The 72,089-nt window shown below is 31.3% G+C and overlaps 1 protein-coding gene across 1 annotated transcript; it reads left to right on the top strand.

The window, feature by feature from the left end:
- Window positions 1–36,487: 36,487 nt before the first annotated feature.
- Window positions 36,488–70,578, top strand: LOC125075982. Its single transcript, XM_047687890.1, has 15 exons — window positions 36,488–36,541; window positions 37,905–38,041; window positions 38,441–38,628; window positions 38,874–39,002; window positions 42,713–42,833; window positions 55,645–55,929; window positions 56,927–57,119; window positions 57,951–58,079; window positions 62,995–63,229; window positions 63,937–64,092; window positions 66,467–66,660; window positions 66,854–66,969; window positions 68,016–68,102; window positions 69,519–69,665; window positions 70,365–70,578. The coding sequence occupies exons 1-14, from the start codon at window positions 36,490–36,492 to the stop codon at window positions 69,651–69,653; spliced, it is 2,157 nt and encodes a 718-aa protein (XP_047543846.1). The 5' UTR covers window positions 36,488–36,489; the 3' UTR covers window positions 69,654–69,665; window positions 70,365–70,578.
- The last annotated feature ends 1,511 nt before the right edge of the window (window positions 70,579–72,089 follow it).

The following is a 72,089-nucleotide window of genomic DNA, read 5'->3' as shown; positions in this document are numbered from 1 at the left end:
AATAAAAGACATAGTAGCAGAGTAATGAAATCTTATGTTGACTTCACTTGGCGTAGCGTCTTGTGTAGCAATCGTTTGAAGATGCATTCGGTACATTCACAAAATATTAAAAAACATAACTAGCCACACATGGACTGAACTCACAAATACCATTCGACCATACTTAAGTATGGGCGAATGGTAAAGCAATATTCACTTAAGCCTTTAACGTACTAAACACTGAAAAGTGTAAATAAACACGAAATATTGTATATTATGATAATTGCAAAGAAGCGAACACACTACCTCAGGTGAAGTTTCGACATCACCAATCAATGCAAATGTTTCTGTGTTTGTTCTGTTCTATCTGTCGGGTTCAAATATGACAAGCTTGAAAACCATAATTGGCAATTGCCAAGCTTTCCTCACCTTTAAATAATTGGAGCGTTCTACCATGATCGTGCCGAGACAGCTGAGATGGCCGAGTGTTTAGAATGCAAGCATCTTAACCAATAATTACAGGTTTAAACTCAGGCAGTCAAAAATATGAAAAATAACTTAATATAATACGAAACTTCGTTGTAGAGCAAAAATTTAAATGAATCGATTAACCGTTAATTGAATATGTAGTATAAAACTATTTTCGATAGACCCTAAGTTCGAATTAAATTAACGTTTTAAATCATATCGTTGTCAAAATTCGAGTTGAAAATGAATAATGCTCGAACTTTAATTATGAATACTTAAAACACTTACATACGCTACGAAAATAAGAATAACTTTTTATTTAATTATTTCATTTTAGTTTTAAATTTAATTTTGCACTCAAAATAATGTATGACTTTGTTAAAATTTTAAATATATCTCTATTTTCATATGCAGATACGGGCACGTTTCAAAACACCTCTAGTACCTTTTGAGGCGTGGTGAATCTTGTTCAAATGATAGCAAGCTTTAGTATGCTAAAATTGTTTACATAAAAAATAGCAAACGGTACCGTTAGAGGAATAATAATGATGATCACGTTGTTTTGTCAGGTGGACCTTGACCGATTTCGGCCACATCGGCCATTCTCAATGGAGACTAGTCAACTACGTAATTATATTCTGCCTCTCTCATATTTTGATAAAACGATGATCTAATATAATCGAGATTAATTAATCGGAGATACAGACCTCGCAGTTTTATTTTCGAGACCTAGGTCTGTAAACATTGTCGAAATTAAGACTCCGGGCTTTTGAGAACTTTGAAAACCTTGGAATCTGCGGCCTTATAGCTAACAACTAGACAAACAAGGCAGTCATAAATTAAATTAATCTAATTTGAATATCATACAAAAAATCATTCTTTAGAGAGCTATCATTGCAATTACGAGTATTTCAATTCAAAATATATGAAAAACACAGCTCAGAGCAATGAGTTATGAAGTTACACAACTTTCAAGATAGAAGTAGTTTCAACTCTAACATGAAAGACATTTGGCTGATTATATTTGGAACACCACTGCCAATTATATACTTTATTTAACTTTACAACACCACAATTCCACCCAAAACTCGGACGCACGCATCAATATCATTGCTTCGTAACATATGAAATATTAAAAGTAAATCTACGTTTCTTGACTTCCAGTAGCTTACTCTGTAGCTATTGAATATTAAAGTTTTGCTAAAAATAGAGTAAAAGATGAAAGTAAAGTAACAGCCTGTAATATCCCACTGCTGGAATATGGTCAACTTTGATTAGAAGATTTTGGAGCCGTTTACTAACAAGCTGCGCAAATGTGGTTTGGTGTTTGGTTTTTTTATGATAAAGGTATTTTATATTATGGTAGGCGGAGGCGACACAATGGTAATTGTTTACCACCACCCATAGATATTGACGATGTAAGACATATTAGCCATTCGTAAGGAATGTTATAATGCGCGCCCAACTTTGGGAATTAATATGTGATATACCTTGTGCCTATATTACACGGTTTCGCTCACACTCCAAACCGGAACGTAACAATACTAAATATAGGTAGTACCTACCTAGACCGGGTTGCACAAAGACCTGCCACCTAGTAAATTTTTGGGGGATTAATAACTTAAGTTGGTATTTTAATAAAACATATTTATACTTCCTGCAAAACAGTCTAAAGCGAGCATTTGTTTTTAATCCGTGTAATTTAGAAGCACTTTTTTAATATGATTTTATTTATCTGGCAAAGTTATTTCATTTGTGAGTTACCTTGATTAGGTCAAATCTTGCAAGCTGTATTAAATACACTTCTAATTATTGTATACGCTTAAAAATTTGCATGATTGCAGTACCGATGACAATGTATTTTTTTATGATAAACATGACCTGATTCTACGCCCAGAATAGGCACCTGACAGGATTGCGGCATTTAGGATTTGTACCTACGAGCGAACTTCTCGTATCCGCGTTCAATTATAATACCTTGTTCTACATTCTAGAATAACTGAGATGATATTCCAAAACGCTACAAATGTCGGCAAATTATAATGACGGTATTGCTGTACATATAATGTTGCATATTACATTATGTTGGGCTTACACACAAAATGCATGGTATGATTATTGACCTTGACGACGTTTGAATCTCTAGAAGGTATCCTTATTGGCTTCTGTAATTGAGTTAAAGACAATTCGCCATTTTTTATGTTAGGTTACTGCTTATGAGTGAAAAAACAATCCTTAAAACTTTCTCAATTATATGTGTGTTTAAATAGAGAATTGTTTGGAATAAAAAAGATGTAACTGTTGCTATTCACGACTTTGTATGCAGCGGCTGACAAAAAACCCACAATTACTCTTTAATTATATTTCATGCATAGAATAAAATGAAATGGCGTATAATTTAGTAACGCTCGAGGAAACTGATAAAAAATTACAAAAAGCAAGCCTGAATTCGTTCAGTCGCTTTTTATGTCAATACTTACTCGACGGTCGAAATTACGAGTTAATAAATTATTTTAATAATAACTTATTAACGCGTAACAAATAATTTTACTATACAAGTGAAATGCTATATTTTTTTATAGCGTCTGTCTTAAGAAGTTTTATAATATTATTACAACTAATTGTTAAATATGTGATAGAAGTTTTTATTGGCAGTTTCGCATCGATATTGCGGCTTTCAAAATCATAAGAAATCCGCATTATCGCTCAACTATTAGTCAGGGCATCAGGCAGGCTTTAAGGGTCACCAGGTGCTTAAGCCCCGATGCATTCATATCCAATAATAATATGGGAATATAGTGTACACAATATAATAATATCCCCCCAAGTGTTTTCGGCTACGGTGGCCTATCTTAAGGGGGAACTAGCCAATTATTATTAGCTGGTCCCGATTTTTGCGTTACGTGCTTTCCGAGGCACGGTAGTATTGAACACACTCTTATTTCATTCAACGTCCTGACTTCCGCCTTCTATGACTATGACCTTATTAAGCTAAACCACTAGTGACTTGGCAGTAATCTTTAATATTCTGACCAGAAAATATATAATAATTTATTATACACACATAGGTTATTGGTATTTGTTGAAATCATTTAATTTAATTCGCATTAATTTATTTGAAACACCAATATAATTAGGACCCTCAGGCCTCCAAAGCTTTTTTTGCCCCAGGGCCGTGACTAGAACTACAACATAAACAGGAATATTTATCGTCGGATGTATGTATATATATATATATATATATACTAGCGACCCGCCCCGGCTTTGCACGGGTGCAATGCTATACTAAATATACTACAGAATGTCTTACAACGTTTACAGTTTTTCAGTCATTAAACAATACAAACCGCATCCGTCCCTGCATTTTAAATCTATAATATCTTCGAAAATTAATTTAATTTAAATTACACGCTGTAAAGGGCCATATTGATCTATATTAAATTCACAATGTATTTAAGTTATTAATTGGATAAGGATTAATGCTGTATTGCTTTAAATCGCTTCGTAAATAAGCTATTATTTCTCGTAAAAAGTAAAGGATTAAAAATGGTTATTGTGGATAATCTCTAAGAGATAAGACATAGGCCATCATGGACTTTTTTGAATTTTTTGATCGGGGTTTGTAGTATAAGCGCAAAAAATGTGTTTATTTACGTACATCACTTCAGAAACGTCTGAAATTATCAGTGTTTCTCTACTATGTATTATTATTGTGCATGTATTATACATATAAACCTTCCTCTTGAAACAATCTATCTATTAAAGAAAACCTCATCAAAATCCCGTTGTGTAATTTTAAAGATCTAAGCATACATAGGGACAGACAGCGGTAAGCGACTTTGTTTTATACTATGTAATAATAATAATGTTATTGATTAGAGACATTCGTACTGTAGTAAAGAGTTTTCAAAGACCGCGGTTTATTTACGGAAGCATTGATCTACGTCGTGTCACTATGTCAAGAGAGTAATATTTTGTAAAACGGCTGACGGTGTTTCAGCGTTTTCAACATAGTCGAAGGTAATGTGTCCTGCAGTAAGTATGTAATTTTATTGTCAATTTAATTCTGTATTAAAATTATCTTAACTTCGTCAAACCATGGATTTTGTATTAATAGAGTGACAGTATTATTTAGTAATTCTATCGCTAAGCATTAATTCGTATCGTTATTCTTGTTTATGTCTGTAATTACAGGCTAATACAGGCAATTTTTATTATAGTTAATTGCCGACATATTAGTTTAAGATAGTTTGTATAAATTCCGTCATAAATCCGTGTGCTAATTTTACAATGTTGTTGAAAGGTAAATTTTCCGGCTGGGCACTTTGAAAAGAAGATTGCCAGCATAGAAAAGTCGCCATAACAATTGATTTATTTATGTAATAATAAAAAACTAATGCTTACTTGAGACCGATTTTTTTTTTATCGCTTACCATCATGTTTCGCTTCGATCGCTTCGCTCGATATTGATCGTTTTGAAAAGAAATATTTTCGATAAATACCGTAATGTAAATGATTACGTATATTGCATATATCACGAGTGGAGATAGGTTCGCTGCTTTTCATTTCATCGAAGCCACAGACGTCACTTGCAACCAGTCTGAGACACGAGATTTAAATCGAGAGGGTCGATGCAAGCGCAGCTGACTCCGTGCGTCATAGCTGCGTAACGCATGAAGTTGACGTGAGTGCAGCGGTTTCATACCTAAAAGTTGTGCAACACAAATAGTATTCTTACTCTAAATATTATATAAATTATTATTCTAACATTAAATTTACGCGATTTTAAATAAAAATAACCGTGTGACCAGCATGACAAGATTCAAAGAGTTCAGCATTCAAATAAGATACTTCAATGAACTATTGAGAAATAAAATAAAAGCGTGCGTGTATATGGTGGAACTCAAAGAAGAAAGAAACTCATCCCGTTTTTTTTTTTTGAAGCCTCTCAATAAAAATACCACTTTCCTTTTCTAAGTAAAATTATTTTAAACTTTACCAGTTAGGAAAAAGGTAATTAGAACAAAGGAAAATTTGGATTTTATTTTATTTTAATTATATCCTCCGAAACTTAAAACCTTATAAGGGTTTTTTCTCTTTAAAAGTTTCGAAAGGATATCAAAGAAAGGAAATAAAGCTGTATTTAAATATAATCGGAACTGATTTTTTTATATAATACGATTCATAAACCAAAACAATAGTGTAATCAGTAATAATACAAATTCAATAGACAATTTCAGTTCGTTTGTGACAATGTCGAATAGATATTGTTATGTCAAACTGCCCTTTGAATCAAAGGCATTTGACGTTTTGAAATTATAAACAGAAGCTAGTATCGTGGGTGCAATTTTCTGTATAGATATAATATAATTTAATTTTCAGTATTTATTTACTAAATTCTTTGTTAATTTTTGCTATGATAATTTTAATAGATTAATAACAAACTAAAAAAAAATCTTATCAAAATATGAAAAAATCATCAAATGCAATTTTATTTAAAGCATGGAACATATGAAGAGAAAAAAGAAACTTATTTGTTTTTTCATTATCTAATCAAATATTTCTTGTTCCAGTTTCGTAGAAAATATTTCATTTGTCATATACTGACCATTATCCAATTACAAAAAAAAAAGACTTAAATACAATCAAAATGTGTACTATAATTTAAGTAAAATGTGTTCTATTTTCAATTATTATTAAACATGAAAAATAAAAAAAAAACACACACACAAGAAGTACAACAGGTACCAAGGACTCCAATAATGTAAATTCTCTCACGTGACAATTAAAGAAAAAAATAGATGTCACACTAATTGAACTTAGGGAATAATAGATGTACCTGATTGTTTTGTCCCGTATTACTATCATAGTACGTAAATATTATTTTATATATAGTTTAGTATCAGACATCGTTCGTAGATACAGTTAGGTAGATACAGACAGTTATGATGTTCTAATCATGTCCATGATAAACGGTACCAAAAACATCAAACACAGGATTCTCGCGTTACCTTAAGGCTATTATATTACAAACAATATTTTAGTAATTCTAGTATATACTATTGCTGAACACAAAACACCAACAAACTACACTAAAGGAAACTGGTCAATGACCCTAATCAGGATCTGTTTTAATCCAGGGAGCATGAGTTACAAAAAAACGAGACGAGAGTGTTAGTGACGCTTTACCGAAGATCATTAAGTCTTTTAAGACATTGAAATATTTTTTTGGGGAGGGAATCGCCTGAACAGGCTGCTTGACACTGGTCGCCTGTTGTGCTAAAGATGGAGCTGACTTTAATATGTACTTTAATAATTACAGACATTGTCAATAATTACAGTGAATGGGAACCTTTATGCAAGCAGTGGGCATGGTTATTGATAAACATGGACACAAAGCAAAGCCGAAATATCGGGTCATCATGAATAATAATTAATACGGGACTATATCATTTACGATTTCCTAAAGGATATTAATTGCAACAAGTCCTTTGCATTTAGCGCAATATATTTTAACTAGTGCAAAATGTTATGTGGCCATAAGTAAGAACAAATATTTGAGATAAAGAATGTTTATAAATGATAAACTCTTTGCCCGAAAAGTATACTTGTAATATTTTAGGATCGGATTGAAAATCGCTTAATGCTTTTGTATTTTTCTAAAAAAAAAACAATTTAATGATTTAAATGTAAAAAATTTGCAATATTCAGTAGATATAAATATTAGATCATCTTGTGAGTAATATTTCAGCATATGTCGGTAAGTATTGGTTTAGACTCCGAATATAATATATAAAATGGCTAAAAAAATATTAAATCAAGGTAATTTTATATTTTCGTTAAAAGAAATTTTTGTTAAATAAAATATAGAGATTTTTAATAGCGCTTTTCATAAAAAATAAAAAGATAGCAAGGCCAGAATCAAATAAAAGTCAAGAGCTACAGGATGTAAAATTATAATTTATTTTCCTTAATAATCTTTATATTCGTTTTTCGTATAAAAACTTTTATATACAAAATTATTACAAGTTCAGCAATCTGGTTAAATTATTTACACTATATACTCTTTATCACTTCGTAGAGGTCACTCACGAGTATTTATTCTGAATCTGTCTGTAGCCTAAAAAAATATGTAATTATTTAATTCTCGCAAAGTTTATTTTTCCTCACCATGTACGTTTAATCTTAAATTAGACAACTTTAGAATTTCAATTGGTTTCGAGGTATCGTTGCCATGGCGTTACAAGAAAATATTAAATTTCTCATTATAGTACATTTAGAGAAGCGCCCTATGGTGCAAGAAGAAAATATATGCGAATACGCCTTATACATTTATGCCAAAATCAATAACTTATATTACGCCATCGATTCCGGGATCCCATACTTTTGCAACAACGATTCTTAATCGAGTTCGAATTTTGATTCTGACAATGACAATTTTATTAAGGTTTATTTATATGGGCAGTTGCCGGGCCGTTACAGGATTCTAACGAAGTCGAAATGTTGGCAGATAATTCAAGTCCTTGCTCCTTGACGATAATCTGCATCCTCAATCAATATTCTTTACATACTTTAGGTACGCCTTTATCGAGCTATATATTTACATCAAGGTCTTGAATGACTAATATACGAATTAAAATCATCAGCAGAACCAACCCAGGTAATTTGTAGAGATTGAAATATAAAAACAAACTGCATTGATCCATTTGCAATAATTTCGCTGATGATAATATTGACGAACGCAAAGCAATGACCAGAACAGACCAGCACTAGCATTTTTTTAAACCAAGGCGGCATTCGTTTTTATACTATGATGGTGCTAACGAAGACAATATCTAGTACCTCGTATACAGTTGCAAGTGTGATAAATGCCAGGCTCACTGAATGCAGACATTCAGTTTATCTCGTTTCAAGTGAGGATACACAAATACGAATAATGGTCGAGTTCACATTTGACTATTGACTTGATTTATTGGTTTCAAATGAAGTTGACCCTGACACTTTCAAGATGATCAGTGATCTATTGGAGTAGACTTTTTGTAACAGACGTGAAGAATTTACTGAGTTTCTTTCGCCGGTTCTTCTCAGGTCCGTGGTGCTTAATTCCGAACCAGTGGTGGATTTTTGACTATCAATAAGCAACTGTAAACACATCTATATCGAATAAAGATTTTGGGCTTTGACTTTGACTTTGAGAGTCTGGACTAGCTAGTTAAAGATTTATCGGATTTTGGAGGAGAACTGTTTCACGTGATCCATTCTTGATTGACAATGATGTCCCTATTTTTTAGGGTTTAAATAGGTTTGAACATACAGTAACAAAAGCTTTAAGTTTCATGCGGTTACCCGCATGAAACCTAAAGATACATAATATTATTTTTATAACATAAGACGTGCACTTATTGGTTAATTTTGTGATGGTGGAATAAAGTGGATGTTTTTTTTTGTACCGTTTTGTAGTGATAACCCTTAGCCTCGAGGAGCATAGCCATAAGCCTTTGGCTCAGCATCTGAACTCTGAGTTTAGCAGCATGCCCGTTCGCTGCCATCTAACCTAACCAAACTTAACCTACTATAAAACGCAACAGACACCGAAGTATCCACGTCGCCTATCACATACTTCATTAAAATGTCTTTTAATATTTTTAAATCTATGGATGTCATCCAAAGATAGAAATATTAATAGACATTTTGTAAATATACATCCATTGGATGTATATTTACAAAATGAAATACAATCTTTCTAGTACAAAAATATTTAGGTTTGCTGTATTTTATTTAAAAAAATAAAATAATAAAATAAAATAACATGTATTGATACTAAAAGTCAACATAAAAATTCAGTCCATATAAATATTTAAAAGTGGTGAAGCGATGAATGGTTGAAAGGAAACTACAACATTAAATTTACTACAAGGGTGCGTCTTATTTGTAAAAATTTATAACACTTGTATTGCCACACCCGAAAATCATTTATGAAAATTACGTAGTCATTGGTGACTGTCTAAATAATTACAGACATTGTCAATAATTACAGTGAATGGGAACCTTTATGCAAGCAGTGGGCATGGTTATTGATAAACATGGACACAAAGCAAAGCCGAAATATCGGGTCATCATGAATAATAATTAATACGGGACTATATCATTTACGATTTCCTAAAGGATATTAATTGCAACAAGTCCTTTGCATTTAGCGCAATATATTTTAACTAGTGCAAAATGTTATGTGGCCATAAGTAAGAACAAATATTTGAGATAAAGAATGTTTATAAATGATAAACTCTTTGCCCGAAAAGTATACTTGTAATATTTTAGGATCGGATTGAAAATCGCTTAATGCTTTTGTATTTTTCTAAAAAAAAAACAATTTAATGATTTAAATGTAAAAAATTTGCAATATTCAGTAGATATAAATATTAGATCATCTTGTGAGTAATATTTCAGCATATGTCGGTAAGTATTGGTTTAGACTCCGAATATAATATATAAAATGGCTAAAAAAATATTAAATCAAGGTAATTTTATATTTTCGTTAAAAGAAATTTTTGTTAAATAAAATATAGAGATTTTTAATAGCGCTTTTCATAAAAAATAAAAAGATAGCAAGGCCAGAATCAAATAAAAGTCAAGAGCTACAGGATGTAAAATTATAATTTATTTTCCTTAATAATCTTTATATTCGTTTTTCGTATAAAAACTTTTATATACAAAATTATTACAAGTTCAGCAATCTGGTTAAATTATTTACACTATATACTCTTTATCACTTCGTAGAGGTCACTCACGAGTATTTATTCTGAATCTGTCTGTAGCCTAAAAAAATATGTAATTATTTAATTCTCGCAAAGTTTATTTTTCCTCACCATGTACGTTTAATCTTAAATTAGACAACTTTAGAATTTCAATTGGTTTCGAGGTATCGTTGCCATGGCGTTACAAGAAAATATTAAATTTCTCATTATAGTACATTTAGAGAAGCGCCCTATGGTGCAAGAAGAAAATATATGCGAATACGCCTTATACATTTATGCCAAAATCAATAACTTATATTACGCCATCGATTCCGGGATCCCATACTTTTGCAACAACGATTCTTAATCGAGTTCGAATTTTGATTCTGACAATGACAATTTTATTAAGGTTTATTTATATGGGCAGTTGCCGGGCCGTTACAGGATTCTAACGAAGTCGAAATGTTGGCAGATAATTCAAGTCCTTGCTCCTTGACGATAATCTGCATCCTCAATCAATATTCTTTACATACTTTAGGTACGCCTTTATCGAGCTATATATTTACATCAAGGTCTTGAATGACTAATATACGAATTAAAATCATCAGCAGAACCAACCCAGGTAATTTGTAGAGATTGAAATATAAAAACAAACTGCATTGATCCATTTGCAATAATTTCGCTGATGATAATATTGACGAACGCAAAGCAATGACCAGAACAGACCAGCACTAGCATTTTTTTAAACCAAGGCGGCATTCGTTTTTATACTATGATGGTGCTAACGAAGACAATATCTAGTACCTCGTATACAGTTGCAAGTGTGATAAATGCCAGGCTCACTGAATGCAGACATTCAGTTTATCTCGTTTCAAGTGAGGATACACAAATACGAATAATGGTCGAGTTCACATTTGACTATTGACTTGATTTATTGGTTTCAAATGAAGTTGACCCTGACACTTTCAAGATGATCAGTGATCTATTGGAGTAGACTTTTTGTAACAGACGTGAAGAGATTTACTGAGTTTCTTTCGCCGGTTCTTCTCAGGTCCGTGGTGCTTAATTCCGAACCAGTGGTGGATTTTTGACTATCAATAAGCAACTGTAAACACATCTATATCGAATAAAGATTTTGGGCTTTGACTTTGACTTTGAGAGTCTGGACTAGCTAGTTAAAGATTTATCGGATTTTGGAGGAGAACTGTTTCACGTGATCCATTCTTGATTGACAATGATGTCCCTATTTTTTAGGGTTTAAATAGGTTTGAACATACAGTAACAAAAGCTTTAAGTTTCATGCGGTTACCCGCATGAAACCTAAAGATACATAATATTATTTTTATAACATAAGACGTGCACTTATTGGTTAATTTTGTGATGGTGGAATAAAGTGGATGTTTTTTTTTGTACCGTTTTACCTTGCCATTCATTGTAACTTGTTTATCTGTCATTGTAACAACTACTACTAGAAAATTGAAAATTAGTTTGGCACTAATTAAAATTTAAATATATGTCGTTATGTCTTCACTTTTTTATACGTCAATTGGTATTTGAATAAGTACATATTTACGACGCGGTGTTTTTTTAAATAAATTTGTCTCTTTCCTCAACTTAGTAGCAGTTTTAGTTACAGTACCTAACAGTATCAAGCTTACAGATCGTGGTACTCAATTTTGTCCTGCACTATTGAACGTATAAACGGTTCTATTTACAAGTTCAGATCAAAGGGTATGTAGTAATTGTACTTTTGAGTGCATCACCGATCTTGCATATTCAACCAACGTATGAAGAGCTACGCTCACTAGTGACGGTTTCTGAATACCGTACGCTGTATTCAATCGAAATTCCTTTGACATGTTGCGTATTTAATTTTCCTCTATTCTTGTTCCATGACTGTTCAACGTTCGCGATTCTCTTGATTTCATCACATTTTAGATTACAGTTCAATTTATGTTTATATGCAAAATAGTGTATGTAGTTCAGTGATTTTTATCACTCCATAGATCTTTCAGCTGTTTTTCGTGCCATTGATGTATATTTTACATTGTTTCGATTTGCGGTAATTTGGATGTGCCTGCGTGTTTTTTTTTTCAGGCGGCATCACAGTATAAACATAAGGAATTCTGATGGCTGTACAGATTATAAACTCCAACATGTTTTATGTTAATATTTTTATATTCATAACTTCTTTATCCGGACTGTTGTGTTCTTTGAAACTGTTTTTTTATCAGACAAAACAATATTGAAACAGCAACAAAAATCCAGGTTAGAAAATATTATCATATGAACAATGAAGTTCGCTACTAAATTACGATTTGTCAATATGTATATGTGTAATAATTAGATCTATTATAACACGCAACACAACCAGCTATGTACTAAATACAGAATTATGTATAAAATGTTGAATCACGTCGCTACTAATTTTAGCTTTACAAAAAAACAATAACATGAAATTCACTTATGTTACGTTAACACTTAATAATATAAATTCAAAGGGAAGGGCAAGTCAGGCGAAACCGGCTTACAACATAATAGTATATTACTCTAAAACCTATTTCAAAAAGCGGTGCATCTTTGCGCGGTATAAATTGTGTTTCTATTTTCTTAACGGTTTTTTCAGTTAAGCGTTACAGAAAAATTACTCCATTTGTCATCGTTGAATTGTCACTAAAATCTTTTGATATTACATTATATAAAGAAGTGAGGTTTTTGAATGATGACATATCATTTGTAATCGTTTTATGATGGTAGGTAAAAACATCCGAATAACTGTATACATAGATATTTCGAATAGTTTGATAGCAAAAAAATTATACGTTTTATTACATTGGGCTAAAATAAATCCTTTAGTTATGTGAAGTCGGGTTGATAAGCTATTTATGCAAAACAAGCTGCTCCATGCGATTTACCCACGTTTAACGTTACAGCTCCGTCTGCGTCCCTGCGGGTCCTAGTACGATGTTATAATACATTATACCTCAATAAATTAAATAATACGAAATTTAAAATCGAGATTAGCGCGATTAAACATAGAAACAGACTTTTCCAATTTATATATTAGTAAAGAAAAACTTAAAAAACTTAAATATATTCTAAACGATTGTAATCTTGTTTTCGGTATGATAAAGCCATCTCCACCGCATGTCGATTCAACCCATGGGTGTCGTGAGAGCCGACTACGGATTATTTTATTAATAGTATTCTTACTCTAAATATTATATAAATTATTATTCTAACATTAAATTTACGCGATTTTAAATAAAAATAACCGTGTGACCAGCATGACAAGATTCAAAGAGTTCAGCATTCAAATAAGATACTTCAATGAACTATTGAGAAATAAAATAAAAGCGTGCGTGTATATGGTGGAACTCAAAGAAGAAAGAAACTCATCCCGTTTTTTTTTTTTGAAGCCTCTCAATAAAAATACCACTTTCCTTTTCTAAGTAAAATTATTTTAAACTTTACCAGTTAGGAAAAAGGTAATTAGAACAAAGGAAAATTTGGATTTTATTTTATTTTAATTATATCCTCCGAAACTTAAAACCTTATAAGGGTTTTTTCTCTTTAAAAGTTTCGAAAGGATATCAAAGAAAGGAAATAAAGCTGTATTTAAATATAATCGGAACTGATTTTTTTATATAATACGATTCATAAACCAAAACAATAGTGTAATCAGTAATAATACAAATTCAATAGACAATTTCAGTTCGTTTGTGACAATGTCGAATAGATATTGTTATGTCAAACTGCCCTTTGAATCAAAGGCATTTGACGTTTTGAAATTATAAACAGAAGCTAGTATCGTGGGTGCAATTTTCTGTATAGATATAATATAATTTAATTTTCAGTATTTATTTACTAAATTCTTTGTTAATTTTTGCTATGATAATTTTAATAGATTAATAACAAACTAAAAAAAAATCTTATCAAAATATGAAAAAATCATCAAATGCAATTTTATTTAAAGCATGGAACATATGAAGAGAAAAAAGAAACTTATTTGTTTTTTCATTATCTAATCAAATATTTCTTGTTCCAGTTTCGTAGAAAATATTTCATTTGTCATATACTGACCATTATCCAATTACAAAAAAAAAAGACTTAAATACAATCAAAATGTGTACTATAATTTAAGTAAAATGTGTTCTATTTTCAATTATTATTAAACATGAAAAATAAAAAAAAAACACACACACAAGAAGTACAACAGGTACCAAGGACTCCAATAATGTAAATTCTCTCACGTGACAATTAAAGAAAAAAATAGATGTCACACTAATTGAACTTAGGGAATAATAGATGTACCTGATTGTTTTGTCCCGTATTACTATCATAGTACGTAAATATTATTTTATATATAGTTTAGTATCAGACATCGTTCGTAGATACAGTTAGGTAGATACAGACAGTTATGATGTTCTAATCATGTCCATGATAAACGGTACCAAAAACATCAAACACAGGATTCTCGCGTTACCTTAAGGCTATTATATTACAAACAATATTTTAGTAATTCTAGTATATACTATTGCTGAACACAAAACACCAACAAACTACACTAAAGGAAACTGGTCAATGACCCTAATCAGGATCTGTTTTAATCCAGGGAGCATGAGTTACAAAAAAACGAGACGAGAGTGTTAGTGACGCTTTACCGAAGATCATTAAGTCTTTTAAGACATTGAAATATTTTTTTGGGGAGGGAATCGCCTGAACAGGTTGCTTGACACTGGTCGCCTGTTGTGCTAAAGATGGAGCTGACTTTAATATGTACTTTAATAATTACAGACATTGTCAATAATTACAGTGAATGGGAACCTTTATGCAAGCAGTGGGCATGGTTATTGATAAACATGGACACAAAGCAAAGCCGAAATATCGGGTCATCATGAATAATAATTAATACGGGACTATATCATTTACGATTTCCTAAAGGATATTAATTGCAACAAGTCCTTTGCATTTAGCGCAATATATTTTAACTAGTGCAAAATGTTATGTGGCCATAAGTAAGAACAAATATTTGAGATAAAGAATGTTTATAAATGATAAACTCTTTGCCCGAAAAGTATACTTGTAATATTTTAGGATCGGATTGAAAATCGCTTAATGCTTTTGTATTTTTCTAAAAAAAAAACAATTTAATGATTTAAATGTAAAAAATTTGCAATATTCAGTAGATATAAATATTAGATCATCTTGTGAGTAATATTTCAGCATATGTCGGTAAGTATTGGTTTAGACTCCGAATATAATATATAAAATGGCTAAAAAAATATTAAATCAAGGTAATTTTATATTTTCGTTAAAAGAAATTTTTGTTAAATAAAATATAGAGATTTTTAATAGCGCTTTTCATAAAAAATAAAAAGATAGCAAGGCCAGAATCAAATAAAAGTCAAGAGCTACAGGATGTAAAATTATAATTTATTTTCCTTAATAATCTTTATATTCGTTTTTCGTATAAAAACTTTTATATACAAAATTATTACAAGTTCAGCAATCTGGTTAAATTATTTACACTATATACTCTTTATCACTTCGTAGAGGTCACTCACGAGTATTTATTCTGAATCTGTCTGTAGCCTAAAAAAATATGTAATTATTTAATTCTCGCAAAGTTTATTTTTCCTCACCATGTACGTTTAATCTTAAATTAGACAACTTTAGAATTTCAATTGGTTTCGAGGTATCGTTGCCATGGCGTTACAAGAAAATATTAAATTTCTCATTATAGTACATTTAGAGAAGCGCCCTATGGTGCAAGAAGAAAATATATGCGAATACGCCTTATACATTTATGCCAAAATCAATAACTTATATTACGCCATCGATTCCGGGATCCCATACTTTTGCAACAACGATTCTTAATCGAGTTCGAATTTTGATTCTGACAATGACAATTTTATTAAGGTTTATTTATATGGGCAGTTGCCGGGCCGTTACAGGATTCTAACGAAGTCGAAATGTTGGCAGATAATTCAAGTCCTTGCTCCTTGACGATAATCTGCATCCTCAATCAATATTCTTTACATACTTTAGGTACGCCTTTATCGAGCTATATATTTACATCAAGGTCTTGAATGACTAATATACGAATTAAAATCATCAGCAGAACCAACCCAGGTAATTTGTAGAGATTGAAATATAAAAACAAACTGCATTGATCCATTTGCAATAATTTCGCTGATGATAATATTGACGAACGCAAAGCAATGACCAGAACAGACCAGCACTAGCATTTTTTTAAACCAAGGCGGCATTCGTTTTTATACTATGATGGTGCTAACGAAGACAATATCTAGTACCTCGTATACAGTTGCAAGTGTGATAAATGCCAGGCTCACTGAATGCAGACATTCAGTTTATCTCGTTTCAAGTGAGGATACACAAATACGAATAATGGTCGAGTTCACATTTGACTATTGACTTGATTTATTGGTTTCAAATGAAGTTGACCCTGACACTTTCAAGATGATCAGTGATCTATTGGAGTAGACTTTTTGTAACAGACGTGAAGAATTTACTGAGTTTCTTTCGCCGGTTCTTCTCAGGTCCGTGGTGCTTAATTCCGAACCAGTGGTGGATTTTTGACTATCAATAAGCAACTGTAAACACATCTATATCGAATAAAGATTTTGGGCTTTGACTTTGACTTTGAGAGTCTGGACTAGCTAGTTAAAGATTTATCGGATTTTGGAGGAGAACTGTTTCACGTGATCCATTCTTGATTGACAATGATGTCCCTATTTTTTAGGGTTTAAATAGGTTTGAACATACAGTAACAAAAGCTTTAAGTTTCATGCGGTTACCCGCATGAAACCTAAAGATACATAATATTATTTTTATAACATAAGACGTGCACTTATTGGTTAATTTTGTGATGGTGGAATAAAGTGGATGTTTTTTTTTGTACCGTTTTGTAGTGATAACCCTTAGCCTCGAGGAGCATAGCCATAAGCCTTTGGCTCAGCATCTGAACTCTGAGTTTAGCAGCATGCCCGTTCGCTGCCATCTAACCTAACCAAACTTAACCTACTATAAAACGCAACAGACACCGAAGTATCCACGTCGCCTATCACATACTTCATTAAAATGTCTTTTAATATTTTTAAATCTATGGATGTCATCCAAAGATAGAAATATTAATAGACATTTTGTAAATATACATCCATTGGATGTATATTTACAAAATGAAATACAATCTTTCTAGTACAAAAATATTTAGGTTTGCTGTATTTTATTTAAAAAAATAAAATAATAAAATAAAATAACATGTATTGATACTAAAAGTCAACATAAAAATTCAGTCCATATAAATATTTAAAAGTGGTGAAGCGATGAATGGTTGAAAGGAAACTACAACATTAAATTTACTACAAGGGTGCGTCTTATTTGTAAAAATTTATAACACTTGTATTGCCACACCCGAAAATCATTTATGAAAATTACGTAGTCATTGGTGACTGTCTAAATAATTACAGACATTGTCAATAATTACAGTGAATGGGAACCTTTATGCAAGCAGTGGGCATGGTTATTGATAAACATGGACACAAAGCAAAGCCGAAATATCGGGTCATCATGAATAATAATTAATACGGGACTATATCATTTACGATTTCCTAAAGGATATTAATTGCAACAAGTCCTTTGCATTTAGCGCAATATATTTTAACTAGTGCAAAATGTTATGTGGCCATAAGTAAGAACAAATATTTGAGATAAAGAATGTTTATAAATGATAAACTCTTTGCCCGAAAAGTATACTTGTAATATTTTAGGATCGGATTGAAAATCGCTTAATGCTTTTGTATTTTTCTAAAAAAAAAACAATTTAATGATTTAAATGTAAAAAATTTGCAATATTCAGTAGATATAAATATTAGATCATCTTGTGAGTAATATTTCAGCATATGTCGGTAAGTATTGGTTTAGACTCCGAATATAATATATAAAATGGCTAAAAAAATATTAAATCAAGGTAATTTTATATTTTCGTTAAAAGAAATTTTTGTTAAATAAAATATAGAGATTTTTAATAGCGCTTTTCATAAAAAATAAAAAGATAGCAAGGCCAGAATCAAATAAAAGTCAAGAGCTACAGGATGTAAAATTATAATTTATTTTCCTTAATAATCTTTATATTCGTTTTTCGTATAAAAACTTTTATATACAAAATTATTACAAGTTCAGCAATCTGGTTAAATTATTTACACTATATACTCTTTATCACTTCGTAGAGGTCACTCACGAGTATTTATTCTGAATCTGTCTGTAGCCTAAAAAAATATGTAATTATTTAATTCTCGCAAAGTTTATTTTTCCTCACCATGTACGTTTAATCTTAAATTAGACAACTTTAGAATTTCAATTGGTTTCGAGGTATCGTTGCCATGGCGTTACAAGAAAATATTAAATTTCTCATTATAGTACATTTAGAGAAGCGCCCTATGGTGCAAGAAGAAAATATATGCGAATACGCCTTATACATTTATGCCAAAATCAATAACTTATATTACGCCATCGATTCCGGGATCCCATACTTTTGCAACAACGATTCTTAATCGAGTTCGAATTTTGATTCTGACAATGACAATTTTATTAAGGTTTATTTATATGGGCAGTTGCCGGGCCGTTACAGGATTCTAACGAAGTCGAAATGTTGGCAGATAATTCAAGTCCTTGCTCCTTGACGATAATCTGCATCCTCAATCAATATTCTTTACATACTTTAGGTACGCCTTTATCGAGCTATATATTTACATCAAGGTCTTGAATGACTAATATACGAATTAAAATCATCAGCAGAACCAACCCAGGTAATTTGTAGAGATTGAAATATAAAAACAAACTGCATTGATCCATTTGCAATAATTTCGCTGATGATAATATTGACGAACGCAAAGCAATGACCAGAACAGACCAGCACTAGCATTTTTTTAAACCAAGGCGGCATTCGTTTTTATACTATGATGGTGCTAACGAAGACAATATCTAGTACCTCGTATACAGTTGCAAGTGTGATAAATGCCAGGCTCACTGAATGCAGACATTCAGTTTATCTCGTTTCAAGTGAGGATACACAAATACGAATAATGGTCGAGTTCACATTTGACTATTGACTTGATTTATTGGTTTCAAATGAAGTTGACCCTGACACTTTCAAGATGATCAGTGATCTATTGGAGTAGACTTTTTGTAACAGACGTGAAGAGATTTACTGAGTTTCTTTCGCCGGTTCTTCTCAGGTCCGTGGTGCTTAATTCCGAACCAGTGGTGGATTTTTGACTATCAATAAGCAACTGTAAACACATCTATATCGAATAAAGATTTTGGGCTTTGACTTTGACTTTGAGAGTCTGGACTAGCTAGTTAAAGATTTATCGGATTTTGGAGGAGAACTGTTTCACGTGATCCATTCTTGATTGACAATGATGTCCCTATTTTTTAGGGTTTAAATAGGTTTGAACATACAGTAACAAAAGCTTTAAGTTTCATGCGGTTACCCGCATGAAACCTAAAGATACATAATATTATTTTTATAACATAAGACGTGCACTTATTGGTTAATTTTGTGATGGTGGAATAAAGTGGATGTTTTTTTTTGTACCGTTTTACCTTGCCATTCATTGTAACTTGTTTATCTGTCATTGTAACAAGTACTACTAGAAAATTGAAAATTAGTTTGGCACTAATTAAAATTTAAATATATGTCGTTATGTCTTCACTTTTTTATACGTCAATTGGTATTTGAATAAGTACATATTTACGACGCGGTGTTTTTTTAAATAAATTTGTCTCTTTCCTCAACTTAGTAGCAGTTTTAGTTACAGTACCTAACAGTATCAAGCTTACAGATCGTGGTACTCAATTTTGTCCTGCACTATTGAACGTATAAACGGTTCTATTTACAAGTTCAGATCAAAGGGTATGTAGTAATTGTACTTTTGAGTGCATCACCGATCTTGCATATTCAACCAACGTATGAAGAGCTACGCTCACTAGTGACGGTTTCTGAATACCGTACGCTGTATTCAATCGAAATTCCTTTGACATGTTGCGTATTTAATTTTCCTCTATTCTTGTTCCATGACTGTTCAACGTTCGCGATTCTCTTGATTTCATCACATTTTAGATTACAGTTCAATTTATGTTTATATGCAAAATAGTGTATGTAGTTCAGTGATTTTTATCACTCCATAGATCTTTCAGCTGTTTTTCGTGCCATTGATGTATATTTTACATTGTTTCGATTTGCGGTAATTTGGATGTGCCTGCGTGTTTTTTTTTTCAGGCGGCATCACAGTATAAACATAAGGAATTCTGATGGCTGTACAGATTATAAACTCCAACATGTTTTATGTTAATATTTTTATATTCATAACTTCTTTATCCGGACTGTTGTGTTCTTTGAAACTGTTTTTTTATCAGACAAAACAATATTGAAACAGCAACAAAAATCCAGGTTAGAAAATATTATCATATGAACAATGAAGTTCGCTACTAAATTACGATTTGTCAATATGTATATGTGTAATAATTAGATCTATTATAACACGCAACACAACCAGCTATGTACTAAATACAGAATTATGTATAAAATGTTGAATCACGTCGCTACTAATTTTAGCTTTACAAAAAAACAATAACATGAAATTCACTTATGTTACGTTAACACTTAATAATATAAATTCAAAGGGAAGGGCAAGTCAGGCGAAACCGGCTTACAACATAATAGTATATTACTCTAAAACCTATTTCAAAAAGCGGTGCATCTTTGCGCGGTATAAATTGTGTTTCTATTTTCTTAACGGTTTTTTCAGTTAAGCGTTACAGAAAAATTACTCCATTTGTCATCGTTGAATTGTCACTAAAATCTTTTGATATTACATTATATAAAGAAGTGAGGTTTTTGAATGATGACATATCATTTGTAATCGTTTTATGATGGTAGGTAAAAACATCCGAATAACTGTATACATAGATATTTCGAATAGTTTGATAGCAAAAAAATTATACGTTTTATTACATTGGGCTAAAATAAATCCTTTAGTTATGTGAAGTCGGGTTGATAAGCTATTTATGCAAAACAAGCTGCTCCATGCGATTTACCCACGTTTAACGTTACAGCTCCGTCTGCGTCCCTGCGGGTCCTAGTACGATGTTATAATACATTATACCTCAATAAATTAAATAATACGAAATTTAAAATCGAGATTAGCGCGATTAAACATAGAAACAGACTTTTCCAATTTATATATTAGTAAAGAAAAACTTAAAAAACTTAAATATATTCTAAACGATTGTAATCTTGTTTTCGGTATGATAAAGCCATCTCCACCGCATGTCGATTCAACCCATGGGTGTCGTGAGAGCCGACTACGGATTATTTTATATTCAGCGAATTTAAGCGTTCCATCAGCACTTAGCTCCTCTATAAAAATCGGGAAACCAATCCAACAAAGGCATTCCCAACGAGGATTGGCGACAGGCTGGCGGCCGGCGGTGAATGTCTGCCAAAAGTTTTTACTTGCAGTGTAACAATACATACCGTACCGATTACAATCGGATGACGATGATCTAATCTAATCGATCGTATTTAATCATTATGCTGAAATAAACAGTGGAAAAATAGTTATCGTATGTCATCGACATTAATTTGTAAATCTATGAGAACACGTGTTTCAATTTACCATTTACTCACGAAAGGTCGAAAGCCCTTACTCTGCTGGTTATAGATTGCTGACTACACATTCTTCGAATTTCTACCGACACATGCCATTCTCGTTCGATATTTTTCGCCCCCGCCGAGCACGGGATGAATAGCGAAAAGCAATGATACGCTGTTAGATTTCACTTCGTATCTGACCCGTTAAATTTTGGAAACCACCTGATCTAGTGATAGATGCAATATTTTGGTAATGTAATAAATATTTTAATTTTTATATTTTTAATGTGACGTGACAATGTTACATAATTATGTATCTGATATTTCACGATCGTATGCTACGACTAGTTACGAGTTTTTTTTTTCCAAATAGCTCTACAGAAACTGAAAAGCTACAACGTTAGTGGTGTTCATATACGAACTCAATATATTCGGATACGACGAGCGTGCTCATTACAGCTATGACTCATACACTTTTAATTTATTTTTAAGTACGTAAGTAACCATGTCTCTAAGGAATCGTTTCAAAGTTCCAGTAGCTTAAATCAATAAACACGTGAAAATTACAATTGAAACATTAGTCGTTATTTTTTTAATATATTTATAATATGTTTAATTGGATATAGTAAGTACTGAAAAGTTTATTTATTTTATCGTGTTAATCTATGCATATATGTAGATAGGTAAACCACGACATCGGGAGTGTGATTATAAATGTTGAACGCGAATAAAACCACGCGGAGCGGCTAGTATTCAATATCGGTGAAAAGTATCTATGTCACGACAATTATGAAAATCTATGACGCTTTGCTATTATTAGCTCTCATATTGTCACTGTATACATGCCATAAACGATTTAATGAAATTCCAAAATAGTTTAATCAAACAAATGTAGCACAAATATATTTTAGTATCGACATGACCAAAAGTTCACATTTAACTTATACGTTTTAACATCTAATCGCTTTGTAGTCGGAATAAACAAAAACATTCTTAATATTAGAAAATAAATATCAGCGATAGACTTTAAACTATTATTATATTTAAATTGAAGGTCACCCAAGCTTTCTCTTTTAGGTAGGGTTGTATAGATAGATAATTATGTAGATGGTCCAGTTATATTTAGATTTTCCGTGTCAAGTACACTCAGTCTTGCAATGCAAAATTCTTTATATATAAAATAATAATCGTGAAAGATATAAACTGTTTAATGATGAAGTTCGATTTCGTTTAATAAATCAGAGTTTTTACTTAGGCAATATCAACGAATGCGAGAGACATCGATTGGTGGCTGCGGATTACATAACGTGACATAACCTCTAGTCGCTACCATACGAAACAAATTGCTCCTTTATGCGCTGCGGCGTTAGCTCGTTACCTGCTTCTTTTTAACTTTTTGTCAATGAATAATCGCGTCTTTGTATCTATAAATTTAAAAGGGTAACTCAACAGCATCAAACCGATGCCGATAGAATTAAAATAAAATATATAAAAGTGTATGATACAGCGATTTTCATTAAAAAGTTTTATATTTATAACGGATGATATTGAAATAGTTCAAGAGAAAGTAGGACATTACTAAAAGTAATTGACACAATTCTCAACTAACGTGGCTACACGGCTCACTCGTACACTGACGCAGAACAATACGTTGCATTGTCGGTTGTTTCTCGTCTGATTTGCTTCCTGACAGTCCATCAACCACTACCACCGTGGTATCCATTGAATAAACTTAACTTCAACAGTGATTTTATCGTAGAACATGTTTAATTTGATACTTTTTTTATATTAAAATAAACCCACATGTTTATAAAAATATTTAACACCTATTTTAATATACGATACATATGTTTTAATATTTGCGAGAGAATACATTTAGATTATAGAAAATTTCGAACATTATAATACCTAATCACAATTTACGGTTAGATTTTATTGAAACAGTATTTATCATTAACCATGGAAAGGTAAATATTATCTAAATATATTTGTATTCTGCAGTTATTTAACGAGTTTTTAGAGCTAAAAAAAGGTAAGTTAATAAGCATTATGGCATGATACGTCTCTCGTAACCTTAAAAAAATATATATCTATTACGGCACAAATCTTCGTAATTGCCATGTTTTCAATCAGACCTATTAATATAAAATTATTAAAAATTTAAATATGGAACGCTTTTTCAAATATTAAAATAACAAAAGAGTAACAGACTTAAGCCGGTTTTCTTAGAAGACCGAATCGGCCATGTCAGTATATTTCTTCTATCTTCCAGTGGAGTGAGTCAGTATAGTTAGTATTCCATTTCTCTGCCCCAATTAACAATTAAAAGAAATAAAAATTTAATGCAAAATATTTACATTGAATTTTTATTGCTTTTTATTTTTAGGTTCCTATAATAAAATAAAGAACGCTTGTAGTTTTTTATTTGCGTTTGAATTATTTAAATTTAGAACATAAATATTTTTTTTCTTATTATTCTGACTTTTTAAGAAAATGTTTCTACATTTGAAGAGTAAAAATACCAACAGTATTAGATACTATTTTCAAGTGTAAAGCATTGTCAGCGTGCTCCGGTATAGACATATATTGCAGAGAGTCGGTAAATATTCTTAAAGCTTATACTTTCATTCATACAGTATATTCTCACATCTGAGTGCAGTCAAACTAAATAAATTTTACCTTATATAGTTAAATTCAAGGTATGATTTGGAAATTTATTTGAAAATATATTACTTGATACCGTTAAACATGAATTTCATAACTATTATTGTCTAAGTTTATATTGATTAATAATAATTTTATCTCGTAATAATTATAGGTTACAAAGTCTAACTATAAAATACGTTACGTATCAGCTTAACTTTGTAATAGTATTTAAGTTTTTAACATTCACTAATTATTTCTACACGAAACAAATTATGATTTGTGTTAAACTCTTCGAATCACTCATAAAAAAAATCGAGTCGTATTTCATACACCATTTGCGAGCGTTAGGGGGGGACCTGGCGAATTGCGTACGTCCTTGACCGACTTAGCGAAAAGTTCAGTAGGGACTGCCGATGACATGTTTCGTAAGAATAATAAGTACCTAACTAGTAAATAATCAATGTCACATGAAAATATATTAGTCAAAACGATATATATTTATTTATTTGATATTATTGATATATATACCGTAAATAATAATTATAACTATTATAAAAACAAATCTTTTAAAATAGCATTATTTGTTATAAATAGGAATTTTACTACCGCAATTCGGGAGGCTTTTTCCTGTCTGTGCTTAATAGAATCAATAGTCGTGGCTATTTGTTCAACGGTAGAGAAGTTGATGTTCTCTAGCGCCATCTAGCGGTGCGTTACAACAAACTCTCTGCTTAAATGAAAACCTTCTCCATGAAAAAAATGTAAACTTGGCTTGTTATTTTATTTAAACGATATCGATGTCCTTTAATTGATAAGAAATTCTAGCGACCCGCCCCTAAATATACTACAGAACGTCATTATATACAAAGTTCATAGCGTTTTGTCATTAGACAATACAAATTGCTAGGTCCCTGCATTTTAAATCTGTAATATCTTCGAAAATATTCATATAAATTTCATGCTGTTAAGGGCCATATTGATCTATATTAAATGCACAGTGTACTTAATTGGATAAGGATTAATGCTGTATTGCTAAAAATCGCTTCGTGAATAAGCCATATCTCTCGAAAAAGTAAAAGATAAAAAATTGTTATTGTGGTTATTTCTACAATCGTCGACTATTTTGTAGATCTTTTTTAAGTGTACAATACTGTAGTACATTATTTTGATATATTTTATAGGGTTTAGCCAGCGTTTGCAATGTAAGCGCAAAAAAGTGTTTACTTACGACATCACATAAGAAACTTCTAAAATGATCAGTGTATCTCTACTATATTATGCATGTATTATACATATAAACCTGCCTCTTGAATCACTCTATCTATTAAAAAAAAACGCATCAAAATCCGTTGTGTAATTTTAAATATGTAAGCGTACACATGGGCAGACTGACAGCGGAATGCAACTTTTTATACTATGTAATGATATACCATAAATATATACTATCATATTATAAATATTAAATAGAAATAATATATAAAATGTAAATATTTAGTTATTACATTCATAATGTCAAAAATAGATTTTGCGAGGGAAACATGAAAGGGATCAAATTCAGAATATAACTCATTAAATTTCTAGCAAAATCCAGCTAATAATCCGTTTCCAGCGAATTTATTTCACGGATTCGGTACAACATTAATTTACTGAAAACGAAAAAGTATGTATTTGTATGTAAAGTTAAATACAGATTAACGCAAATAAATGACAAAATTAATACCGCATCGCATTTATATCACGCGATAAATATTTTGATAGTTTGCGTATAACGGCATGTTATGGTATGATTTTGGTACGATTATAAATATACAAAGAAACAATCGAACAAAACACACTTCTCAGAAATTACAACGAAACTTTGATTGAAACATATTATTTAAACAGGTCAAGCTTCTTCTGAGTTTGGGATTACTGAGAATCGCCCAACCGCTCTCAATCTGTTTTTTTTAATGAGAATTTTATAGTATATCAAGAGTAGTTTAGATCTTATCTATTGAACAAAATTGGTATCAAACGAAATAGCTGCTGAGATGGGGCAGAGGAAACACTATCGCCTTGACAGGAAAAGAGGCCTGTGGTCTCATTTACGCGCTATCAATTTTGTATATCTAATCTCTAGATATCGAGCAAACTTTGCGTTTTGATTATACATTTAAACAAATTACTGAGCACATAATATTAAATCACAAAGAGATTGTTGCAGCATTTTTATTGAAGATATTTTTCCATCACAAATTCTAAGAATTCGAAGTTTATTACGTACTCTATAAAAATTCAGCAAATGAACCGAATGAGGTCAGCCAATACACCCTCAACTCCAACGTAGAGAAATTTCAATTTTAATACGTAGTTATTCAAATCTCAGAACTGTATATAATTTAAGGTAGCGATTTAAATCATAAATGAAATGTAAAATAATACGCATAACTATGTAGTATAACTATTTATTAACAATGAAATAGGAGATTGGACATCTGTAAATGGTAAAAAACAAATAGCTTTGTGCCTCTATCTCTATATTTCTTTGAAGCCGATCAATAGCTTTTAATACAGTTCTCACTACTAGAATGAGGAATTTGCAACAGTTTTGTTTTATGCTAAACCTCTTTCTTTACCTTCCAAGTGATATCGATCATAATAACTATTCTTACCTTTTACAAATTAGTTAAAAACTATATTTGCTAAGAAATAACTACAGATCCGTTATTAATCCTTATTCAGATAAGCCTGTTACTTACCTTGAGTATTTAGCTTATATTAAAATTGTCGTGTAGACTATGACATTCAAATGAATACTTTAGAAGATATCACCATTTCTTAAATGTGTCCACCGAAAAGAATCATTTGCCAAATGACAAAATAAAATTGACCTTGGCGGTTAAATTATCTAATCAAATTTGAATCTATAATCCGTAGATATATTTTGATCTGTTTCACAATAAAATTTAATAGTTCTTATTTATGGCATACTTATGGAAACTACTAAATATATAAACCTTCTTAATATTTTCTCACTTAACACACTTCTCATTATTTATATTAGTAAAATGCATTATGTACGAAGCCGGCTCGGGTATAACATAAATCCTTAAAACTATGTTCAATAAAATCATTACGAAACGAAGTTGTAAATTAACGCATAAAATCAATCGACTGACTGACTTATAAAGATCTATTCACTTACAAAGGCGCGCTCCTCCACACTAAACTATCGTTCGTGTTTACAAGACGATACGTGTTGCGTGAGATAAAAGTTACAGAATAAAGTCAGAAAAAAAATACAAATTATATTATACATTGCAATGAAAGCTTGTAATTTAACATTGCGGTGCGCACCTACGCGAGTCAACAGTATTATATAAGGTTGAGTAAATAAAATATAAGCTTCAAATTTCTTCTTTCTAGAAGATATAATACAAATAAACATCATTACGTTGCATGAATGCAATAGATAATGAAGCAGTTTATCAATTGAGATCAATGGAAATAATATTGCTAATGCCTTTATTGAACATTCACGAGTTGAATACGGTCATTATGTTATTGCTATGTATTACACGTTACAATGAATATCTCATATAGATCTACGTTACAAATCTTAAGCCATCGAAGTCATAGTTAATTTACAAAAGAAATAATTTCGATACTCATATACAAGTTACCCGTTTTATTAAAATACTAAAATGTATTAAGTATGTAACACTTCCTTCACGAAGATATCAAGGAAAGGTAAGGAGGAAATTGTGCCAAATATTTTCTAATTAGAGCTTTTGTTAGGGTAGATTCTCCCTCGTACGCAAAGACAAACAGGGCAAGAAAGCTGGCGTTGCGCCAAGCCACTCCATTTCTAATTTTAAGCCACCATTTTACACGGATATGCCTCGTCCCTCACAGATTTCTCTGCGAGGCAGTACTAAGAGTAGGTTAATGTGAGCACAGAGATCTCTTTTAACTGGTTGCCCATTAGTTTCAAGCTATTGTCTCGTTCATTAGAACCGTCGCACTGTGTCCGATGCAGTTTTTTTTACTACTTTAAATATTATTTTGATTTAATTATTTCGTATGTCAAAAAGGTCACTTTATGAGGCATACAAAATTGATAGGTTTTAACAGGTGCAATAAAATTATAAATAAATGTAAAACAAATAAACCTAATCTATAAAACTATAGAAATAAATAGAATAAGAAGAAAGTTTTACTAATTTTTCTCGGATTCACACGAAGTATTCTATTGAAATGAAATTTCCCGATTACGATAGTTTACACTTCCAAGGTCAAGTCACGTTATTCTCGTGAGATATAATAATAATATGAAAATCGTTTCTGCCTGTCGATTCGGATTTATTCCTAAAATATATATAAATACATTATGTCCAATTTCTACATCAGAGACTACTTATAAAACTATCTACTAAAGCGATGTAATATAATATAATATGTATTTTTTTTAAATAACCACTTTTGTAATAAATAAATAGTTTGTGAACACGAAAAAACATCTTTGCCATTGTAATGTATTTATCTAACTGTTAAGACGCGTGCATATATAGCAAATATGTTCGGACACAAGGGTTTTAAGTTCAAGTAGCGATTGTTAAGAAGTTAACTATCCACCATCTCCTGGCTCCGTCGTGAGATCAGTCACACACTATATTATCATTAAGACTGTATTTACTAAGTTTTAAATATCTACCATTTATTATTTCTATAGAAACTTTGATCGCATATAAAATAAGCATTATAAATATATGAAGTGTATGTATTTTTTTCATGAATAAGAAAATTGTTTAAAGTTTAAAGTCTGGCTCATTGGAATATAATATATAATGTTATAAAGGAGCGGATAATAAAAGCCGTAGTTCATGCGATAACACGTGTTGGGCGAGGACGGAGTCTAGTCTAAACAATATTTATAGAAAGTATTTCACGACATTGATGTCGCAGTGAGTCGCTAGTATTTTATTAAAGTGTAGTAACATCTGAAAATTTCACAATACTGGGCTAAAGTCTCTGTTCCGTTTGAAAAGGTTGGGAGATCATTCCGCCAGTCTGCTCCAATTGGTGGACACATGTGACAAATATTAATAACATGCAGGTTTCCTTCAGTGATTAATTTTAAACATAAATGAGACTCACGAAAATGTACATGTACAATCCTTAACCGGGTTAATTTTATTAAGTCAATGTATATTCATAATAACCTATTCGGTAATACTTCCCATAATTTATGAGTTTTTTTAAATAAAATTTGAAGATTATATTGTATAAATTGTCAATATATTGTGCAGAGCAGTTGAGTCCGAGTTCGAGCAGGTGACGACGTCGAGGACACTTCAAGTCCTTTTAATATCTAGTAATACTTGAGTTCGACCCCACAAGACAGCTTTTTCAATCCTAGGAGACCATTTTGCGGTCATTTCCCACTTAACTTCTGGAAAAATTATGCAATTTTTCAATCGATCGTTCAATCAAATTTAATCTTTAGTATTTTGACCCATATAAAAAAAATATGTTTGGGTAGACTATATTTTCATATACATAAATAACAATGTATATTTAATGTAACAACTTCATCATTTTATAAATATGTGAAAAAGCAGCTTCAACATATATTTGCACTTGACCGAGATATACTTTCAATAAAACTTAACAACGTTTTATCGAAAGTATAATATAAGAGCGTCAATATATTTTAAATATCGAGAGCAATAATGCATTTCATTTTGTTGTAATTAAAACATTACCTTATATTATAAAGCTTAATATTGAAGCATCCTCAATTAAGCATCACTTCGGCATCGCTTTGTTGAGTCATAATTATTTAAAGATAGGCAATATTAAGTTGACAATTTCATTCAGTTATTTTAATTACTTCAAATGCATTTTTTATTTAAAACATTATTGTGTTAATTTTAATATGTGCAAATAGAGTATAAGTGCACCTCATGAAGTTAACAAGACTCGGTGTTAGCTTTTTGAATAAACTGAAGTTCCATCAATCAAAGTTAGACGATAAAAATTGATTATTTTAGTAGTCTAGACAGTTCCAATCGCTTTTGACATATCAGCAGTTGATCGACTGAAATCGACGCGTCGTGAACTCTCTTCAACCAAAGCATGTGAAGACAATAAAGTTTCACTACATTCATTTGTATATACCATGAAAAAATTAAAATAACTCAAAAATAAAGACAAATTATAATTCAGTGAATGTCCCACTGATGGGCTAAAACCACTTTTGAAGAGAAATTTGGAGATAATTCCATTATGCTGCTCCAATGCGGTTTGTTGGATACACATGTGGCAGATTTTAACGTACTCGTGAAAATTCAACGGTATTTGCCCTTATTTTAAACCGCAATCATCGGTTATGACTCATACGTTCTAATCAGTGAGCCATCGCTACACCGAAATGTATAAAATAACATTTAATTACATTAAAGATAATTTTTTTTGAACAACAACTAATGCAAGTTTAAATCTTCTTGTATTGAGCAATGAGCATAATTGAATTATACGTTATACTGTTCGTGTAATGAAATTACTTCTCCGACACCCATGTTAACCAATAAAGCAGAGCCCTGTGAAATCTTTCTAAGAAATAGAATTTTCTCCTCGAGATTGCTTTTGCGATTTAAAGTTATCTTTGGTCTTTCATTAAAGAATTTCTTATATCAGCTCACATGTTCGCAGAATTTGCGACGAATGTATCTTTAAACTTGAAAAGACCTAGTCATTGAACTAAAGTCTGTCTAGCCAGAACATCGTATGTATAGAACTGCCAAATAATAAAGATTGAAATAGGCAAGGTATTCTAAAAAAGTTAAAAATTTAGAAACAACATTATCAAATAAAACAAATGACTTTCAAAATAAATAGAACGAACCATTCGAATTTTCTTACAAGCTATTGAAAGTTAATCCACGATGACGCGCCCCACAGTCACAATCCTCCCTTTCACAAACGCTACAGTGCAAGTGTGCAATATAATCTCCTAGTGTGAGTTCTATTGTTGCGATTCATAGTCAAATGGAAACCTACTATATAACACTTCAATTAACCAGTTTAAAATAACGATGTAACTTATTCAACAGGTATTATTATTTTCCAATAATATTTAATTTTAGATAAAAGTTGTTTTTTTTTCATAAAATAATCCTCCCGAGGGGAATTAACAGATTAAATTTATTAGGTTGTTTGCATCACATTTCAGTTAAAAAATATTATTTTAAATTAGTACTGAATTCACGACCGAATGTTGCGGAGGGTGTAATAATGCCGAAGTTATACGCTCATGCAGTGTGGGACCCTAACAAAGGATTTCATACTGGCTAGATTGGCGCACGAATCGTTTTATAACAGAATTAGGGGGTTTTTTGTAGCATGTCATAGTGGTGGTAGGGTTTTGAGTAAGTATTCTACCGGCTAAACACCAATATTTATTATTGTTCGGTAGTCAGTGTAACTACAGGCATAACATAACATCTTAGTACCCAAGATTGGTAGAGCTTTGGCGATTTAAGGAATGGTTAATATTTCTTATAGCGCCAGTATCGTTTTGCGGAGATAATCACTTAACTCGTGTGGCCCATTTGCCGGTCCGCCTAACTATTATATAAAATAAAGTATGGCACCTAATTATGTTTTTTTTAAATGAGACAACATACATAGCGATCGAACGTATATGTTATATTACTTTTAAGTGGTTTATAACGTTCAAATAAAGGAGATGGAGGTAAAAAAGGATTTAAATTAGACGAACTTTCAAAATTCAGTCAGCTACTGAGATTTTCTTACGAGAAAATCCAATATATTTTAGTCAAAATTTCCCCGCTGTAAATCGATTTTAAGTATTCATATTTTATTGAATAGTTTAAAGGACAAAATTGTCACGTATGATTCGTCACTTGATGTGTGCCGATTTGACTGGATTAGTTATATTATGATATTTCATGGAATATAACTATGCTGGAAATAGATATTCTCCCCCGTTGGAAGAAGGATTTTTAAATATGAATGACAAATAAATAAGCTTGCTCGTATTTGAACTCGTTACTTACGGCTAGCTACCACGTCCTATATTCACTAGGCAATATCGACTCTATTTATTTATCATCATTTATTAATTCTTCTTATAAATCCTTTAAAATATTTACTAAAGGAAAATTCAGTTTAGAAAAATAAAAACTGTAGTGTACTGAAAAAACGCCCAGGCAGAGAAATACTTAATATTTATATTTGACATTAAAAGGTATCCATTGAAGTCGTAGTCGCATTAAACATTTCCTAACAAAATAGCAGCTGAAGAAAAAACACTTGGAGTAAATTACAAATATAAAAGTTTTTTCTTTGCATAAAAACATTTGCTATTTAAAATTATCTGTATTTCGACATTTTAATAAGACACATTTATTAGCAAACTAATTAATATGTATCAATCATAATAATATATAGGTATGTATGTGATTAGAGAAGTAACTTACCAGTTGCATTTAGACGTGATTGGAAAAAGAAACTCTTTATGAAATAATATTAAAAACATTCTTATACTTGCATTGTAACAATATACTTTTCTTGTCAAACCTTTCAATAATAGACACCCACAAGCGCCGCGATAAAATTAAACAATAGCTCATGAACAGCCACGTCTGCGACATTTTTAAAATACAGTTTTAATGTGCTTCCTTAAAAATATACAGAAAGGTTTTTATATTTTATATTTATTATTTTCTCTATGCATGTCAATAAACATACAACGAGATTTAATTACAACACAATTAACGAGAGCAATTAACAATATAACGCTTAATTTTTTTTTTGTTTATAATCTTCAGCATAGGTTAGTAGATTATAGTGTATTTCTCCTTACCATGACTCTCTTCGAAAAATCGTGGCGGCGATGTTCTGTAGGAAGTTGATATGGACCCTAACCTCCTTCTGTGAGACCTTCGTGGTTTTAAAACTGATGGCGGAGCGGCACCGGGAAATAGCCGATTCTCGGCAGAGATGACGAAAGCGTCGTCGTGGTGGTAAAATGTGAGATCAGTAGTCGGTACCACCCATTGCAAGTGGGCTTAGCCAAAGTCCTACCATCACGGAGTAATTGTTATTTGTCATTTTACTATCTGTATAGATTAATTATAACCTAACGATCCTTAAAATTTAACAATAAAATATTTTTCATCGAACATGAGGTTGAACTGTGCAAACTAGTTAGTCGTTAGTATAGGCAAATATGAAGCGGTACTTATGTTTCTGCTCACGAGAGATATTTCGTCGAAATCAACGGTCGCATTTGATTTATCTTCTCTTAAACTGATGCATTCTGATATTGATTGTTGCACGAATTAATTCGCTCTCTTTAAAACTCCCGTCTGAAAGCAGATTAATAACAAAGTACATTTTGGAAATAGCTCGAACAGTTTTTACCTATTTTAGAATACCCGTAAATTTCGATTGGTTTATTAAATATTTTCACTTGAAATGAAATGTTAATTCAACCTAGTTTACAAACAAAATTCATATTTAAAAGTTATTTTCGCATTTATAATATAGATTATATAGTATAGATTATGTTTTTCCATCAATGATTAACTTACACCACAACATTTTGTCATATATTACGTATTTATTCAGATTTTAACCTGATACGCTGCAACGCTTTTTCCCTGGAAACTGTGACATGTTTGTTGCAACGCAACAGAGAGATAACGCAAATGGTTTACACCAACGTTTTTGAAAACTATGCTATTACATGAACAAAAAAAAATCGTTCGCAAACATACAGATACATAATTACGACTGGATATTTTTATGGAATTATAAAGAGCGCAGATAAGTCAATTTTATTCGTTCTTAGATTTTACCTCTTCTAGAAAGTAACAACCTTTGTTCCAATTGCTAGTCATAAAATACTTTCCTCATCAGGAGGAAACTTATTCCATCACAATGCGTTTTGGTGGACACACAAGTTCCGAAACCGCAATATTCTGTCATAAATATCAATTGACCTGTTCTAGCCTGTAGACAATCTCTATTATAATCTAAATAAATAAATGAATGTTGTAGCTTAATGTCTCGCCTAGCGCTACCAAAATGTTCAGCTGATTGTTATGAACGACGTGATCAGTAAGTTGTTCTGTGACTTGTTATGTTTGTCTTTCAATATAAAAGTTCTGTGTCGGCCGGTCTATAGATAACTAGTTGTCACTCGCGGCTTAACGTGTGTCTTAGGGGTTAGTGATCAGGTGTTATGATTAAAAAATATAATGTATATAGCCTATGTCTTTCCTTGGAGTTCAAGCATGCTTGCATACCAAATTTCATTAAATTCGATTCAGTGGCTTGACCATGAAAGAGCAACAGAAATACGGAGACATTCTCGCATTTATAATATTAATATAGATTATATTTAAACAAATATTATACTTTATAAAATCAGTAGCTATCAAGGGACGAGTGATCACGGAGATCTTTGAGAATCAAATCAGCTGAATTTTTAATTCAGCCTTTTAAATACGGCTCAATCGCTTTTGCACGCAAATTGAGTGCTGGTAACGTTACAACTAAATGAACTAAATATATTTTTAAACTAATTTTACTATAAATATTATCAAATTTCTATTACTTTTGAACTAATTATATGTTTATAATATACTAATTATATGTAATTCATAGAATACAAATATTTTGCAGATATAAATAGTTGTCATTCATGAGACTATCGTTATAAATTATAGTGTATATTTGTATGTACGTATAACCTTAAAGTTTTACCGTAAAAAAACTGTCAAATATAATCGATCTTTATATTTCATTCGTAAAATGTAACGCAGTGACACAAAACGTGACTGAAGACAGCACGCTAACAGTTAACAACTAAATTCTAGAGAGCTTGGTATGATTAATAATTAAAAAAAAAAACTAATTCTATGCCCTTGTTACAAGATTAATGTATGTAAAACCATGGCACTGCAGTAGCGCTGACGCAGTCTATACGCGGACCGAACGACTTTTTATTCTTGTAATATAAACTTGCAGTTCGGTGAAATGGCAGCTGCGACGCCATTAACGCGAAGATTTAGACAAACTAACGAGAGTCGTTACTGAAGACCCAATCTAACCCACGCTATTGTCTACATTTAGTGCAATGAATTGAACGATGTGTAAAGTCAGCTTCAGTCGCAGCCGACAGAACTATTATCTGTGTTTCAGATCTTCCATTCCAATATGTATAATACTCTGTGTCTAAATCATGTTCGAAAGGAAAACGAACTGAAATAGATTTTGGTTACGTAAGCTTCCTAAGCTCATTTGTATAACAATCTTATAATTTGTATGTTGCACCATTTTTTCAAAGACTTCAAAGAGAAATGTATTTAATATTGTTGCTTAATAAAATATATTACATATTCATTTTAGTCGACGAAATTCAAGTATTACTATTTACAATATTTTTCAGCCGAAGTTTTTCTCATTAACCTAACCTAGATATGTTAAAGTATCACTTTTCACATAACGATAGAATTTTACCGTATTTACATTCCTGCAAATGGACAAACATTTCGCTGTTTTTGTAGTCATTTTACAAATATATGTTCTACTTGACGTATAGCTAAGATGGTTTAGTGGATAAAAGGCATTAACTTAAGCGAAGGTATCTTCTATATTCTCTCTTTTATACCTGTAACATATATCCAAGTAGTGAAATGTTGTTAAGGGTGCAAAGATAGGTTGGTCTCTACCTTTCTTAATAAGAAAAGTTCGTTACTCGACAGTGGAATATATTTTATTGGTTGTAACTTACTTGCCTGTAGACAAAGTTGGAAAATTTAAACAAAACTAATAATACCACAATAATGATTGAATAAAATAATATGTTAATTATTATTGCTTTTTTTTAAATATCACATATTTGTCCGTCATGCATCAGATAAAATTGTTATTTTAAATATTCTCTTTGTTTCAGAATGCCCTCCAGATATGTGTATAGAAGAAACGCCAACAGAGTTGCCGACCATGGCACCAGCAAAGAGTTTGTATTTCACATTTATTTTAAATCAATCTGTCATGTTGAAAGCGATCAAACACTAAAGCGAATATTCCGCTTTTCATAATGTATTAAAATGAAAAGTAATGTTTCACAGAAAATAAAATGAAATTAAGCCGATCCTTTCACTTCTGTAAATATCTATAAAATGTTTTTACTCTTGATACTATACAATTTATAAATAACCTCAGTGGTATTTCTGAACAAATAAAGTAAAATAGAAGTAACTCGATGAAATAAGTTACTTAAAGATCTTTTATTTTAGAATAATAGTTTTTACATAAGTTTGATAGCACTACTTTTTGTTCTTTGAAGGTTTCATTATTTTTATCATTGAATTTATTTGTTAAAACAAAAAACGAGTAGACGTAAAATTTTATGCGATATCATGATCTGGTATGAAACGATGGCACGCGTTTCGAAATAAATATACAAAAAATCTTGTTTGAAGAAAGATCATGTATATTTCTTAAATATGCTTTTAAAAATTGGACTGATTTCATCCGAAATACAAAATAATAAATGGGAATTTAGATGGTTATTTTATCAGGTGGTTAACAAATAAGTCCAATAAAGTTTATTTAATGATGAAAGGATTTATAGAACCGAAGACTTACTAGTTTTATAGAAATTTCTGTTTTGAGGCGCTTTTGCAATGCCTCGTAGCTCGAATGTATGCATTAATGTAAGATACGATATTCTTGTTAGACCTGCAAGCTCAACGCCTAAAGGCCTTCTAGCGCGAAATAAAACAGGATTTCAAGCGAAAATGACTCTTTAGCAAAAAAAAAAAAAAACAAAAGAGCTGTTTCGATCCGATCCTTTTTCAAATACTAAAAAGGAGAATCAATTTTTCGCCGAGCCGAGATGGCTCATTGGTTAGAACGCATACATCTTAACCGATGATTGCTAGTTCAAACCCAGACAAGCGCCATTTAATTTTTTTGAGCTTGCTTTGTGTTTATAATTTAACTCGAGCTCGAGGGTGAAGAAAAAAAAATCCTAGAAATCTGCATGTGTCTAATTTTAACGAAATCGTGCTTCACATGTGAATGCTCCTAATCACTCCTCAAAGGGAGAGGAGGAGGGAGGGGAAACCTTAGCCCAGCAGTGTAACTATTATAAATCTGACGATAATCTTTTTTTGCACCACCAAATTTGCAAAGCAAATTTTCGAAGAAAACTTTTCTTAAACCATCTTAAAAAATACTAAATCTTATAAAGTTAACCATCAACACCGTTAATTCTTGTTTTTATAATAAAAAAATCTAATTTGTTATTTACTGAATTCAAGTAAGCAGTAGAATATAAACCTAATATTTGCCTTTTTACCAAATATTTTCTGAAGGTGAGGAAAGTGAAGTTATTGAAAATGAAGGGCAAATGTCGTCAGAAAATTCACCGCTACGACAACGTCGAGCGGGCATATTGAAGGGAGGACGACTGTGGAAATCATTAGATACCGACAAAGACACCTGTGAACAGGTAAGCATATATAGATCAAATTATGAGCACGAAATCGATCGTTATCAGTAGAATACGTTTAATTTTCATAAATATACATAAACAAAAAAGTGCTTTATATGAGCATGCTGTACCCATATGAAAAGTTAATTTTCTTAATTCTTTAACTAGTATAATATTCGTAAATAACATTAACACTGCTAGATATTTAAATAAATGATGTTTCATTTTGATTATTAAAATATCGCAGTAAAATTACAGTAAGAAAATAATATATCATAAGTAAAATTACCAGCACATTTTATCTACAAAATTCAAACGAATGATAAAACTCTACATATTCGTAATATCACTAGTAAACTCATATCAACAGATTTAAATAATTCTTAGTTTATAATATCATTATTATTGTCCAAACAGAATGACGATCAACGTTCAACAACTGCAAGTGATGAAGACGGTTCAATTACACCAAGATTTGTTCGGTTTGTTGAGAAATCAAAAGAATGTGAAGATGAAGTTATCGAAAAGAATGAGGTGGAACCTCTTCATTTATCTGACTCAGAACAAAGTTCTCATAAAGAATTAAGTTCCAACGTTGGACACAGGTATGTTTTAGTACTGTTCTATAATGTGTTGTATTTATTTCAAAAGTGTTTGTAAAAGCCTACTTGAATAATGTATATTTTGATTTTGAATGTTTCTACTATTAATCTTTCATCAATATACGACTGTGATCTTTTAAATAGTTTTCATATTCATATTTAATGTGACGATGTCCTAAAATAGTACAATCGCTTGTCAAATTAGTGTGTCACAAATGCATAGTAACGTAGTTATTTTGGTCGGACAGATTAGAGACGCCATTGATTTTGACGATAAGCGCGCCCAAAGCGAATTCAGCGGTGCAACAACTGTTCAACAGCAGCCGACCGCCGCCCCCGGCAATTGAACCCCAGCTGGTCACTTCTGAAACACTCAGGTCAATGCGTATTTTTGTACTAATATAATATTTAAATTTTACCGTTTTAGGTTTGTTCTTTTCAAATGATATTTTAGGCTTAAATTGTTATTTTTCAGTAATGTGGCAGTTGTCTATTATAACCTATTTAAATACATTTTTTATCCACAACTTAAGTTAAAAACTATAAATTAAATGCCATCATGACGCCTATGACAGTTTACTGCCCTTCATATGTTTTTACACTTTTAAAAATACACCTTTTTAACGTGTTTTGTTGTGCCTAAATATTATTCCTATTTATATATTATATACTTACTAGCTGAGGCCCGCGGCTTTGCTCGCATGGAAGTTGAATATATTTATAGATTAACTTAAAACATTACGTTAATTTAAGACCTCTTTGTATACCACCTTGGTTTGTATTTAGGGTAGAATATCCACAAAAGCTTTAAATACGTATCTACTCATTTTTAACCAGTATCCCATAAATTAAGTTTCATATTTCTAAATAAAAAAATATCGGACTTTCATACAAACTTTCAACCCCTATTTCACCCTCCTAAAAGTAGAATTTCCAAAATTCCTTCCTTAGTGGGTGTCTACTAAATAAAACGATCTTACTTTTCTTTTAGGTGAAGAAGGGAGAGAAACAGTTATATTATCATTAAATCTCTGAAATGATTTGAGTTAAATACTTGAATTTTGAAATTCTTGTATCTTACGGATTTTGCGGTAATCGATTCTCGAGCGGAATTTGGTAAAGATGAATTTTATGTAACATAAAAACATCCGCTAAAAATAGAAGCCCCTAAGTCGTTTTCCAAGGAGTGGAAAAGAAGTGTAGATTAGACTCATCAATATAAATCTAATTTTAAATAATACTAGTATATATTTGTATTTATAATACTTAATTGGAAATAAAATATTTTAAATCTCTTTTTCGTAGAGAAAAAGAAGCGTATTAAAAAGATCGGGAAATGTTTATATCTTTAACATTTAGATTAGTTTCTTTAGTAGAGATGCAATTCAATGTACAACTAAGTATTGGCTCAGCTTTTTACTGAACTGTATGTACCGCAAAGTTCCAGTACATAATCTGTAAGAATTCACTTAGTAATGTATGTTGTGTACCTTAAAACTTGCTTCATTTTTTTTCTGTATTAGTTACAAAGTCTTAGAAAAATAAATCTAAACGCCTTCCTATGCTTGTTTTTTATATTGCGACAACAAGACAATACAGTCGTATTGCTTCGTTGTTTGTAATGGATACATAAATAATTGCAATGAATATAGCATTGCATCAATCTTTGGATCTCCCGACGATGTCGTTGTTCGAGTCTACGTGCTCTCACGCCGATATATCTTTGATGCCTACTGAAGTGGGCTGAGGCGGGCTGTCGTACGCCAGTGTACAAAATAGCGTTTATATTTTTATGCGCAGCGCACCCGCTGTGTTTTCGCTTTGCTTTTAACTCGATCGCAAAGTGCCAGTGTGATGATTGTAAGCGTTGAAGTGGCGAGAGTAGCCTCTGGCGACGTGACGTGGCAACACCGAGAGAAATGACTATCTAGTTGGCGACTGTGTAAGATAGGATGAGATGCGACAGCATTGAACCACCACTGTGGCACACACTAGACCATTGCTCAAATTATTTATTTATTTATTTATTAAAAATTGTGTGACTGTTATGGTCCAGAATAAGACGAGCGGGACTAACAGAGAGTCATTCCCGCTTCGTCGAAACATCGTCTCGGATCTCCAAGGTCAGATGTACAGAAGACGCAGAGAAGGACAGCAGCCAAAATGGCCTCATACTGCTATTTGCACTAGCGCGTACTGTTGACCACACACTTTTATAACTTTATTACTTTTCTATTCATACATTTAAATGTATACCCTCTTAGCTTAGAAGACTCACATCTTAGAGATCACTATTCTGCACACTACAATACGTGTGCCATTACAATAAATTAATACGAGATTAATTTTGAAGTATATAAAAACCTACCGAAAAGTATCTCTCAAAATGTATACATGTTTCTTGTTTCTCAAGTATCATTAGAAAAAATATAAGCAAACAGTGTAAACCCAGCGGAAGCAAATTGACTAAGAGGCATATTAATACCAACTATATCAAGCTTTGATGGAAGTCAAAGTATACCACCTCCACTCGTGATATATTCTCCTATCGTGATATATGCTACCACAATTAACCGGTTCACAAATAGACCACAGGGTGTTTTGGGAGGCAGCATACCTCAAATCATATAACGGTGAAAAAACTAGATGATTTCGTTCTATCTTTTGAATCTAATAAATGTTGATAACATAAATCGAAAATACGTTAAAGTAAAAATATTACAAATATGCTATTATTCAATTTATTATGTAAGGTGGGATTTATCGAATGGTATGTTTTTGTTTAAATGTTTAAGTATTTCCCTCGGTATTGAGAGCATTTATATTACCGAATCGCATTGTTTTCTGCGCGTACACTAAACTGAATTCTGCGAATAGCTTAGCGCACTGTCCGTGTCCACTTGTCCAATTCTGATTAGCTTTTATTAACACATGATAAATATTGAATTAAGGTATTTACAAAACAATTAGTGCACGCTTAAACATAAATTGTTTGGTACATTATCAAATATTTAGATTAACTAGTAAATTAGAGAACATTTCTCAAATTGTTTCCGTTTGAATCCGAATTTTAAAATTCGGTTTTCGGATAAACTATGCGTCAATCTTCATTCCGTCTAAAACAAATACTAGAACTTGCTATATTTTTTAACGGCCCCGCTACAGACGAGTCGGTATTGATTCCATGGCTAGCACTTATTCCATTTGATTTATTGCCACAAAGAAGAATTATGTTACTCTGCATGCATTATAAATAATTAAATGTAGAATATATTGCCACCAATAACAATTCTTTGCAGTAAATAATGCAATGGGGTTTGGAATTTTAAGCCTCAATTGGTTGGCAATATTTGACCGACACATCCCGTATTATTATGAAATTAGTATGGCATACATTAGAAACAGTTTTTTTTTTTTAAGTTTGTTCCTCCAAAAAAACCTTTTTTATAAGCAGATGTAAAAACAACAGATTCGAATTTAATGTCAAATGTGTACAGTTATCACAACACTAACACATATCATCTTTTTGGAGCACTTAATTCTCAGGAAAATTACCGCGAATATGCATAGTGCATACATGCCAAGCCACTCAAGGACATCCTTCAAAACACCTATAATTCGTGAAATTTACCGTACAACTAATTTTATTTACTAAAACATTAATTTAATATTTCATTTACAATATAATACTTTTGTTATCAAGATAACTCTTATTTTTATTAAAGTATTCTTCTTTTAAATTAATGAACGGTCGTCAATATTTCCTTCTTGTCATCAGAATAATGGTACAGCGTCGTAGATAAAGAAGCGGTTCTAGTCTTTGTTGTAAAACCTTAATAAAACAATAGAAACATTTCTTTTTCAATACGGCTGCTATATATTTCCGTGTTAATTATTTACTGTAATTTAAACTTTATAAAATCATCCGAAATTTTTTGAATGTACACATTCATAAATTTGATTTGAAAAAACACATAAAATTATATCAAGGTCTTAAAAATTCGTTTAATACGATCCTATGCAATCGACTTATTTAGTAGTTACTTTAAAAAGTTTTGTCTTTCTAAATTAAATTATTTATATACAGAGCATGGGACGCGGGGGGGAGACCTAAAGCCGAAGAAGCTGCCGTAAGACGCGTCGCTGAAAGAAACGCTTTAAGATGTTCACTTCTCCGAAGCGAAGCCAGAAAAAAGCAACAACCAAAGGTTAGTGTTATTAAATTTACTTTTACTACAAACATCCAATAATACCTGCAGTTATTGCATTTCTTAATATAATATTTATATTCACAATATCATAGTAATATTATGAAGAGGTAAGTTTTGTATGTTTGATGTCTCACACATAATCTCACAATTTATATGGGACTTACGATAATAGACTGTTTTGATTTTGATTTTTTTTTTTTTGAGATACAGTTTATTAGTAACTTAGTCTCAAATCGTCATTGTCAAAATTGCAATAGACCTACGAAAACGATTGATCTTATAATTGTCTCCAAAAGTCCACGGAAAATTTAGGACAGCATAATTATATCTATCTTTAATAGATAGATTTCATTGATAGTTATCCATCACAGTAGTTTACGAAGAAATATAAACAAACCAAAATTTCTTAATGTTAATCTAACTTCTGATTCACTTACATTCTTCACATTTCATCTTAGTCCTTAAATTCTGCATAAAAGTGCAGTAATCAACTCGACATATATCGGCTAAATACTCACTTAATTAGATTATATCTTTTTTAGAAATCTTAGTCGCAATATTTCTGAATCGGTTTATATTTAAAAAATTCGGGTTTCAGATATTCCTTTGTCAGTAATTTCATATATTTATAAATGTCCTTTTAATCCTCCCACTGATATTTGATTATTTATTAGAAATGAGTATAAATAAATAAATGAAAGGGTTTATACAACTGTAAACTCGAGTTTAGTCGTTGTTAATTATCAAACGCCGCTATTGTTTAGATATCGCGTCATTTGAGAGTGGATCGACTATATTTATCTTTGATTCAAATCTGATTATCTTGTTAATTAACACACTACTATAGTGCCTCAAAGGCGATAAATAAATTATTATCTATATCCAACTTTACTTATAAATTATCTCCTGAAAATTTTTGTATAATGTTGATGATAAAATAAAAGAAAAATCAGTCTAAATCTTTCAGACAAAATATGAATATCTATTGTATTTTAAATATTTTGCGGTACGAAAGTTACTAGTTGACGCCATCGGTTTCTCGCGCGTTTTAGGGATTGATCGTCAGCTGTTAGAGGTATATTACAGCTGTATACGCAAGAGATAAATGGACCGTATTTAGTTGAGTAAAAAGGGGAGTTGTTGGGCTCATACTTTTGAAGACACTTTCTTCTTGGGAGCGCTCCTCTTCACGCACTCGAAGAACACAGCCAAGGGATGGGTAGTGTTATAGGACAAGGATAATAGCCCGTTACACTAGCTAATTTTGAAGTGCGGCGCACTCACAATGCACACGTTACCGCGGCCCACATGAGAAGAGAAGTACGTCATACGTCAAAAACATACCATGGACACAATTATTGACGTTTCAATATATGCATAAAACCTAAATACGCTACAACAGCCTAAGTCTTTTCTTAGAGTTTAAGCTTATTTCGTTTCAAATTTCATCAAATGATATACTTTCACATTTATAGTATTAGGAGAAATGATAGCGAATGAAGTTCCATAACACACAGGAGTGAAAATAAATCAAAGGAGTAGTTTGTTCGAAAATGCGGAAAAAATAACTAACATTCTCAGCTTACAATATTGGCACGATTATTTAAAACAAAATTATAGTTAAATTATAATTTTTTTTGGAAAATCTCTCTTGCCTATGTAAAACATTATATGTATATATGTAATGTATACATTTTTATACAAAGAATCATACGATATATCATATGTTTATTTTTATTGCAGACATCAAAGATCAAATTTAAATTAATATAATAAAGTCTAACAGCTGAATCTTGAGAATTGTGAAATTAATGTGATATAATGGCTTAAATACTTGAACAACAAAATCGCTATTTAAATATATAATAAAATATAATCATTGAAACCATATCAATACAAATATACCGATAACGGCATATGTGATGTCTATATGGGAAACTGATTAGTTAAAACATATATTTATATATAATAAAACGTTTAAAAGTAAATTATACAATTTAACTTGTTAATTACTCTTGATAATTACGAACAAGTTTAATGGGAATGCAAATTTAAATGAATCGTTACTGTTGCTTGTAGGTGTTCAAAACGATCAACTTTACCTTGCTCCAAATTAAACTGAATAAAACTATGACAAGACTATGTTTGTATAGCATTCACTTACATTAAAGCTAGCTAAGCTCAAAACAACCTGATTTATAATATCATAGAAATACGCATAACCACGATACGATTGTACTTATAAACAGTAGATTTTAAACGTAATGATATTATTGTTAGACATATTTAAATAGATAATTAACTATCTCAAATTTTAATAAAATGTCAATATATATAATATGCGGTCCAATAAATATGTATTATTTTACATTAAATATATAATTCATATATTATTTCGATTTTTATAAATTACAATTTTTTATTTAATATAGTTGATTTATGACATTAAATTATTATAATTAGAAATTACAATTAAAATATTAACCAAAAGTAGATTTTTTACAATGAGCCGGGATGGCCCAGTGGTTAGAACGCGTGCATCTTAACCGATGATTTCGGTTTAAACCCAGGCAAGCACCACTAAATTTTCATTTGCTTAATTTGTGTTTATTCGTCCCGTGCTCGGCGGCGAAGGAAAACATCGTGAGGAAACCTGCATGTATCTAACTTAAAAAATTCTGCCACATGTGTATTCCACCAACCCTAAGTGGGGCGGTGTGTAGGACTCCCCGGAGCCCTGGACGCGGAGTGCGCCCAGGTACGCTGGGTTTACCCACTAAAAAACCAGCGGCACCCTCTCCGTCTTTCGGCGGGCGCCACGGGATCGCTTACGCATGCTACCGTGACGCCCTGACGGTCGGCCCGGGCCTCCAACACCTAGAGGGGGTTCTCAGGGTACTGAGACCCTCCTAGTCCCTGCGACACCATATTCCACCAACCCGCATTGAAGCAGCGTGGTGGAATAGGCTTCAAATCTTCTCCTCAAAGGGAGACGAGGCCTTAGCTCAGCAGTGGGAAATTTACAGGCTGTTAATGTAAAAAAATGTAATGTTGCAATCTTAAGCCGTAGTGTAAATATTATAATATTATTTCTTAATGTTACTAACACTAATTTAATAGTATCATTTTGAACGTAGTAATCTTTAGATTAACATGCATTTTCAATAGTCTAAATATTATACTTATTGTATTTTAACTTATAAAATGTTGTTAACAATGTTTTTTTTTTTTTAATTCTTATTTTATTTTGGGACTTTTGTCCTACAAAGGTACGTCAGTCCCATTAAATTAACAATGTTAAAATACGTGAATATCTGTGAAAATTGTGTTGACATAATCTTAATAGTTTTTACGTGATACACAGCCTATACGAGGCCAAATTACCATTTTAAAATATTTATCATTAAGCTTAATTCTGTTTTTAGTCACAGCTCCATTTCATTTTTAATGTGATTTTGATGAAGCTACCAGTTTTTGACAGAATGTCGAACGTTAAATTGATGGAATAAAATCAAAAACCTTTGGATTGAAACCCGCTGATCAAATTAAAAATTCTAAATCTAGTTTCAAAGTATTGATGGATTTGGTTATAAACGCTGAGTTAACATATTAGTATCGATATATTTTTTAAATAGAACTTATGATTGCTATTACAGAATAATTCTATTTACATTTAAACAAAAATGAAAGAACTAGAACCTTGAAATATTTATAAGATATACTTATACGGCATCACAAATGTAAACTTTTTAATAAACTCGGAATCTTAATCTTTCGATTTAAGATTCCGAGCAACCAGCGGGAAATGTATATGAAAGGTTCCTTGTCGCTTGTGATTGACTACGCTGGCTAAATACTGATTGTTCATTAGTCATTGGCTGCCAACGATCAATAATCATTCAAATTAATTTAAAATTATTTAATATGACTTTGATCAGCGTTTCAAAAACTGGAGAGCAGTATTGAAATCAATTCGAAGACTGAGATTTTGCTTCAAAAACACGATATAGCACACGTTCAAAGATGCTCGTCAAACAAGACGTCAACTAAACAAAATCACTCAAATATGTCAAATATGTAGTTTGTTTGACAAACAAATGTGCAGACTAACAAATAATATAACAGACTCTGAGCTTGTTAAAAACCGTTTAAAACACCAACTAAATGCTTAATTAAGGTTTCATAAAACTATTAACTTTAATTAGATGTTTTCATTGAAATTTATAACATAAGTTAAGATATTATGTTAGTAACCATAAGCTTACTAGGTGAAGCAACTGGTGCGTTTATTTTCATTTTTAGACGAAATAGGGTTTTGTGTAGCGCATACGAAAAGTCGTATTTTTTCAAACAAATTCAATTTGCTATTCGTGAAATCTATTTCTGTAAGCTATTATAATTAAATTGTACATGCTTTTTAATATGGTTTTATTTATAGTAAATTAAACCATATCAGGTGCTTACGACCAGCTCATACTGAAGCCATTATCATATCGAAATATTGCCCACTAAGCGGGTGATAGAAGAATGTTAAAGCTGATTAGAATGGATACGATATGATATTAGTGTATAATTTTAAAAAGTAAACTTGAGAGACTTACAAATATCATGTATAGACATCTAATACTAAGTATGGTTAATGTAATGTTACAAGAAGATTTTAAGTAAGAACGTATGTGACTATGAGGCTAAAGAAAAGGTAAATTAACTGTATTTTTATATATTATTTTTTTAATATTATTTACACGTCCAGGAATGCATGAATTAATCCTATGGGCGTTAGATATAAAATATATTTTATATAGTTAACATGACAATAATATAATGATTTTTATTTCAAATACCAAATAATGTTATTAGTGATTAATGGATTTCTTTTTACCTGATATTTGGAGCTCCTTAGGTAAGACTTGAATACCCCTGTCTGCGGCCAATCTCTACTCCCTTCTGTGCGCGTGGTGTGTATACTGTACCAATACTTTGTACTGACATCTTTACTAATATTATACATACAAAAGTAACTCTCTATACGTTTAAGACTCTTGACAAATTTAGATGACATAGATAGACATTTGGTATTGAGATAGTTTGAGTCGCGGGGTAGGAAACAAGCTGCCTTTTTTAATTCACAACTCGGGGAGATTAATTTGTGTGCTTCCGTTAAAGTTTTATAAGTTTCGCGCGGCTAAAGTCGCACATTTAAGTTCTAGCACTTCAGTACCTACTTATTTGCAAGACACAAATGATTGTCTGTTAAAATTTTTATTCGACTGGCTGGTGTAGCTAATGCAAAAAGATTATTGTAATTTAGATTATAATAATTTAAGAGTTTTTATACTTTATAATAATTTTACTAACATAATTAAACTTAAATGTATCTTTTGTAAGTTTCAATTTTAAACTGTATCTACGCACAACATTTTTACGACATAGCTTTCGATAATAGATTGATTTGGTATTTTTCAAGATAAGCTATGTATTATATTTATACTTAATTTAAAAAATGTGAATTACGATTTATAATCGAAGGAAAATGGTTCTTGTCTAAGCTTTTTTACATGTCTGTTTTTATGAATTTATGGGACGAATGTACCTAATTACAGGTTTAATGGACTTAACGATTTTGAATTTAGTTCTGCAGCTGCAGAGTTGAAGGTGTTAGAAATGGTAAAGTATTTTTTACAATGTCTGTAGGCAGTGGAGACTACTTACCATTGGGTGGCCACCATCCATTTTGGCCCGTCTGCTATATAATTTTATAAAAAATCCGTCATATATCACACTAGTTTCTGTCCGTAGCTTTGCCCGCGTTTTAGGTGAAGTCTCTGTGCATGTTAGGTCATAAATCCACCCCAAAGGAAATTAATTTTCAGGAGATAAATAAAAATTAACCTATTTTCTATTCCAGACTATAATTTATCTCTGTGAATAATTTAATTTAGATCCGTTCAGCCGTTCTGGCGTGATTAAGAAACAAACATCCATCCTCTAATCTTTGCGTTTATAATATTAGTAAGATGCTCTTTGTCTTACATATATACACTATATATAATATAAAATTTTCTCACAAAATAAAAATAAAATATTCCAATTTATAAAACTCAAACATTTCCGACAAAGGTTCTCTAAAACTTGACTTGCATTGTGTTAAATTATGTAAAGCTTAATTCTACTCCTGAATACATCTCATATTGACATTCAACTCAACAGTTTTCGCATGTATGAACTAAAATATAAAAATATTCCTCACAAACTAAGTCAACTACAAAGCGTTTCTACAAAGTCAAAAGACCTATTTAACGACGAGCTACGAAAAGCGTTATTACAATGACTTGCAAGAGAACGCATACGTTTATATATTTTTCTTTAAAAATATATTGATATTATTTATATTGAAATGAAATATCTCAGGTATAGATTTCTGATCCAAAAGACACAGTCGATGCTCCGGTTTTAAAGAAGAAAATAAAGATCGTGGGTTCTAATCTGGGCACTACGTGGATATTTAAGCGCTTACTTTATGTTTAAAATCACTTGCTCAGCGGAGAAAGAAAAACATTGTAATGGAGCATATGTCACATATCAACACATCCACCACCTACAGTTGGGCAGCAAAATAAGCTCCATCTTAATGAATATTTCGTCGTTTCTCTAAATTTACTTTAGAGATTGCAGATGAACTTTTTCATTACATTGCAAAAGTATGGCAAGTAAAGGCAAATGGTGCTCTTACGTTAATTATTTTGTGAAAAGGCAAATATTTTGGCATATACATATGTTATTTGCGAGTTCAGTCCAAGTCACGCTTCACCGAGATAAGTTCTGCAATTACCATTAGGTATAACGAACTTGTACAAAGTTAATTTAATATGAGCTTACATAATATTTTAACATCTTATCACATACGAGCAATTAAAATTAATATTAAACAATATAAAATATTAGCACATTGAACAATCTCATTTTCCCAATCGTATATATATTTTTTATTTTTTTTAGATTGATATTTAAAAAACTACAGTTAAATACTTGGACTTTAAAAATTCATTCAAATACACGTCTATTATTATATTATATACAAGTATTATATTTTCAGAAGAATATTGATCGTTGGCCGAAGCCGAATGTTTAATTAATAGCAATAATAAATTCAGTTCAAATATAAATAAAATAATGTGTTTTTAATAAAATAATAGCGAATGAAATCTGTATAAGCACCGAAACAAAATGATTAAAATCACGTTAAAACTTATCAAAAATAATAACAATTCGAATACTATTAATTATATTATGATATTTACTTTAAACTCATTTAAAAATCACGAAAGGTTTTAATTTTTTTCAATAATTATCACATATGCGCTAATAATAATAAGGTACAATATAATTATAAATAATCAGTGTCGCACTAGCAACAAGCTATCTAGACACGCGGTAGCGTGTCAGCCAAGTTCTAGTAACAGAACTGGCGTGCAGCACCGTGTGTAATATTACACGAACCATCTGGAGCCACTTTTGACCTCCTCATAACTCAAAAACTATTTGACATAAATGTATCAAATTTGGCTCATATATTGAGACTCGCGAGATACATATGTGTTCCATTTTTCATAAACGCATCTCAAATGGTTATTTAGATATTAAGGTCTAAAAATCGTCATTTTTATCACTGACTGACCTATAGATCAAAACTATAACCTACTTCCAGGGAACCTAAAAAGTTGAAATTTGGCATGCAGGTAGATAATTAGGCCAATATAAAGGAAAAAAATCTGAAACTGGTAATTTTTTATCATTTTATTATAATTTTTCATTTTATTGGGTCTATAGGAACACTTATATACTTAGTTCCTGTAATAACTGTAATAAAAAAATGATGTAAGAACCAGCAATCAAAACTTATGACAGCCGGTCTTAATGTGGATTTTAAGGTCTTCATGTGAATATATAACAAGTTGAATACCACCCTTAAGTTTTTTAAATCCAAATATTTCCGTTTTATTACTTATGAGTATAGCCGACTTTCGTATTTATTACGTTATTAACTAGCATTTAGCGCACATCAATGGTGCAAAATCATTGTACTTAAAAAAAAAATAATAATAGGCATTTCGGTACACGGCGCGCGACGCGACGCCGGAGCAGCGGGATAGGAGCGTTGCGATTAAACCTTAACGCGGACGTGTCTGAGCGAGTGGCAACCGCGCTCATAAGAATTATTTCAATGCCTTCCGATGGAAGCTACCTAGTCTATTCGACTGCATATTTTTTGTTTGAGTATACTAGTATACAACAATAAAATAGGTTTCGTGAGGCTGTAGTAGAGTATGTATATCGTAACAGGAATGATTTAAGTTTGTACTCTAGCGCTACAATCGTGGATCCTTATTGCTTGGAAGAACAATATCGAGCGAGCATGCTGATGTCAGCAAAGGACTGGTGAATGGGTCCAATGGAAAAATAGAGAAAGTACATTGGGGACGGCGACAACAGCAATAGCGCACGTAAAATAACAATTCAATTTAAACATAATTTAATTTGGAAGAAGTCGAAGTCTAGAAGTGAAAACCAAGTTACAGATATTAAGTTATGTACATATATTTTCAAAGGAAACAATTCTCTATTTGCTTAGCATATTCTACTACTATACACAAATCACAAGGCCTTCGCCTTGACGGTGCTCTTTTCGACATAGGCTCCTCTATGTTAAGTAAAGAGCAGGCTTACGTTGGCCTCTCTAGAGTTAAAAACTTAGATGGAGTACATCTTATCAATTTAGGTCCAAGTCAAATCAAGACACAAGAGAGCTCTATTGTAGAGTACAACCGTCTGCGCACGTTATACTGCCCCGGCTTGGCCAAATTAGGTATAAACAGAAAACGCGTAAAAAAAATCCGGATACTGAATGGGCAATTCACTCGAACATTTCAGAGGTACCTACAAGAAAAATAAGAACGTATAAAAAAAAAGACAATTATACCCCGTAAACATAAGAAAATAGAATAGTTTAATAAAAACCATATGGTATTAATTTTGTTATTAATAAGTACCTACTAATAATTTATATACAAAAAGAGGTGATATCCCATCAAAAACATAAATGTAAAAATGAGAGCCAAGTTAAATATTATGATATATACCTTGGTTGTTGTCTTCAACGACAAAAGAAGTGAGATCTAAATTTGTGCCAAGTTAAATAGTCCTTTCTGAAATTTATTTATAACTACATAAAATATCATTTCTTCTTATAACTTGGGGTAATATATTGTTGCCTAAGGTCTGACTTGGCTAGTTCTCATATACGAATTATATTAAAGCCTTCGTAAGTTCTAAGCCTGTTACAAATGAATTATAAACACAAATTAAGCACGCAAATATTCAATGGTACTTGTCTGGATATGAACTCGCAATATCTGGTTAAGATTCATGTTTTCTAGTGACTGGACCATCGCAGCTCTTAATGTACGTTAATACTAACTAAGCAATACTGAGCTGTCCTCCATTCTTCTTAGATGTTCTGAGTTATAATTTGTTATTCTAAACACAAACTACAATTTGTGTTTATAAACATATAAGAACCAGCCAAGTCAGACCTTAGGCAACAATATATTACCCCAAGTTATAAGAAGAAATGATATTTTATGTAGTTATAAATAAATTTCAGAAAGGACTATTTAACTTGGCACAAATTTAGATCTCACTTCTTTTGTCGTTGAAGACAACAACCAAGGTATATATCATAATATTTAACTTGGCTCTCATTTTTACATTTATGTTTTTGATGGGATAATCATTTAACATGGTGTAATCTAATATGACAAAAAGTAAAGATCGCTACAAAATATTTGTATTATTATAGAAGCTTTTAATACCTTCTTAATTAAAGCTACATTGATCAGTATTTCTGATAATGTATTATTTTTAAAGTTGACAAGATAATACTAAAACGATGTAAGCATTGCATTATCACGGATATTGGTTTACAACAAATAATTTGGTTTGAATGACAAAATATGTAGCTTTTCTCCTACCTAATGTGAGAAAACAAAATTATAATATGCTGATACGGTCGGAGCTTTTTTTTTAGGAATCTTATTGGATGAAACTTCAGTGGAATCCTCATTTATCGTCCCTATGAGAGAGACTCAGCTGCGCGGCAGACGTGGTTTGAAATCTTAGACAGCATACATATGTTATACTCGATTAGTATATTTTGGTTAATTTAATAGTATTACGTCTTAGAGAAAATTAGCTTAGGATAACGATGGATATAGTGAATTTGTTTCCATTTAACAAAAGAGATCGTTATGTTTTTAATGAAACAGTATCACAGTATATTTATAAAAACATTATGTATATTCACAATAATATTAATCATTTAAATATAATCACTGATAATCATACAACGAAAAAGTAGAGAGAGTAATGAGGATAAGCTCATAAAGTTTTTGACTCGGCAAAGTCGATAGATCCTTCTTGTGGCAAGATATTCAATTTTATCCGAAAATATTTTCAATATTTTGAATATCCGCATGAATTTAAATCGATGGTTTAAAAATATTAATAATCAAGGGATCATACTGGAAACAAGATTATGTAGATGTTACAAAATCAGGAGTACCTATACTAATGCAAAAGTCTGTCTGTTGCGCTTCAGGGCTAAGCCACTGAACTAATGTTAATGAACTTTGGTACGAAGCAAGCTCGAACCCCAAAGACAGACATAGGCTACTTTATTACGATTTACGTAAGGGTGTAAAATTGATGATAATTGTATGATAGATTAGGGTTTGTTGCAATTTTTCTAAGAATTTTGATCACAAACTGAAATCCACGCGGGTAATGATGCGGATTCATCACTACATAGTGTAAAACAAAGTCGCTTCCCTCTGTCTGTCTGTCCCTATGTATGCGTAGATCCTTAAAATTACCGAACAAATTTTGATACGGTATTTTTTAATAGACAGAGTAATTCAAGAGACAAGTTTATATGTATAATATAGTAGAAAAACACTGATAATTTTTGAGGTTTCTAATGTAATGTCGTAAATATACACTTTTATACTACGAGATAAATCAAAATAATGTAGCACAACATTGTACAACTTAAAAAGGTCTGCAATAAAAGTCCGCGATGGTATATGTCTATCTCTTAGGGATAACTCACAATAACCATTTTTTATCCTTTACTTTTTACGAAAAATAATGGCTTATTTACGAAGCAATTTTAAGCTACACAGCGTTAATCCTTATCCAATAAAGTAAATGAAATACATTGTGCATTTAATATAGTTCAATATAGCTCTTTGCAGCATGTAATTTAAATGTTTTTTAACGAAGACAATACAGATTTAAAATGCAGGGACTTAGCGATTTGTATTGTCAAATGACAAAAATGATGTGACCGTTGTTAATATATAATAAAGACATTTTGTAGTATATTTAGTGTATAATAATATTTAGTAAACTTAGTTGAATAGAGAATATTTTGATCGATTTATTAATTCATTCATTCATTCATTCATTTGGCTCTCGTGCAATCGTTCTAGTTATTTCAATATCGGCGCTTAATAAAACCGAAGCCGAAGATTTCGTTGGAAGCTAATTTCTTTATTGTCACATAACTTTTAACTGTCTAAATTGGTTTTGTATCTTTACACCATCCAGAGCAATACTGGCTTTATGTTAATTCATACATTTATTCAGGGAGTCGTGGTTTTTACATTTTATAGTAATTAATGCATTAGTCAAAATCAGTAATATTTCTTTCCATGAAACTATACAAAGGTCAATGAAAAAATTCTTTAACTGAATAATACATGTTCGTTTAGCGTAAAAAAGAAAACAATAAAATTGAATACGTAACTGATAAACCTGCCACAAACGAGAGTGATCAATTAACGTGATTAAGCTCGTTGTAGACTCTGGCCGCCTCGGTTAATCCGATAAAATAAAATGAACACCAGCACTTTACTATGTTGCTCGTTGTTACGCTTACGCCCTGTAGTAAGTTTATAAATGTGAATACTGTTTGTATTTTTTATAATCCTATAAGTAGGTTTACCAGGATATGATATTTCTTTATTTAAACGTACAAATGTGGGAGATAATTCAAATGAAAACTGTTAAAAAGGCGTCTGTCGAATCGAAATTTTTATCAAACATAAAAGCATTACATTTAAACAAAGCTTGTAAAAAATTTACTACCGATTCGGAAAGTAATACCTTATGCCATAGAATTTAAAAAGGGATTTTTCTTTTTGTTTTCAACAATGATTGTTCTTTATAATATATTTGTATTTGAAACGGCCTGAAGGCGATCAATTTTTTTGTATTTTATAATTAAACATTTTCAGGAATCCTTTGTTCCAACGAATTATTATTAATCCGGTGTAGTAACGGACAAAACTAGCTTATGCCTGTTCCTGGTATTAATAATAGGGATGACCATTATTACTAGGAAAGATTTTCTAGTTTACATGAGCATATATACCATGTTTTTTTTTTTTTCAAAAATTATATTGAGGCGCAACACTTACTTTAATTTCAAAAAATATTTTCTTAGTCTTATTCTACTCGCTAACCCAGTATGAGGGGCATTCCATTAGCGTATGGTACCCAGTTATACAAAATAATATATAAAATTCCAATCAAATTTCACAATAAATCTAAGTATAGGGACTGACAATTCCTTTGAGTATTTTTTAATTTCTACATATTACATTTACTAGTTCCATTAATAATTTAAATAGATTAGACAAGCCAATGTGTGTGAGTTGTGAATTACTATTTGATCATATGTTTGTAGCAAGAAACTACATCGCTGTCAGAGAGGATTCGACTATTAACATGCGACGTAGAAGACGATGAACAACACGAGGACCAGAGGTCGTCGCCAGCAGGCACAAGTATCGACAAATTCTCAAGCAGTAGCGATAAATCCAGTGAGAAATCTTACAACAGCATTGACAAAAATAATGAAAAGGCATTCGGAAGTGCATCGTCAAGTTCGTCCTCATCTACACTGTCTGCGCCGGTACCGACTCGTCAACAGCCACCGGACTTAGGAGATGTACATCAAGAGCCACCAAAGGTAGGAAATCCATAAAAATTTAACGTACACACACCGTTTAGGCAAAATATGCTCGGTACAGCATTTTTTTCTTTCAATTACCAAGTTTCATGTTTAATACATATGAAAGAATTATTAAATTATATTGAACTATAAATTATATTGAATAATTTTATTTTAAACCTTTTAATAAAACTTATTATGAATGTAAAACTTTTACGTCATAGTCGTAAAATATTAAAGTTGATACAAAGGTAAAACTTTATAAAACTACGATTTCATTCCCCGTATAAAAAACAAGTAGAATAACAGACTGAAGTACGGATTCACTTCGGCGAATCAAAATGACTAACAAACACTAATAACTGCAGAAAGACTGTTTCGAATCTCGGCACTGTGCATTTTTTAAACAAATTTGGTAGGTATTTTAGCAATTTTGAGCATTCACGTATAGTATTGTATATAAAACCATACAGACACAGACGGTTTTAGATTTTTTTCTGCATCGTATTGCTAATGGTCAACAATTGAGGATTATAACAAATACTTTTTACAAACAAAATTAAATTGTAGTAAGCGAATTGACTTATTTCGTTATTTCCGATAGTATATATGTCCGATTGATTTGAAATTTAGCATACTAGGACTTTCGGACATTCTACTTCAATGGGGGAAAATGGGAGGGTGCTGCATTAGTATATAATATATATAATAATAATTTGTATGCCTCGTTACTAACTTAAATACGAAATTTGGGTAGATTAAATCAGAACTTGTCTATGTTTGTGTTACCCGTTATTAATTTTAGATAACGTATATATTGCGGTATAGTTTATAAATTGTTCACTATAAATTAATATTTAAAGTTTAATCAAAATTATGAGATTGCAACACAATTTACTCTATAAATTTATATCATCTGTTTTCATGCTTTCAATTCAATGATTACAAATAAATAGTGTGAAAATTGAAACTTTAAAGATTAATATTATAGTTGACGATTTTTTTAATGTTTTAGCCAAGATCGGAGCCACGACGACAATTTCTATCAACCCTCGCACCACTCACAGCGTGTGTCGGAAGCACGGCACATCACGAAGGATTTTATTATGTGCCACCCGGAGATCGAACCTCCGCCTCTTCAACTACAAACCTCGATTTCCAGGAGCACAATGACGCACCGGCTCCCGACGTAGTAGCGGGAACGCCAGGTACATCAATTTTTTTTAAAAAATATTTGGTCCAACATACGGAGTATTTATTTAGGCCGCAATTGCTGTCAACGTAATGAACACGTATCAACCATATAAAACAATATATTCTCTTTTTAGAGATTTATTTGTAGATGACTATTTTTATATTTGCAAGACTAGTAGTAAAAACATCTTTCATTTGAACTTCCGACATAGATATACGGTTACACTTGTTGTTGTTTAGATAAATTGCGTTTCTAGTGCTAAAGTGTATTGACCTGAAAAAATATATATGTAAGTAGAAGAAAAGTAATTTGAGTTTCTTTAATCTCCACAGTCGGCTGACATAATATGTAGTTTTCATTTTTGTGTCAATACAAAATGAAGTGTAACTTAGACTTAGACTTACACTTTGTGCGGACTTAGGTCCGCACTGCGAAATCACACCGGGTGTCCTTTATTCTTCCGATTGAAATCTGTGTCGCGTTTTGTAATTTTAAATCGCTAGTGCGTGTAAACAAATGCACACACAAGTGTTACAGAAATGCGAGAATAAAAGCACGTGGTTGTTTTTCGCATTGCGGACTAGCTCTCAGTTTATAAAGTATTTCGGCTATATGCTTAAAAAGGCATTTGATTTTTTGAGATCAGTTTTAAATATATCAGGAGGTATACTAAAAAATTACGTACTATTTACAAACTTTGAAAACAGAAGTATAACTTTTTTGTATTATTTTTTAGAACCTTAACCTCACGCAGATTTAAAGCTGTCACTTTCACGATTTTGTTTTATGTTTTATGATTTAGTTCGTTGGCTAAATAATTAAATATTATAAATTATTTTCTTAGGTGCCGGCGAAAGCGACGACAGCTTAGCTGCATTCGCGCGTGCGTCCGCGTCTCGAACTGAAAGACTTCGTCAGCGATATGGTCAGGAGTCGCAACCGGTTAGCAGTGATGATGAACATGATGATTACGGTAATGAAACTAATATTTATTTTATCAAAAAGGTAAGATGGCAAGAATTTGTATTATACGTCGTACAAAGTATTACAGTTAGATCTAACAGTTAGATCATATTATGAGTGACAATAATTTATTGACAAACATGTAAAAACTATATTAAACGTCGGTAATTGTCTCGAATTATATTTGTATTCGTGTATATGTTTATTCTTATTAAATTGGTGCGATGCGGTCAATTATACGCTTCGAAAATTGTTCTGCGTAATAAACAGTAACGGAAAAATTATTATTATATTATATACATTAATGCAGATATTTAATAGAAATTACCGAAATTGCGTACAAGTAGGTATCGCTGTTGTTTAACTTAGGACTAAGCGCGCTTGTAACTATTAAAGCAGGTAACAAGTTCACATACACAATCATGTAAGTACAAACAGTAGTTAATAGATATTTAATTATAGCTTGGGTGAAGCTAATAAAACAGCTATTCCACCATAATGTTTGAATATTTATACCATATTATATTAAGACTTAAAAATATGAAATTTCAAACATGAACTTTAATTTTTTTTCTCTGCCTTAACTCAATAAGTTAATCTCATCTAAAAATATCAGGTTCAACTGTCATGTTCTTAATTTAATTTTATTAACCTACTGAAGGAAAACATCGTGAGGAAACCAGGGCGCCAATGCTACCAACAAATCATCACTTTATCGCAATCGAATCGAAACGTTATCGGTACCGCTCAGCTGTTTGCCGTTACTGATCCTATTCTACTGACACAACGATCCAATTGCGCTTCGGTCGAAGTTGGATCTGGAACGTACGATAATTGTGTATAGACTATTCCGATGGAAGTAGGAAAAAATATAAACAAACCCAGATTTGCGTAATTCATGCTATTTTCTAATTACTGAACTATATTGTACACTATTAAGAGTTTATGATTATTATATATATATATTTTGTAATAGATTATATTTGTCTTTTGCACTTAACAATTAATTTCCACTTTAATTTTACTTCCGAAATCCCGATAACAATTTCGTCGACGTTCAAAACGCTATTTTTTCGCAAGGAGTGAATATCATAGATAAATCAAGCTCTCGATATCGCGTCAATTTGCTGTCAAATGTGTTTATTTGGGTTTTTTTCCTGTTATGGATGGAATAGAGTATTATATATGTGTTAGTAGAATTGGCCCCCTGTATCCGACACACAGCAATTGTGTAAATTGAAGTAATCTTCAAACTCGAACTCGAAGCGAAGAGGCCGTTATCTAACAACGTGTATTTGCAAATTGTTTATATAAATATTATCAGAAAATATTCTTGTTGTCACATTGCAATGAATGAATTATAAAGTCAGCTTGCGACACAGCGGAAGCCACTATCGAAGCAACGGGCGTGGTAAAAAATATACATATTATTCCGTTTAAATCCCGAATAAAACACATGAAATTAATTTTTACATTCGAAAGTTAAAAGCGATCATTTTCAGCATAGATCAAAAAACAGTCACGCCCTCATTCTCATTAAAAAACAATAGACCTTTTTTTTAAACATTTAAACGTAGTTGATTATTATTTAACAAACCATAATGCTATTCAAAAGGCTCCATACTTGAGAAGAATGACACGATGGTTCATATCTATATGTGTATGTATCGATAATATTTTTATTATCGACTCTTGATTAATTTTTCGATAGATTTATTTCGAAGGATATATTAATTATTTCCATTTAAATTTATCGTGCAAATGTACTTATTCTGTGAAATTTGCACTGTAATGAAAATCTACCATCTGCGTGTCTTGGCATGAATTGGCACGTTATTTATTTTAAATAATATAAAATCCTACAGCTGTGTCGACCTTCGCATTGAGCTGAATTTGACGGTTTTGAGCGGATAAATCACGCTGGATTATTCATAGCTATATAAATATCATTTCAAAATAGATTTGAAATATTTACATTATAAATAAATAATTAAACCATCATCATCATTCATTTTATCGCTAAACAGCACCACGTAGTATCGGTCCGTTCCGGTTTGAAAGGATGAGTGGACCAGGGTAATTACAGGCACAGGGGACTAAGAGTTTAGTTTAGTTCCTTACTTTAGTGGCTCATTGACGATGTTAGGAATGGTTAATATTACTACTCTATAAAGACAAACGAGTTAATGTAGATGTCGTCGTCGCAGATTTCAATGCAAACTATTTGTCATCAATTTGCAATCCAAAAATTTAAATTGTGGCACTGCCTGGTATAAATTAGATACAACACAGCATGTCGGCGAAAACCATATCATTTTAAATACTCTTTTACAATAACAGAAAATAAATGGTTAATATTTCTGACTTATTTATATCTATCAGGTGAACATTTATCATAAGCCGATTTGCCAGTTCGACGATCTACTATATGAATTTAAAAAAAAAATAAGTGTCAACGTAAAGCTTACAAGTAAAATTAAAATACAAATATGTAATATATTTTTCAATATCATTTTTGCTGGAGTATTTCATATTCTGCTGCCGTTTTATGCTTTATTTCCTATAAATGTTGCAATATTTATAAATCGAGGCATCCGTGTTTGAACAGGAAATTATTTAATCTGTTAGATGTTTTAGTGTACAATTTTCTCAGAGATTTAATTATAGTTTTATATAATATATGAATGGAACTTGCTTATAATGGTTTAGGTTTGTTTCACCCCTTGTGTGATATACGACAGTGCGGTTTATTCGATTCTTGAAATTTTGTACAATAGTACATTTAAAACGATTTAAAAAAACCAATTGTATCGTTATTTTTTATATCTCCAGTATGATCCAATTTCAATTTGAAGAAATAATTTGAACTCGCTTATTATTTTGATATTTTTTTGTAGGTATAATATTCAAATTCATTGCGTTTATAATATTTATTATTTATATATTATTTAGTCCCGTTTTGTACTTTAAACTATATAATAAAATAAACTTTGCGTTTTATTATTACACTTCTTAGTTCATACCTAACGCCCATCATATCGCTTGTAGTAGTTAGTTTATAATAGGTCTAGCAAAAAAACAAGCCGTCAATTAAGTCTTGATAAATTTCATGTAATATGTACTATATACAGTAACAATTAAACATACGCGTTTACAATATGTTCTAGTTATAAATTAATTGTAGGATGGAATCGAATAGCAGATGGCTAAGGCAATTATAGCACTGGCTTAATTGCATCACAACATCAAGTTTATGTCCAACGGATGAAATAAGAGGCTTAGGTCAACGAATCAAAAGACCAAATTACGTAGTTTTGATATCGAATCATACGGACTGAGGAGAAACTCAGATGTATGAAGTATATTAATAGATATTTGTTTGATAATTGCAATCGGTACAATATATCGGTAAAATTAGTAATTAATATATCCATATAATTATATTTAATTTCGACTTTAATTGAATTAAATAATATTCAGTTTTTATTATTACAATGGCCACTTGATGCATTTTAAAATTTATCATCAGATATTCTACCGCCAAACAACAGTACTCAGTATTGTTGCGTTCCGGTTTGAAGGGTGAGTGAGCCAGTGTAACTACAGGCACAAGCGACATACTATCTCAGTTCCCAAGGTTGATGGCGCATTAGCGATGTAAGGAAGTAAGGAATGGTAAATATTTCTTAGAGCGCCATTGTCTATGAGTGGTGGTGACCACTTACAATCAGGTGGCCCATATGCTAGTCCGCTAACCTAAATCATAAAAAAAACAAAACAAATAAAGACACGTGGTTTGAGTGCGAAAATGTCTTTACATGAAACCGACTTATATATGTTTATAATAATAATATATTGATGAATAATCCCACTTTAGTTATTTATTTCGTCACCGTATGAGTTGATTGAAATTGTTATATTAAAATAAATTACATTATTATATAAATAAAACTGCATTAGGTACATAGGTAGTTGGTAGGTTAATATTTGCCATTTTATAGTTACTCCAGTGGTGGATCTGTCCACTAATACGCTAACATACTCAGTGACTGAAATGATTTGTTATATTTTGATAATATTTAAACAATCAGCTAAAAATATTTATAACTATTTCTTAGAGGAGAATTGTAGTATTTTGAAGCGGATGTAGAAATATATTAAATTATTTGAGAAATATGGTATTAATTTATGCATTATATACGATTACGAAAATATCAAACATTTGAAACATAATATTAATCACTTCTCACACCGTCAATACGCCGTTACCCAACGAACAATGATATTTTTTCTTGGGCCTGTAATTACACTGACTCACTCAGCCCTGAAAATTGAAACAGAACAATGAAAAACATTACTGTTTGGAAGTAGGAAGACTAACTGATAAGTGGCTGGTACCTAATCAGTCTAGCAAGTTACAAGCCCCCAGTAAAAATGTAATCAGTATAGGATTGCTTAATTTTCACCTTTAACAGATAATTGTCAGACATTTGAGCATCGGTGAATGTTACATTGAGATACAGAAAAATAGTTCTTTGAATTTATGCTTATTGAACAATAGTTAAATGTACAGATAGAACTACCAGTATAACTAAGACGCGTCATTGTTACTACGTTTTTTTAAATAAAAAATGTATATTTACATAATCTATTATAATTTTACCTTTCTTAATATGAATCATATAATTTAGTTTACAAATTACAGAGTAATTGCGGTTACAATAGTTTAAGTAAAACTAAGCTGAGAGTTCGCGTGTTCAACATACTCATCAAATTATTATGATCAGGCATTTAACTGACATTAAGTTTAATCTAATAATTTACGATAATGCAATAAAACTTTGAATTGAAATATATGATTAGATTTGTAACGAATAAAACGGTAAATTGACTTAATAGATTAATTTATTATAAATAATATTTAGGTTTCCATCGTCGACCAGCGGTGAGAGGTATCGCTGTGAAGCAACAGCTCGGAGCTTCAGACGAAATTCTACAGCAGATGCAGAACGAACTGCAACCAACTCCGACGCCAAGTACAACAACGCCAGTTCCCAGTCACGCTTGCCAGCGCACCAGTTCAAACTATTCCTGGCCATACTATTCAGAAGCGAATCTTAATTCTAGGCCACAGAGCAGAACAAGTGTTAACAGCAACTGGTAAGTAACAAGAAATTGTATTTAATTGCATCGGCGACGAAACTTACTTTTATCTTATATGTCATTTTAATATTGTAATGTTATCACTTTATTGCAATCGAATCGAAACGTCAACGTTGCTGTTTAGCGGTTTACCTATCCTACGAACATAACGATCCAGTTCGGAATAGATAGAATCGGGAACGTATCATAACAATTGTATGTTAGTAAAATTGGCCACAGTTCTTTTCACTTATTTACGTAATGCTAGAATCTGAACCGTTACAACAAAGGCAAATGCTACCGGTGAGGACCGGTACATTATATTATTTGTGTATAACTATCTCATTATTGAAAAAAATAAGATGGTGTATATTATGTATTTTCAACCCGAGCAATATCAGGACGAATGAATGTTAAAATAATTATTAAATGATATCGGAGACTTTCGTTATTTATTTTAAATACCGACTCTACCGCAGGAAATGGCCACATCAAAAAACCTAATTAATATTTTAAATAAGCAGTCAATCAGTAAATAACCAAAGCAAATTTTAATCGAAAGCAGCTATACATCATAATAAATAATATGAAAACTAATTTAAATCTATCAAATGAAAAAAGATCTTCAAAAGAATTATTAATGATCGATATTAGTGTACAGTAAAAATTTTACATAATTTTTAGTTAAGTTTCTAATATTAAAATAATCAAATTTTGGGTGTCAGGTCTAAATCGGAGTACGTACCGCGCCAATGCAGCAGCACACCGGTATCCCAACACACTGATTCTTGCTACGCGCATGCTCAGAATGTTGCATCTTACCACTACCAGCGGCAGCACGAGAACGTGTATAGAAACTGCTCGCTCTATGCTAACATTGGGTAAGACATTTACTTAAAATTTTATTTACTTTTAGAGCTTACCGCTCAAATATATTTATGTATATGTAACATATATATATGTACATTAATTATACTTTAATTACGTAAAGTATAATCCAGTTAATTATCAAAAATATAATATGCATAGGTATAAAAATATTTCGCAGAATGCTGCGTTAAAATCAACTCGTTTGACAAAATATTCTTCGATAAAATCATATATAGTTTTTTATATATATAATGTATACTATTTAACATAAAAAAATTATTAAAAAAACCTTTCATAATTTTGGCGCCAAATGTAGATGAGTTATTATTACTGTCATAGGTTTGAAAAATCCTAAAAAATATATTGAATAAACGTGAAGTTTCGCGGGCGAGCCACTGGTACTGTATTAAGCTCGTTGATAAAACTACAGTACGAAAAGTATTTTATAATTACGCCCTTCCTAAAAATACTATAAAATATAGTTTGAAATGCATTATAAAAATAACTTTTGTTGATTTCATTTTAGTGTTGTCAGTATACCTATATTAAATTCATATAAAATATGATTTAATATGGTATTAATATTTTTTTTTTTTTCGTTTAGAACCCCTTCAGTCATTTTAAACTATAGCTAGTGAAATTAAATAAAAAATAATATTGAGTTGTTCAATGAACGAATATACTCGTAGTACCTATATGATATATAATTATATATGTATAATAAAACGTATTATTTTCCGGACGTTCCAACTGTATTTTATAGTTTTGGGTTTTACTTTTAAACGAATTGTTATATATTGTATATGTACTACGAATGAACGGATACCAAAATATTTTTACATTATTATGTAGCCATAACAAAATGTGTCATTAGAAACTTACATACGTTTCTTTAAAAACGTCTTTGTATTCCTCATCTACCATAATAAATATAGAAATGAGGAAGTTTCGACGAAATATGAAAAGAGTACAAATTAAAAAAAGTCGCAGAGAGTATGTTTGTGATTGTATTTTTGTACCGAATCTGTTTAAAGCTGATGAAATAACAATATTCCTTTCAAAGTATTCAAAAATATAATGCTCGTTTCTACATTTACATTAAACATGCTTGAAATGATTACCCTCCTTTATTTAAGGTTTCTTGAAATATTTTGCGGTTCATATACTATTCGCAAAAACAATTACAAAGTTGGAACAAAGGCGGACTTACTGCTGAAGGCAGTGTCTACAAATTAAACTTTAGGCTAAACAGAAATTAATGGAGGCGGTAAATATTAAAAAAAGAACGTACATTTGATGTTTTTCTTTTACTTAAATAACAAATTAGGTTAACCTTAAAACAAAATTCAAGTAGATTTGTAAAAACACTGTGGTCGTATCGTGTTACAACACCAAATAAAATGTAAGTCTTTGAAAGTAAATTCTATGGACAACAATGTAACAAATACCACAGCGAGATTTTTGGGTAGCCAACAGTATGAAAGGTGGCTTCATAAAAAAAGGGGATATAAGACAAAGCGGACCGGCTCCTTGCCATTCGTAGACCACAACAACTTGTTACACTTGAAATACTATCACTCAAATCAAATCACATACATTTCTTAGAACTTGAAACCAATGAACAAATAATGCGCCCCGTGTATACGTATACTGGAGTGTATAATTATCTCACTGGCTCACCTTGCTTAGAGCTGAAAAGATAAAACCCTCTACTCCCTATTTTTAGGCATTCCAGGAAGAACAGACGAAACTGAGACTGCCAAAAGTGATTCTATGAGAGATTTTTTCTGGTATCGGGTGAACGAAACCCTACAAAATAAAACGAATACGCGCATGAAACGCTATCTTTAGTTTAATTTATTTTCCACGCAGTAATCATATTTTGGAATTTTAAAATTTAAATTTAAAAATAAAATCGTAGGCCGTGCGGATAATAATACTAGAATGACTTAAATTTTAACACGTTTTTATTAAATTGATTCTTGTCTAAATTTCCGATGAGTTATAATATTGAAATTAGTACATACTTTCTTTATTGTCATAATAAACATTTTATAAAATAAAGTCGTTTTCGTATTATAGTCAAATCAAAATAATCATTTTATTGTTTAAAATTATCACGGGGTTATTCTCTTACCAGTGAACCTTATGGTTATATATTTAAATATTAAAAAGGTACCACATGATATCTACACATACCATACAAAAATAGATATTTGAAAATAACTCCATATTTTAAAAATAGAATTATTATAAGAAAATTAAATCTAATAAAATCCCAAGCATAAGAAAACAACTTCAAATATGTTATATAAACCATCTATTTTTCTTCATATTTTAGATGTTCAAAAATATTATATAAACCATATTGTTTTCATATTCTAGATGTTCAGACAGCAGTCAAGAGTTATACAGCTCGCAAACAAGTTCAGAACAGACATCACCGGTACGCTCTGGTCGATGTAGGAGACCGGAGTCTCCTCCTCCAATACGTAGTCATCACCAACTGCTCTATGTGCCGTATAGCAATCACTACCACTATCAACAGGAATACGCGCAAACTTGGAATGCTAATGATTGTAAGTCATATCTATCTAGGTTCGAAGAGAACCATATCTAAAGGGTCTAATAACATCGACTAGGATTGGGCTTCTTCTAGATACAAAATTAAAGACTTTTCTGAAATTTTGCGAATAATGTTAATTTTGAATTCTAAATATTAAACCCTAATATAGAGGTCAAGTTAAGTAGGAATGTTGTTTTTGTTTTCAGACAACCGCGTGCACTCGTACTACCAGCCGCAAGCAATGAGCGGCGCTAGCACGCCACAACCTGCCGCCGCGGCTGTACCGCAGCGTGCCCACTATACCCATGCCCTACAACTACAGGTACTATATTATTGTCCTATTGAATTTATTTTTATACAATATATACTGTATATTCGTTTTTATTTGATGAAACAATTGATGAAAAATTTTTTTTGATGAAAAAATTAACCATGGTTCATCCTTACCGAAAACAAAAGTTAGAATTGAGACTACTACTTACTACTTATACAAAGCAAGAGCCCAGATTCATCCTTATTTCCCCGTTATAACCTTCGCGCAACTTATATAATAGTATATATACTAAAACCTTCTCTGAAACGCTGCACCATCTGATATAAATTTTAGTATATTGGATTAGTACGCTTTATATGTGAGGCGTAAAAAAACGAGTCCGCAATTAATCGTGCAGATAAATTAGACTCTTCAAGTTTCCAATTTTTTCTTCGGAGCTGTTGATTCAAATTTTAAGGTTTTGGGACTTATTTAAAATATTTGTTTTCATTTCAAATACATAACCATTGATTTTACTACCAAATGTAGGTTATAAACTAGGTGTCTTTCTCTGTAGGGTAGGGTCACGTCAATAGTCGATTATCACATACACAATACATTACTCGTATGAATCTAATTACATTTTATAGAACAAACAAGAAAACTAATCTGAACTTTACAAGGTAAATCTCAGAAATAAGATTATAGAATATTAGTAGTTCAGGCGGAGATCGGTATCCTAGTAAAACTCGCGAGCCTGACGGAGACAAACTAAAACGATCAAAGAGCGTTGTCAGAGTTCAGACAAACTTGTCAAAACTTTTCTGGACGAACGACAATCTTAGACGATTCTCCGAACGAAGACGACGCTCCACCTGTTTACTTTTTAGGTTATTCTCAATAAACGTTTGCAGTATTCAAAGACGGCAACAGAATTATTTCTGTAGAATTTGAGTTGAGTCTCTTCCGTTTCCATATTTAAATGATCATTAGATCACATTATACTGACGTCTAATAGATCAAAATAAAACTACATAGATAAATTTATATTTTCATTAATTACACAATTTAATTTTGGTGTTAAAAGTTAAAACATAATTATAATTATCTTTCAGACTTTGTGCCCAGCTCCGGCAAGGTACAGACCAGTGCCCGCACCTCAACCCGGTGGAGGAAAACAAATGATTTGCTACTCTGAAAAGGTGATAATTTCACAAAGCAAATTTAATTAATAGAGATATTCATCGTCTTCAAACACGCTTTTCTATTATTTGTTTGATGTAAACATGTGCATTGTACATATTATAATTATCACTATTGAGTTATTGAGTCTTGTTTAGTTGCTATTTATGCTACTTTACTACTATTTATCATTACTCCTGGCGTACTGTCAAAAAATATATTATCTAGTTATATACTAATCAAAGGCAGTGAGATGTAGCCATATACAATTTAACAAATTTTTACGAATTGTATTCCTAACATACACGAGCCGATATGGCGAAAACGCGGTGTATTTGCTCTTGTTCCGTAGAGGAAAATAAAATATAAATAAACCTGCATGTGCATGTGTCATCCACGTACCCGCATCATAGCAGCGAAATTAATTCTAAGCCTTCTATAGCCCTCCTCCTATCCCAGCAGTGGCTCGCAGTTATAACCTTATGTATATTACAGACTAGTAAAATATAAAATATTACGTAAAATACGACGAATAAAACTTTAAAACTTTTAAATATTACGCGCCATTCAAACATAAAATGCATCGTCAATGCATCTCAACTCCATCTATGTCACGAGAATGGAAACTTATAAAAGTTAGATTTTCATCTTCTATCGTAACAATCGTAATACATATCGTGAGTCGTAAACATTAATGATGCTCATGATAATGAATGTTTGTTTTGTACAGAGAATGACTGCAAGTTACACTTAAACTTTTCCTCTATTTTAAGAAGTATAAAATTACAAAAATAATATTTATGAGTTACGTTTCACTACAGCAAGCGCGATCTTTGTTATTATAATGATATATAAATGTTATACTTGGGTATAGTACTAATATAGAGTTCAGCTTATTTCAAGTTTATTATGGAAAATATAATGGCTTTTATAGTCGACCTGACTAAAAATGCTGTATTATTTTCGCTGAGATATGTTTAAGCGTATATGGTTGTTTTTTCTATTCTTACACCTTTATCCTATTCTTAAACCGATACTATGGATGGGTAATTGTTTACAATAATTATGCACGTCAAATAAATAGTTTATTGAAACAAGTATAAAAAATTTCAAGGCGATTAGCGTTCAAATAAAAATAAAGAATTTTATTTGTGCTCATTTCTAATTTTATGGAATATTTTATTGGTTTTATTAATTATATAATACTTAAAAAATGTATTATAACTTCTTATCTCTAATTATTGCTTATATTTATTTTATATTGTGCAATACGATAGTGCACGGTGAGACTAAATATAAGTAGTAGAACTTTTGCCTAGATAATTTTGAAATGTATAGTTTTTTATTTTGATGTAATATTGTATCTACTGTTGGTTGTCCCAATGAAAATAAATAAATAAATAAATACAGTAAATTTTCTCAATATGACAATTCAGGTAGCAGCACCGCTATACCAGCCAGCTCCAGGATCACCTTCACGCACTTCAAGAGGAGCACCTGAAGGAACGGCCACAGCTACTTCACCAATGACTTCTTCTCAGAACCCCGTGTACTACGCGATGAACGTCTGACAAGGCGACTAGGTGAGGTCTTCTCATCTCTCTCTGATTCATTATCCACTTACTACGTCTAATATGATCTCTTGATGTATATTTCACACACACACACATTGGAACAAGCTAAGATTGAATTAAATTTCAAAATTGAAAACTTATAAGTAAACAAGGCTATAAGACATACAAATCATTCATGTTTTTTTATGTTCACGAAATTATAACAGATACGGGTTTCCCCAATGTTGTATCATTTTTAATTTATAACTATAAAATTAACATCACAAAATAACACCACATTAGAAATTAAGTCCTTTAGCTTATCCTGAATTTCTAATTTATAACTCACTTGTTGCCAAATACTACAAGTACTGGCTACTTTTAGCATATGCTAAAATTACGCACTTATTTTAACAATATAAAAAATATTGTCACCTTATATAGAGATTAGTGCCCTAAGTATTCGGAATTACCGGTAACCTATTTCAAATTACCACTGTAATACGAAACATTCGACATTATTATATCAATTATACCAGCAATTCATAATTGTTCCAAAAAAAAATATTTATAAGATAATTTTCAAATGACCATCTGCTTGTCTAAGTATTTGTGTTTATAAGTTCAAAACGCAAAAGTTACTAGATATCTTCATATATTTTAGTAAAGCTATGTTGGATGTGGTAAAATTCGAACTAAGCTATAAAACACCTTTGTTGTTTTTTTCAGGTAAAAATTGTCGTGGGTCGCGATGCTGTTCGTATCAGCATTCAGCCACCTGGACATTCAACGGACATCACTAAATAATTCAATGTCGCTATTTTGCTGGCGCTGTGTATTTCATAGCTTCTGCGATTTAAGAGGTCGGGTTTGACAACGATGTCACATCACAACTGTGGAACGACAAATAGATTCAACATGTAATTACTTGGCGATTGTATTGCTATTGTTTTGTGTTATCATAAGCCGAGCCATGCGTAATTATATTTAAACGTTTTAGTAGATATTATAATTTAAATATTCTTACAATTTATTATAAACATTTAAGTTATGACATTAAAAAACGCAAGTTTAAAAATTTGACGCTTAAATTGTAAAGTATTATTAACTTTAGTTACCAGTAAACCAATGACGTTTAAATTAAATTATTATATAAATTTAGTTGTTGAAATACTTACTTTAATATAATGTAACCCTGTGGAATGTCAAATCCGACATCTTAGCTTACGCGAAGACAAAAGCAAATTATGAAATATGTTGTTAATATGAATACTAGCATAATATATGTAATTGAATTAAGGGTCAATGATCTTTCTTCTCGAAGAAAGCCGTTGAACAAATCTACACTAAGAGTATTACATACAGTATTTATTTATTAGATTCAGTGTACTTTAATAATAATATGATTAATATACGGCTTCGATAAATGTTATAGACTAAAGAACTATAAAACCATAATATTGTAATGAAAAGAAAAAGAGTTTCCAAAGCAAAATAGTTACCGCGAATTGTATTATGCCATGTTAAGCGAATCTTCGATCTTTATGCAAATGGAAGGCTGATACAATTTGAATTTAACTTCGAGTGCAGTAGTTTTAGAAAAGATTGAAAATGATCCGCTATCAGCTTCCAGACACATTATAAAATTATGAAATTTTACAGATAATTACATACGAGAAAATTAAAATACATGATGCGTGTAGTAATTTCTACTTAAGATATTTAATAAAAAGCGAAGTAGGATAGATAAAAATTAATTGGTTTGTAATCTGGCCAAATCTTCACGATAATATCGTTTGTTGTTCGAATTATATAGATAACGTGTATTCTAGTTTAACAAAACGAGAATGTATAATATCTCGATGCGGAAAAATCGATTTTATAAGTCGAAATTGAAATCACTACATATTTATTATAGTCCATTAGACACTCTGTTCTCTTGCTGTTTTATCCATATATCCGTCTAATTTGGATTTTGGATACACATGGATAGACACATCTAATTTGGGTTAGAATATTTCGAAAATAGTTTCAGATTTAAGGTATAATTTGTGTTTTGCAATTTCATGGACCATATTAGGTAGAAATTTATGCATGCATCTGCATATTCGCCTATATTATTATGATCAATTTTATTAATTGGGATATTATAGATTTATAGTTTATTTAGTTTAAATCTCGCATATGCTTGTCTAGTATAATAGTAATAAGTCTTAGAATAGTTTTCTTGAAAATTCACGCGTCAAAATAGAGGTATAATGCGAGGATATTATAATAAAAATATGCGTGCCAAAAATGAACAAGTCTTAAGTATAAATTATCTGTGAGTAAGTAAATATATGGACATTGTTTTAAAATTCTACGTAGGTACAACAATTTTCCGCGCCCGGCCTAGCCATTTTCGTTAGTATTATTTGTAAGAGTTCTTATTGGAATTATTATTGAAGTATTTAA

The sequence above is a fragment of the Vanessa atalanta genome, chromosome Z (genome assembly GCF_905147765.1).
Source record: "Vanessa atalanta chromosome Z, ilVanAtal1.2, whole genome shotgun sequence".
In the NCBI taxonomy this organism is placed as follows: Eukaryota; Metazoa; Arthropoda; class Insecta; order Lepidoptera; family Nymphalidae; genus Vanessa; species Vanessa atalanta.
This window is presented reverse-complemented; position numbering and strand designations above follow the sequence as displayed.

What these genes read in the sequence shown, in the direction of transcription:
- LOC125075982 (XM_047687890.1), top strand. Translation starts at nt 36,490, where the DNA reads ATGTGTATAGAAGAAACGCCAACAGAGTTGCCGACCATGGCACCAGCA. An exon ending in ACAAAGACACCTGTGAACAG is followed by an intron (nt 38,042 to 38,440) that starts GTAAGCATATAT and finishes TTGTCCAAACAG; the next exon opens with AATGACGATCAACGTTCAAC. An exon ending in TGATGAACATGATGATTACG is followed by an intron (nt 58,080 to 62,994) that starts GTAATGAAACTA and finishes AATAATATTTAG; the next exon opens with GTTTCCATCGTCGACCAGCG.